The 60,948-nt window shown below is 43.3% G+C and overlaps 3 protein-coding genes across 5 annotated transcripts; 1 reads left to right on the forward strand and 2 right to left on the reverse strand.

Annotated features, from left to right (window-relative positions):
- Positions 1-8,279: 8,279 nt before the first annotated feature.
- LOC115105727 (probable global transcription activator SNF2L1) lies at positions 8,280-20,772 on the reverse strand. 3 transcript variants are annotated; one of them, XM_029628051.2, is made up of 21 exons: positions 20,712-20,772; positions 20,041-20,141; positions 19,148-19,327; positions 18,866-19,021; positions 18,601-18,732; positions 17,984-18,052; positions 17,068-17,177; positions 16,707-16,933; positions 16,086-16,207; positions 15,484-15,636; positions 15,144-15,276; positions 14,583-14,728; positions 14,368-14,496; positions 13,956-14,066; positions 13,580-13,693; positions 12,866-12,988; positions 12,570-12,702; positions 12,283-12,401; positions 11,559-11,771; positions 9,182-9,292; positions 8,280-8,917 (listed from the first exon to the last, which is right to left on the reverse strand). In XM_029628051.2, exons 1-21 carry the CDS (start codon positions 20,770-20,772, stop codon positions 8,849-8,851), a joined length of 2,712 nt encoding a protein of 903 aa, XP_029483911.1. In that variant the 3' UTR covers positions 8,280-8,848. The 3 variants fall into 3 exon arrangements, with proteins under 3 accessions (XP_029483911.1, XP_064863474.1, XP_064863475.1); XM_065007402.1 differs by having other exon boundaries at positions 20,627-20,713; XM_065007403.1 differs by having other exon boundaries at positions 8,856-8,943; positions 20,627-20,713.
- Positions 20,229-23,285, reverse strand: LOC135559577 (probable global transcription activator SNF2L1). Its single transcript, XM_029628052.2, has 4 exons — positions 23,135-23,285; positions 22,228-22,296; positions 21,694-21,860; positions 20,229-21,492 (listed from the first exon to the last, which is right to left on the reverse strand). Exons 1-4 carry the CDS (start codon positions 23,189-23,191, stop codon positions 21,357-21,359), a joined length of 429 nt encoding a protein of 142 aa, XP_029483912.2. The 5' UTR covers positions 23,192-23,285; the 3' UTR covers positions 20,229-21,356.
- A 1,211-nt stretch (positions 23,286-24,496) lies between these two features.
- On the forward strand, positions 24,497-60,393 carry LOC115105728 (GRB2-associated-binding protein 3-like). The gene is given in 11 exon segments (XM_029628053.2): positions 24,497-24,743; positions 32,826-33,135; positions 39,821-40,022; positions 51,332-51,675; positions 51,678-51,818; positions 53,726-53,781; positions 53,992-54,241; positions 54,603-54,693; positions 54,809-54,866; positions 55,254-55,373; positions 58,614-60,393. Coding segments are annotated over 11 exon segments (1,761 nt in total). The 5' UTR covers positions 24,497-24,671; the 3' UTR covers positions 58,731-60,393.
- Positions 60,394-60,948: the final 555 nt, after the last annotated feature.

The following is a 60,948-nucleotide window of genomic DNA, read 5'->3' on the forward strand; positions in this document are numbered from 1 at the left end:
AATCATGTCCAATCAATTGAATTTATCCAATTGTAGAAACATCTCAAGGATGATCAATGGAAACAGGATGCACCTGAGCTAAATTTCAAGCCTCATAGCAAAGGGTCTGAATATAAATAAGGTATTTCAGTTTTGTATTTTTAATACATTTGCAAAAATGTCTAAAAACCTATTTCACTTTGTCATTATGGGGTATTGTGTGTAGATTGATGATGATTTTATGTATTTAATCCATTTTAGAATAAGGCTGTAACGTAACAAAATGTGGAAAAAGTCAAGGGGTCTGAATACTTTCTGAGTGCATTGTAGATTTCCACTGCTCAAAAGTAATGAATCTCAGATGTTTATTACAACACAGAGGGCAGATAAATGGCAGGTTCAGGGCAGGCAGAGGTTAGTAATCCAAGACAGCGTCAATAAGGGAGATCCCGAATAGACAGCCACACCCTCTGCCAGAGACGATAACGGGGAGCAGAGGTCCGGTGGCGGTCCGATTGTCGCCTATACCTGGAGGTGGTCTTGAGAATAGCAGATCGGGCTCTCTTCCAAGTACGGCGACAGTGACGGATGAACATCTGGGCGGAGGGTATGCTGAACTCTTCCTTTGCTCAGGGAAGAGCCGGGGCTGATATCCCATGGAACACTTGAAAGGCGAGAGACCAGCCGCCGAGCAGGGAAGGGTGTTCTGGGCGTACTCCACCCACACAAGTTGCTGGCTCCAGGTGGTGGGGTTGGCGGAGACAAGGCAACGAAGAGCCTTCTCCAGGTCCTGATTGGCTTGCTCCGACTGGCCGTTGGACAGGGTGAAAACCGAAGGACAGGCAGAACGCCTTCCAGAACCTGCACGAGAACTGAGGACTGCGATCGGGGACCATGTCCACCGAAAGTCCATGGATCCGGAAGACGTGCTGCACCATGAGCTGGGACATCTCCTTGGCTGAGAGTAACTTGGGATGGGGAATGAAATGGGCGGCTTTGGAAAACCTATCAACCACGGTAAGGATAGTGGTGTTGCCATCTGATGGAGGGAGACCAGTGACGAAGTCCAGGGATATATATGACCAGGGGCAGTGAGGAACAGGGAGTGGTTGAAGGACGCCAGCCAGAGCTTGCCGCAGGGTCTTATTCTGAGCACACACAGTGCAGGCGGCAACAAACACGGAGACGTCAGGAACCATGGCAGGCCACCAAAAACATTGTTGTACAAAGGCAAGGGTCCAATGGGAGCCAGGATGTCAGGCAAGTCTGAAAGTATTAGCCCATTCCAGGACCGGGGAATGGGCAGAGTCCGGGACAAACATCCGGTTAGCCGGGCGCCCCCAGGGAATGCTGCGCCTCACGGACCTGGTTCTCTATACCCCAGACGAGTGCAGCCGCTAGACAAGAGGTAGGGAGGATGGTCTCGGGGTCAAATGGTGTAGCAGCGGTGCTATAGAGGTGTGAGAGTCCATCAGGCTTCACATTCTTGGACCCCGAGTGGTCGGAGATGGTAAAGTTGAACCGAGTGAATAGCAGGGCCCATCTAGCTTGCATAGAGTTGAGGCGTTTGGTGATGCAGAGATATTCCAGGTTCTTGTGATCAGTCCACACTATGAAAGGATGTTCTGCTCCCTCTAACCAGTGCCTCCACTCCTTCAACGCCATCATCACCGTGAGTAGTTCTCGATTTCCCACGTCATAATTCCTCCCAGTGGTGTTAAGATGATGGGAAAGGAAAGCGCAGGGATGAATCTTTTGGTGGTGGGGAGAACGCTGGGACAGGACAGCCCCCACTCCGACGTCTGAGGCATCAACCACCACCACGAATTGATGGGATGGATCCGGATGGATTATGATGGGAGCTGTAGTGAACTGATGCTTGAGGTACGAGAACGCCCAGTCAGCAGCTGGAGACCACGTGAACGGGACCTTGTGAGAGGTGAGTGCTGAAAGAGGGGAAGCCAGGATGCTACAACCCCAGATGAAATGGCGGTAGAAGTTATCAAACCCCAGGAAGCATTGCAGCTGCACTCTGGATGTGGGTTGAGGCCAATCCACCACCGCTCTCACCTTGCCAGGATCTATCTGCATATTTCCTGCAGCAATGATGTCTCCTAGGAAGGAGATGGTGGAGCGATGGAATTCGCATCAGCTTTAACCAAAATCTGGTTCTCCAGGAGACGCTGGAGGACCTGTCGGACGTGGAGGACATGTACTTGAGGTAAGTGGGAAAAGACAAGGATATCATCGCGGTAGAAGAACCCGAACCGGTTCAACATGTCACGGAGAACGTCGTTAACCAGGGCCTGGAACACTGCAGGAGCATTGGTCAGTCCGAATGGCATCACCAGGTATTTGTAGTGCCCACTAGCCATGTTAAAGGCTGTCTTCCACTCGTCTCCATCCCGTGTCCGCACCAGATGCTAGGCGTTCCGAAGGTCCAACTTTGAGAAGATAGTAGCCCCCTGGAGAGGCTCGAAAGCCGAGGCGATGAGTGGTAGCTGTCTTCCGCTCGTCTTCTTCCCATATCCACACCAGATGGTAGGCGTTTCGAAGGTCCAACTTCGAGAAGATAGTAGCCTCCGGGAGAGGCTTGAAAGTCAAGACGATGAGTGGTAGTGGGAAACGGTTCTTAACCGTGATGTCATTAAAGCCCCGGTAGTCGATACACAGGCGCAGGGTTTCACAGATGACTGAAATATAACAAAACAGTTTGACATAGGAATACAGGATTTTCTGAGTGAAAACAAAATAATTATGTATGTGTTATGAAATTATGAAAAAGATTAATAACATTCCACCCATTAAGCCAAAGAGGACGATTTTTGTCATTGACAGCAGGGAAGGGCTACATGATTTGTCAATTAAATAGATCAAGTTGAGTAAACGTTAGTTGATACTGAACATTTTAGGTCAGACGGGCAACTCGTCTTTTTGAGTTTAAACGTTGAGATTGTTTTAGTGAAACAACATTCTTGTATTGTTCTATAAGAAAATGTAGTAATTTCATCCCTAAGCATTTTCAATGTAAATATTATTTCAATCACTTTGGCTGAAACAAGCCATCACAAATCACTCTTGTACAGTATTATTGGAGGCCTGTTGCTAAGAAACAAAATTTGCAGCAGTGCATGCCAGAATACTTACTGCTGTCAAATCCAATGTGGCATACACTAGACTGACAGAGAGAAACCAGCCCACATACAGATCTTGATTTATATGACAATGATTATTATGGACGTCACATTTAAAACAAAAATATGAATGGTGTGTCCAAGTAGATTAAATAAAATACAAATGAGAAAAAAACTATATTTATATTTATTTTAACATTTAAAGAATAGCACCACTGAACAATTTCAAGCTCTAGTCTAGACATTTCTGTTAGAACAAAGACAGCTAGACAATGATGTGGGTTTGATCTGCCAATGACCATTCACAAAGAGAATCGGAAAACTAAAATCAAAAGTGACATTTTGATAAAACAATATCATACTCCTTCTATTAGGCTACATTAGAACAACATTATAGAGTCTGAAAATAAAATTCTATATAAAACGTTTTCACATGAATATCAAATTGGAATCCATTTCTGGGAATGTGCATGATATTAAAGTGGGACTACAAAAGAATGACTATACCTCCCCAGGGTTTTTGGGACATGAGCAGATCAACCACTTTAATTAAGAGAGGAGGACAGTTGCACACTCACCCAGTAGGTATTCAACACCTACTCTGAGATAAACCACTTCAGAGGCCATAAATAAACATTTTGAATCCTGTACTTCAAAATACTGATAATTACAAGCAAACAGTGCAAATACTGTTTCAAAGTCACCAGTGACCACTTACTGTAGGTCTGGATCGATCTGTGGCCATTGACCAGGCAGGTCTCTTCAGTTTTCATCTAAATGGATTCTGCAATGGATTTATCTGTTCCGTCCCCTATGTCCTCACCCATGTTACATGATGAAGTCAACCAGCCAGCCATTTTGGTATTTCCACAAGATCTAGGCTACTATAATGTATGTCCACAATAAATTGAAAGTTAGGAATAGGAAAGATTTTAATATTGAATATTCTACATTAGGTATTTAGAAACCTCAATATGTTGACTTAGGTTTTAATTATTCTGTCCTCGTAGTAGAGATAAAAGTTACAAAAATAACATTTCACCTGAAAAAACATGATTCATAAGATTAAATTACTGGTTTGTATATCTACATAAAACTAAAACAAAAAAATAATTATTTTTCTACCGTATTTTGATATACATTTCATTTCTCTTTGTAGAATAAATCTGAGGAAATGAACAGTGAGTTATGATACATTCTTGCTCCCACCTCAAAAATACATTGTGAGATTGGATTTCCAGCTCATTTAACAGGCAGAAAATGTGGGAATGCCATACTGGCTCTTGGACTGGGAGTAATTTAGATTGTAATGAGTAATCTAGGTCATGTCCTGCCCCGGGAAGTGGAATCACTGTGTGACTGAATACAGAGGTTAATTCAAGCACCTCTACAGGTGTTGGAGAAAATCAGAGCTCCGCTGCTGCTCTTTAATACAGTAGTCCTTTCCTCAGATCAGAACACATCTGCTGTGAGATTGGATGCAGGGCTCTCTCTTTTAAATAAAGTGACAGGTGACCCAGTTGTTCGCCATGTCCCTGTGCCCATCTAAAAAATGGAGGTCCAGCAGAGCATGTCTGACTTTTTAACAGCGTACGAGAGGTGAAACATTGACAGCTCTCATAAAGCCAGATCGATTTCCAATCAGCAGCGGTGGCCAGATGTGCCTGCACACATGGGGAACAGGGGGAGGACTTATTGAAGTATTTTGGGAGCTGGTCAACAGGTGTACTGTTAGACTTGCTGTGCTAGATAAAAGATAGCATGGCTGTACCATGGGATGTATGTGGTATTTCAATTCGAGGAAGAAGTGAATCACAAGATGCAGGAGGGTTTGGAAGAACGGCGCATGGGTGGGTGGGAAAGCAGATGGAGATGATGAAAAAGTACTTGGCGTTGGCTAAACAATACAATAGAAAGGCAGCAGCAGGCAGTTCTGACAGCAGAACTAACAGTTACACTAAGGCATAGTGGCAAGGCTCTGGGAGACACGCCAGCAGCAGAGAAGGCCACGGGATATTAGGACTGGATGTCAAGTGTTAAAAGAGTAGGAGGAATGGTAAACTGAATTAATTACAGGCTTCAAAGAGACTCTCTATTTCATTGTACTGTATGTCGCTCAGATGGCTGGTTGTCATGTTGATGTCGTCTGTTATGCAACTATATGAATTATATGATCGGCAAAGTGATATACATGGAAACAACATACTGTTAAAAAAACACATATAACAACAAGTCAGAATTTCGGGTTGCAAAATTTCGGGAACCTTTAATAAATTCCCTGGTTTTTTTCTTCGTAATCCCGGTTGGAATCAGGAGGGTATAAGCAGGAAATCCGTAATCCTCCAACCAGGATTTCTGGAAAACCAGGCAATATATTGAACGTTCCCAGAATTGTTCATCCCTTGTTAGCATTGCACATCCCCATACATCCTACTGTTCTTTCCACAACTAGCAACTTGCATAGTGTATGCCTACACAGAGCTGGGCACAATGGTTCCCTTTTCCCTACAAGGAATAAACAGCCTGTCGCTTTGGGGCATTGTGATAGGGTCATGTGTGAATGTAAATCTGTAAATCTGTCAACCACTACCCAGGGCTTTGGCATCTATCATGCATCAAAACGATATGCTGAAGTGACATTAGACTGGGAGGTCATACCGATTGTGTGGACAGAAAAAAGCTCTTCTTAGAGCAACCTAATGAGGTGTATAAATACAAATATAAACAATATTCATCAAAACTGGGTGGGAATGGTAATGATTTCCATCCTGTTGTTCATTTAGTGATTGGTGAGGTGATTTGGTCCAAGTAGGTCACTTTAGTCCTGAAAAGTTTCTGCAGAAAACACTGGAAGACAATTCATGAAACACCTATCATTAGCATTGCTAATTGGGTTGTAAAACAGAATAAAGTCATCTTGCCATATGTAAAACATTGCTCTCTCACCAGACAGCAGTTAGCGCTGTAAAGGGTGTCATCTCTCATAACCTGACTGGCAGCCATCAGGTGATGGAAAATTACTTGGAGACAGGCCAAGTAATTTTGGGCCCCTCTATATTACTGGGCCCAACAGCGAGAACAGAAGCTATTATCATGTTCACAGGGTGTTTAGTTGGCCAAATAGAGTCTGAGGGGCAACATTGTGTCCTCCTCACAGACAGAGCTGATGCCATTTTGACTGGCCAACATATACATAAACTGAGAAAATTGAGTTTAGCATTTTCTACAAAATATGGATTTTTCACATCAGTGTTGTGGCTCAAACAATCAATAAACATATCTCTGTCTATTTTGTATGAATATTGACAATTGGTCCAGGTAAAGATGTTATCTCTTCACCCATAATGTAAATCGTTCCAAAACTACCACAAGGCAAATCCAACTCAAATTTGGCCATTTCACACAATCTACTTTTCTATTGAATAGCGCTAAATTGGTATGAAATGTGTAATTTCAGATGAAAGTTCACACTTTGATACAACTATTGTGAAAAATGTAGATGAATACTATCTTTGGAGAAGTCAATTACAAACTCACGGTCAATAATATCATTGTCAACACACAAATTCTCTTTGTGACTGAGAATTATCTCCGAGTACAAATCTACAGGGACAAGAACTAAGTCAACTTGAAAACATCACCTTTCTAACTTGTCTTGAGTTGTTTCATCAGCCCAGTCTCACCTGGGAAACACAGTGAAAGAGCCAGGAAATTCAAGAGTTTGTTTTTGCTTCCCTTTCTTTGAAAGTTTTTCCTCCTTTGTTTCTGATGGCAATCTCAGAGGGCCTTATTATTTCTTAATTATAGATAGGCTGGCTCTACGATTTGGGACAGTTTTATGAGGGCTGTCATGCATCATGGCTCCCTTCTCTCACCGAGCATTTAGAAGACAACAGTTCACCTTGGGCTATTCTCTAGGACAACAGAATGACTCTCACTCTTTAACTAAGGGAATCAGACGCATCAGCACAAAGAAATGACTATTTGACACATTGTCAGTGTATCACACAATGGTTGCCTTTCTTTCAGATGATGCAGTAGCCCAGTGTAATATTTTATTGATTGACAATGCACCCAAACATAAGACACACAACTACAATATTCCTATTCAGCATTAATGCATTTTATGTAGTTTAGTCTGCTAAAATAGGCTTACTGTTGTCACCAGTCACAATTCTGTATAGCAACTGCAATAAGTGACACAAACTAAAGCTCCTAATTAGTGCAGGATTTAAATAAATACATTTTTGAAACAACAAATGAGAACATCACTGTTAACTGATAATTAGATAATCCATGCATTAGGAAGGAAGTAACATTGTTAACATTTATCACACCTGAGTGATCATCATGCGTTAATTATAACTAGACTACATGTAGCTCCACAAAATACTTTTTGAAGCTCTGGCAGAAGACACCTTATGCAAGCTACTGAGATTCACATTCAGTTTTCCTATAGTTGTTTGTAAGTTTGTTAGCTAAATTGCAGGGGCTAATATCGCAGTCTCCATCAGATCATGTTAACGCAGTCTCAGTGTTTACACTCTCTGAAGCAGCAATTCTATTTAAATTGGATTAACAGTATGTGTGTGCTTTTTGAAAACAATAATACAAATTTAAAAAACGAGTTGAGTTGGTTCAAGGCGAAGATCAACATGACTGCAGGGTGGTTTGCAATATAAGGGGTTTCTTAACAGGTTATTTAAATGACACGATGAATATAGCTTACTCTCAGACTAGTCCACTGCTTTAACGCCACCTTTTATTCTAGGACAGCGTTAAAATGCCCCCATGTGGCCATACAGTGTAACTTCATCCTTATTAAGAATTGGGCCATGGAGGCACGAAGAGTTCCTCCCAATAACACACGAGCAGCTTAAATTCAACCTCATTGCTCAGTGAAGATTATTAATGCTCTAGAACTTGTTAAAAAGGGGAACTATACACATTTTATGCCTACAAAAATGGGGGTCCAACGTGTTATCACAGTCAGTGCCAAATACAACATACAGTAAGTTGGTACTAGGTAGTGCTTTTCTAATACTATCTGTTACTGTTGGGTTCACAGCGTCCTTTACATTAGTTTAGTGATTTTAATATAATGTAGCAGGATTTTGTGAGACCTATCAAAATAGTTACATGCAAAAAATGTCAACTACTATATAATTAAGGTTGGATTTTGTTTAATAAGTGAACTCACAAGTAAGAAAATACAACAGGAAAAGCGAAATACAACAATCACTTTTTGTTCAAATACCAACACAGCTTAAAAAGGATAGATGAAATTAAACACAGTATAAAAAGAGCTTAGGACATGTGCAAAGCAATAGGTTATATAAAGTGCATAAGGGGAACCACTTAATGATGCATAATAACAATGTGTCAAACACATAGCTTAAACAACAGCCATCGTTATTTCACCACCAATTACACAAGACATGAGACAACAATCAAAACAAATCCGTACATACGTATATGGCATGTTGAGTTGAAAAGGGCATCAAACACTTGCAAAAACAGCAATACAAAATGTCTTAAAAATGAGAAACCACTCACTTCCACAGAAATTACTACAGCTATTGAATGTTGCGTTTGTATTTTTTTGTGTGGGTGATTAATGCTGTTTGTTCATGATGGGCCGAATCCTAATTTGAGATCTGTGTGCATAAATCAAATTACTTATTTTTCAAGTTAGGATTGGGCCTGATGGGAGCTACATTAGTTCAATGACGTCTTCAGGCTCTGGCTTTCTTCTCTTTACGTCCTGTGGCTTCTGATGACGCATCTGCCTTCCTTTTGTGAGCCTGACAGAATCAAATCAATGACATGTCTACTTGTAAATGTTACAATGTATGTAATCACTGAAATATTAATATTCTAACACGAGTATTGACACATTTTTCATGGTATAATGGTTTGGAATCCTCAAGATGGTTAGCCAATATGTAATTTTCTTCCCACAAAATGTTTATCCCAAAAACAAAACCACTGGTTGTGGGTTTATGGTTAAACCCATTTTGTACCTTAAAATCTGTATATGATTGTTTTGAAACAGTAAGATCAATTACCATCTGGCTTTTTGTGGTCCTTTTCTTCTTTTCAGCACGTTCCTTTTCCTCAATCTCCATATTTTCTTTTTCGATGAGGGAGATGAGAGTGTTACAGCGTCGCTGAAGTTCCTGGGGGAAGAAGAGGAAACTGTTTGTAGAGAAAACAAAACGATACTACAATGGATGTCTGATGTTCCTCTCGGTTAGCCAGTCTGTTTGAAGCAAACCAGTTTTTAATATTTATTCATTATTCTCCTTGTGTGGTTATTACAGCTTTTGTTCATAATATTGACATTTTAATAACCAAAACAGTTCATGTAACATACCACTTTGTCAAAAACACAAAGTAATGATAAATAACCCCAGAGAGGTAACCCAGCAAACAGGGGACGTCCGGAGGACATTTGGCGATGTTCCCAATAACCCCAGAGAGGTAACCTAGCAAACAGGGTACGTCCTGAGGACATTTGTCAATGTTCCCATTTGGTCCCTTAAGGGTTTCAGCACGACGTTATCCCACTGACGTTCCGAGCACATTCTAAGAACATTACGTGATGGTCCCAAGGGACCATGCTCTGGGGGACCATTCTATAGTTCCCGGTTTGACCCAGGGATATTTTTAAGATGTTCTTGGGACATTGTGTTATGGTCTCCTGAAGGTCACCTGAACGTTCTTGGGACATTGTGTCACGATTCCCTGGAGGTTTTGCCTAGTTCTGGTTTGTCCCGGGGATGTCCCCGAGAACATTTTTAGGACATTCTTGGGATGTTGTGTCATCGTCCTCTTAAGGTTCCCTAGACATTCATGGGATGTTGTGTCCAGGCCCTCTGGAGGTTTTTGTTACGTGATGATGGTATGGGGGTTTTAAGGTAAGTGGGACGCTGTTCAGCTAAAATTGTGTAAAACATCTTCAATCAACAAGAATATGATTACATTTGACATGATCACTAGTAACTTTTCAATATGACCACACCTAGGATTTGAACTCTCAACCTCTGGATTTGGGGTATGCTGATCTTCCTGCTGCGCCACAAAGTCGGGAGAATTGCAGAAGTTATCGGTTAGTTATCGGTTAATCTGACTATTCTCTCATTGATTTCACTGACTTATTTCAGTGATTTGAGTTGAGATTTTCAGTATACAGTAGTCTGATGTTGGTGGGGCATATTATTCTGTTTTTATGTTACTCCTGAATCCCTATGATAAATATAATAGTTTTTCTTCAGTGTATTTTTAAACAGAGCTGAGATTTACTTTGAAGTCAAAGTGAAACCAGTCATTGATACTGACATGGCGTAGCAGGAAGAGTAGAATGCTGTGAACCAAGAGGTTGTCAGTTCAAAGCCCAGGTGAGGACATGTTAAATAATAATTATTGTATGAATATACATAATGTAATCATGCATGTTAAAAGCACTGTTTATGTGTGGGTGTCCCTAGCATTGCTAAAAGACAAAGAGCTGAGACTGTATCAGTGGTTCACCAATCAGGGCCTTGATAGGCTTGGCAACAGTAACAAGTGGTGTAATTATTTATATTTTTTTTGAGGAGGGGGGGATGTTTCTTTGCAACAATCAGGCAACGTCCCTGGGAAAAAACGGGAACTAGACAAAAACCTCCAGGGGACCATGACACAACGTCCTGATGACTTCAGCTGACCATTTTGTGATGTCATGGGGACGTCCTAACGACTCATTATTGTTTGCAAGGAAGTGTCTATGTATGCATGAACCTGAACAATAGTCTTTCCTCCCATGAATTCCCATCCATCTCAACTTGTAAATAAGGGCCACATTGAAACAAATACAATTCTATATTCAACCATACCTATTATAGATCATGTGAGAGGAAAGCAAACAAGATTGTCTCTGAACTCACTGCAAAGTCTATAATAAAAGTAATAATATAAGTTTTTATGATGGTCCAGAGACAGCGAAGGAGGACACCAAAGCCTCATTTACACCTTGCACTAACATGTACGTTTCCTGATCTGATTAATATGATCCAATCACTATCTGATCAAGGTTTGTCGTGTCAACACATTGTACTAAAATGTGTCTCTTATCCGTCCACTGTATCCGCATTGTGACCAGATTAGCTGGCGCCTCCATGTATGCAAATGATTTGACATACTATTTCAAATAATATAATTTGTTAAAAAATTACAGATGCCATAAGTCAATGGTGCTACATGTCAAAAGATTTTAAAAGCTGGTATAATGATGATCAAGACAAAAGGTGCACGTTAGCACTAGGGCTTAAGACACTATAACTGGGTTCATGAACTATCCCAGAGGCAGCCCAGGCGTCATCTCAAATACTGTAACTGTCCCCATGTTTGCTCACCCAAGACTTCTGTAACATAGATAGTCAAACTGTTCAAGACATATTGTACCATGGCAGTTCGGGACTTGATGAACCAGTCGAATCTGAACTGGGGAGCATTCCGGACACACTGTCGGAGTTCTTCATAAACATTCTCCTTGTCAAAGCCCATCTTGTGGAGCATACAGATCAGGAACCTGTCCTCCTCCTCCGTGTAGTTCTTCCCTTTATTGGTGCCATACTGAATCCTCAACTGGTGGAATGGGGCCTTGTATCTCGCAATCTGAAACGATCAAAACAACATTTCCATTTAGTCAATTTGAAAATAAGAAGTAATCTTGGAGCATACTCAAATAAAGGTTCATAGTAGTAAATTTAAATATGTAATTTCCAGAGTATCTACCATAGGAAATACAGTGCCCTCCGTAATTATTGGGACCGTGAAGCATTTTTTTGGCTCTATACTTCAAAAGTTTGGATTTCAAATCAAACAATGACTATGGAGGTTAAAGTGTCAGTAAACTGTCAGCATTAATTTGAGGGTATTTCCATCCAAATTACAGCACTTTTTGTACATAGTCCCTCCATTTTAAGGGAGTAAAAGTATTGGGACAAATTCACTTACATCTGTATTAAAGTAGTAAAAGTTAAATATTTGTTCCCATATTCATAGTATGCAATGACTACATCAAGCTTGTGACTCTACAAATTGTGGATGCATTGGCTGTTTGTTTTGGTTGTGTTTCAGATGTGTTTGTGCCCAATAGAAATGAGTAAAATGTACAGTAGTTGACCTTTGCATCCAGCGCCTTCTTAATGCTGATCCTCCTCTGGATACGGGCCTCGCCACGCTCGATCTGAGCCATGATTTTTTCAATATCCTGGAGTTCATTGCACCGCTCCCAGAAAATGGCTTGAAAATAAAACAAGAACATGTGTGAAAGGACTCGTGTGGCGCATAAAAAAGTTATAATCTGTAATAACCATGGTTATTTAAAACAGATACAAGAATGTATCTAAAGGAAACACAATTATAATGGAATAAATATGAGGATGATTCTGATGAGGACCGGTATTTTACCAGAATATTCAATGACTTCCTCAGGGTTTTTCCCCTCGACTTCCCGAGCAATGCTGTCGATGTCATCACGGCCGTATTTCTCATTGGCTTTAATGAACTGATTGAAATCTCGCTTGTTCCAACTTGTGAACCCCTGTGAAACAACATTCACCACAAACACAGCACTTGCTTAGATAAAAGCTTTAGAATGTCCAATAACATGGCACTTTTTGTGACAAACAAATAGGGATCTTACTTACTAAAATAATTTATGCAGGAATCTCGAAAGTTGTGTCTCGCCTAGCACCCTGCAGTACCTGTGTGAGAAGTTTCTCCTTCTCCTCAGTCTCCTCGGGACTGAGGGGCCCCGCCTCGTCAATCTTCCTTTGCTCCTCCTTCTGCACCTGGGCAGCGTTGGGGATGTCAGGGCTCCTGGGGACCTGCAGCGGCACAGGGGAGAGAACAGACACACAGCTCCTATTAGAGACAGCTCCAATGAGACATAACACTGAACGGCACAGTCTCTCGCTACGAGGCAAGAGACTGCTAAGGCTGGGTGAAGCGATAGACAGGCCTGTTGGGGAACCAGACTAACTGAACAGATGTACCCTGGGATCAGGTGGCATAGGGGGAATGTGTGTGTGTGTGTTCTGTGGTTCTGGCACCATGGAGGAGCACAAGCTCCAATCTGTCTCAGTTCAGCAGCCTGCCCTGGCAGTGAGTGCCTCGGCACAGCGAAGCACTTTGGGATGCTGCTCACAAATGTCAGAGTTGAGACACACTTCTATGGACTCTATCCACGACTCCCATGTGTAACATGTTGGCTGTGTGAAAGCCCAAACCAACAGATTTCAAAATGTTGTTTTTATAATATTGAACTTTGTAAATTGTTTCAGTAAAATAGAACCAGCAAGACGTGGAAACAAAAATACATTACTATAAACGGCCAAGCTTAAAGCTACTGTACATAAGATAACATATGCACACTTTCTTTATCTATCAGACAACGAACATAACTACAGCTCTCTTACCTTGTAGCCTATAGTCTTCCTATAATAAAGGATCTCCATCTCCAGCAGCTCAAACAGGCGAGGAGGAAAGAACTGGAAGTCCTGGATGTTGGGCTGTTTGGGGGGACGTGGGGCCTGAAATACATTCATAATTATTAATCATGTTCTGGTGAGCAAGATTAACATGTACGCCACTTCCATGGACATCTTTCTGACCTGACTAGCCATCATTATTTGGAAGAATGGGGAAACAAGACGAAGGATTGACTACTGACTAGCAACTCACCCATGAACAAGGGGGCAGCCCTTGAATAAGCATGTTGTTTATAAGCAGGGATACAAAGCAAGGCGGCAGCCCTTGAAGTTTCTGTGTGCTTAATCTGTGAGTGGGCGTTACCTTGGGGGCTCGAGGTTCACTGACACGCAGGGCTTCTCTGAAGTAGGCATCCACCGCATAGTTGGCTTTCCTCTCTCTTTTAGGAGGCTCAATCCATTCCATCATACTCAGCTACAAAACAAGGCCAGGTCATGACTCACAAGGGGAATCAAGTCAGTATATGGTATATGATGCACACCTCATTTTATGGTTATGGTGGTTTCATAAAGTTTGTCATAAGCATCTATGAATAGCATACTCTGTACGTCATATCTACCTCTGTCACACAGTATTTACAAAGTTCAATAACTGAAATGAAATTAAACCTGAGGCACAAGGGAACGAGCTAATCTAAGTACAGTATCATCTCAAGCGTCTCTTTGATGCTATTAACAGGTCAAGAGCCATGGCAAAGCATGTAGTAATGTGATACCTTTTGCTTCTCTCTGTAGTCCTCCCCTTCAAAGTTGTAGAGGCTGGTCTCTGCTCCTCCTGTGTCCACCGTGAAGTTCCTGAGGGAGCTCTCTCCCAGAGACTCCATGCGCTCGTTCATCTCAGCCGTCTAGGACAGGTCAAAAGGACAGGTCAGCACAGCGAACCAAACAGCCAGTCTGTCAACCAAACACTATGTGCTGTTCCCTCACTCACCTTCTTTGCCCCCCTCTCTAAGATAGTGTTGATGTCTTCATCTGTGAGCTCATTGTCTTTGGAGGCGAAGACGTGAGTGGCCCCATGCCTGATCATCTGCAGCATCTCATCTTTCCCCAGTTTGTTAGACTGCTCCATCAGCCTCCCTGGAAAGTTGAAAGATGTGAGAAGTAGTTGGGGTGTGGGACTGAATGTACCCTGCAGCAGCCTCTTACATTCATGTCTCAGGGTCTAGATCCTTCTGTAAACTGATACTAGTATCTGTATCACAGGAGGCTACTGAGGGGAGGACGGTTCATAATAATGGCTGGAATGGAGCGAATGGAAACCATGCGTTTGCTGTATTTGATACCATTTCACTCACTCCGCTCCAGGCATTACCACAAGCCTGTCCTCCCCAGTTAAGGTGCCACCAATCTTGTGTGATCTGCATACATGCATGCATTTGGTATCATTTTGTCCCAAGCCTAACCAAGGTCTGTCTGTCTTACCTGTCCCAAAGACCATTGCTTAACATGTAATGACAAACCATGAAGTTGGAATCAAAAACATGCTGAATACCTTGTTGTATAACTATGGAGTCTAGCCTCAACTTCATCTCAGCTCTTTCTACAATCCTCTCTTCGACTGTATTATCAGTGATGAGGCGGAACACACGCACTGGTTTCTTCTGACCAATCCTATGAGCCCTGTCCTAGAGAGGCAAAAACAAACACACCGATTGCCTCAGTTGATGAGGTGTCTATTTCTTTGAAATACAAGCCAGTGTTATAAATCAATATTACTAGTAATTTGTATACATGACATAGAATTTCACACTAAATGACTAATACTTACTTTTCCAAACACTTAATATATAGATGTACATTTCCAAGGAAGCCACAAATGAAATGTTTCTCACCATTGCTTGCAGGTCCACTTGAGGGTTCCAGTCAGAGTCATACAGGATGACGACGTCTGCAGTTGCCAGGTTAATGCCCAGACCTCCAGCTCTGGTGCTCAACATGAAAATGAACTTGCTGCTGTTTTCAGCATTGTAGGCCTCTATGGCGTCCTAGAAACACGGCCATAAAGCAGGGGTGTCAAACTCATTCCATGATGGGCCTAGTGTCTGCAGGTTTAATTTTTTCCTCATAATTAAGACCTAGACAAACAGGTGAGGGGAGTTCCTTACTAATTAGAGACCTTATTTAATCAATCAAGTACAAGGGAGGAGCGAAAACCCGCAGACACTCGGCCCTCCGTGGAATGAGTTTGACACCTGTGCCATAAAACATTAGGCAGACAATGTCTAAAATATCAGTTTTTATGTAGTTGAAGTAGACACTTTACACATTAGAGCAAACATTTTTACAAGCAGGGTCAGTACGAGCACGGTAGACAAAGTAGTGGCTTAAACTAAAGTCCATGATTTGATACTGTTCCACTATAGCTCCTTATGGTTTCCATGGGAGCCTGTGTTGTGGCCAATGAGGCCTCATCAGCTGAAGTCATGCTCCGTACCTGTCTGGCTTCGTGTGGAGTGTTTCCATCTAGACGGCAGTACTCATAACCTCTCCACATGCAGTAGTCCTCAAGGATGTCAAGGACCCTGGTCATCTGGCTGAAGATGAGGACTCTAGACCCTGGCAACCAATGAGACAAAACAGTCATTCCATTAGAGAACAGAACAGCATACATACACTATCAGGTCACATAGCTCAAATGCAATCTCCAAAGAAAGAAAATTATTCATAGGGTTTCTTGCATGGCAGGAAGGTTTGATTCATCTCATTCTAAATGAGCATGGCTGATTTGAGAGTCAAATGAACCTTTCTCATCAAGAAAACTTCGCAAGAAAATGCTAAATTCTACATGTGAATCCTGATATCCTTCAACAGTACGCAATCTTTTGAGCCTGCGTCCTCTGAGGTTGTCCTTGCCTTTTAAAGACCATTATGTTCTTCCATTTATCAGAGTTTGCATAGACAACCTATTGCATAGTCTGTTACAACTGCAAATGTACAGTGACAACCACAGATCTCTTTGAGATAAACACATCAAATATACATGAAGATGGGATAAACTACAGTATACATCGATGGGATAAACTACAGTAAAATCCTTGAATGATGGGTGTATCACCTTGTTCCTGGACTTTGGGCAGCAGTTTATCCAGGGCCACCATTTTGCCACTGTTGGTGACCAAGTGACTGTCGGTAGTGTAGGGGGGCCCGGGCTCGGCCCCGTCAAACAGGTATGGGTGGTTGCAGCACTTCCGCAGTTGCATCAAGATATTCAACAGACGCATCTTGTCTGTTTTTCCAGAAGAATTGAGGATGTCAATGTCTTTCATCAGAATTCGTGTGTACCTAACAAAAATAGAACAACAAAACCTTTTTTCATTTGAAATTATTTTGGAAAGAATTTAATTAGTAGAAATGTTGAACCAACACAAGCTATGGGCAACACTGGGAAGGACAAAGTATTTGAACCAAAAACATACCATTCTCGCTGCATCTTACTCAGTCCGAGGTAAATCTTCACCTCTTTTTTGGGAGGCAGGTTTTTCTCCACTTCAGCTTTTATACGACGCAGAAGGAAAGGCCTTAGCACCTGAACAAACATCACGTTATACACAAGAAGGAAAGGCCTTAACACCTGAACAAACAGCCTATTACACAAGAAGGAAAGGCCTAAGCACCTGAACAAACATCACGTTATACACAAGAAGGAAAGGCCTTAGCACCTGAACAAACATCACGTTATACACAAGAAGGAAAGGCCTCAGCACCTGAACAAACAGCCTATTACACAAGAAGGAAAGGCCTCAGCACCTGAACAAACAGCCTATTACACAAGAAGGAAAGGCCTCAGCACCTGAACAAACAGCCTATTACACAAGAAGGAAAGGCCTAAGCACCTACTAGAGCCTGACATATATGTTTATTTGGGTCCAATACCGATTCCGATTTTTGTGAGGTTAAAACTTACCGATACCGATTTATCTGCCAATACACTGTTTCACAGCAGCAAAATTTAATTTCCTTACTCTGATTTCTAATAAATTGCCATCCAAAAGAGCAATTGTTCAACAAATATGCTTCAAATGTTAAATAATGACATCATGAGAAGTGTTCAGATCAGCACGACATTCCCTTTTTTCATCCTATTTATTGAATATCGGTTATCAGTGGAATTATCAGCTGATAGCGATATAGCGTTTAAAAGGCCAATATCGGATGATAATATCAGTGAACCGATATAATCGGTCGGGCTCTATAACAAACAGCACACTAACAAGGCAAATACTTTTCTAACTAAATACATTTTATTATCCATCTCTTAACACAACAGAATAATAGATAAGGAGAATTCTGCAGTAATCTCTGAGAGTAATGGAAATGTGAAACACAGCTTACCGCATGCAGACGCTCCACCAGCTTCTGGTCCCCCAGACAGTTGTTGGTGTCAAACCAAGAATCAAAGTCCTGAGAATATAAGGAACATTTTCCTTTTGTTTTCAACAAGTAAAGATTTTCCATGAAAGTGCAAAATATAATTTTGAGAGAGTAAAGATGATTCTGCTTTGGCTTCATTTGCAGAGGGGAATGTGTTAGAGAAAGGACAGGATACATATGATAAGCTACAGCTTGTGGGGGTGAGGGATCCCAGACAAACTTGGAGGAACTGACAACAGAACAGAGCAGTGCCTGAGGGGGAGGCCTGTGCTCGGGGCTACCTTTCCCTCTCTGACACATCATGGAAAGACAAGAAGCATGTCAGGTGGGGCTGAGGACTTCCGTGATTGACAGATGCTCATTGAAACTAGGTGGTATAAAATGGAACAACAAAAAACATTAAGTTACTGCTGGAGGGTCTTTTGACACAAAACAACAAAATAATGCAGTTCATTTTGCCTGGAGCGATATGATTTTATTTTCTTCCTCCATTTAGCATTCCAGTCACATTCATCTAAAGGAGAGGAATATCCCTACTAGAGAAATACATGGAGAGAACAGACAGAGGTAGCACTCACATTGGCAGAGTTGAAGACATCAGGCAGCAGGAAGTTGAGGAGTGACCACAGCTCATGGAGATTGTTCTGCAGAGGTGTTCCAGTCAGGAGGAGACGGTTGGTGGTTTTGAACTCACGGACAATCTCTGAGAGCTGACAACACCGGACAGATGTTAAGATGACATAAATATCATTCAAAAAAAATGTATTGGCCAGAGTTTAATTAATTGAAAAGTAGAAAGAAAAGCTTGGTTCAGACCACAATTATATTCATTCGAGTACATACCTTGGACTTCTCATTTTTTATCCTGTGAGCTTCGTCGATGACAAGGTATCTCCAGTTGAACTTCTTGAAGACCGATTTTTCTCTGATGACCATCTCATAGGATGTGACACAAACATCCCATTCCCCTGGCATCATGACATCGCGGATGAACGCCGCCTAGCCAATAAGGAGAACATTTGTCAAAGGAGTCATCTGTGGTCTTGGTTAGCTACCCACTTGATAATGCTTTATAAGAGGACACATTTTCAATCAGTGTCAATCAAGAGAAAAAACAGGACATACTCTTGCATCCTTGTCCCCAATAAGACAGACAGCCTTCAGGGTTGGTACCCAGCGTTTGAACTCATTCATCCAGTTGTGTAGCGTTGATTTGGGAACCAGAACCATGTGGGGGCCTGGAATGTTCCTGTAGTGCTTCAGGTATCCCAGCAATGCAATGGTTTGGAGGGTCTTCCCTAAGCCCTGTTGTCAACAATAAAGTAGGTAGTTCGAGTCCTGAATGCTGATTAGCTGACAGCCGTGTTAAATCAGATTGTATACCACGGGTATGACAAAACATTTAATTTTACTGCTCTAATTACGTTGGTAACCAGTTTATAATAGCAATAAGGCACCCCAGGGGTTTGTGGTATATGGCCAATATACCACGACTAAGGGCTGTATCCAGTCCCTCCTCGTTTCGTCGTGCTTAAGAACAGCCCTTAGCCGTGGTATATTGGCCATATACCACACCCCATCCGTGCCTTATTGCTTAATTAAACAGTGGGTGGTTCGAGCCCTGAATGCTGATTTGGCTGACAGCCGAGGTATATCAGACCATACATCACAGGTATGACTAAACATTTATTTTTTGTCTTCTAATTACATTGGTAACCAGTTTAAAATAGCAATAAGGCACCTCAGGGGTTTGTGATATATGGTCAATATACCACGGCTAAGGGCAGTATCCAGCACTCAGCGTTGCATCTCCCTTAGTCGTGGTATATTGGCCATATATCACACCCCCTCGGGCCTTATTGCTTAAATAAACAACCTGTCATACACAGCTTGACTCACAACTAGTGGCACTTACTTACATTTGGATATAGATATAATATACATATGTATCTCAATATAAGGCTCTGGCACTTAAACATAAACTATTGTTAATTGCATGTTTAAGGTACAGTTGTTACCATTTCGTCAGCCAGAATTCCATTAATGCCATTTTCATAAAGGGAGATCATCCAGTTGAGACCTCTGACTTGATAATCTCTCAGCTCTCCATTTTTCACATCTGGAAAATAAAATAGGTTATGTCTGTAGCCCTTTCCTGCAGTCAATGACCAAAAGCGCCCTCTAAAAATACAATGAAGATCCAGTGTTTCTATGTCAAACAGTTTTGTTATATTTCAGTCTTCTGTGAAGTATATAAAGTGTAATATTGGGATGCAAATTCAAAATGGAATGCATTTCAACTCTATATCTGACATGGTACCCACAACCATCAATGTGTGTGAGGTGTATATTTTTGTATCAAAGAAGATTGGTTTAAGACTACCAAGAATCACTCTGTATAACCCTGATTTAGCCCACTGCAGTAAAAAGTTAATGAAAAAAAAGGAAATTATATTCGTATCCATCGTCAGCTATTCTCAAATGGGAGCTAATTTGGATTATAGGTATAGACCTGATAGAATACAACACTGAGTTACACCTGCTACTGTTCATTTACACAGAGAGCATTAACATTAGCATTTAAGCTATATGAGAACATCATACAGGATGGGGACTCTTCAAAGCAAACCAAGACGTTAGCTGCCTTCCTGCACTCAGATAACATTTAAGCTATATGAAAACATCATACAGGATGGGGACTCTTCAAAGCGAACCAAGACGTTAGCTGCCTTCCTGCTCTCAGATAACATTTAAGCTATATGAAAACATCATACAGGATGGGGACTCTTCAAAGCGAACCAAGACGTTAGCTGCCTTCCTGCTCTCAGATAACATTTAAGCTATATGAAAACATCATACAGGATGGGGACTCTTCAAAGCGAACCAAGACGTTAGCTGCCTTCCTGCTCTCAGATAACATTTAAGCTATATGAAAACATCATACAGGATGGGGACTCTTCAAAGCGAACCAAGACGTTAGCTGCCTTCCTGCTCTCAGATAACATTTAAGCTATATGAAAACATCATACAGGATGGGGACTCTTCAAAGCGAACCAAGACGTTAGCTGCCTTCCTGCTCTCAGATAACATTTAAGCTATATGAAAACATCATACAGGATGGGGACTCTTCAAAGCGAACCAAGACGTTAGCTGCCTTCCTGCTCTCAGATAACATTTAAGCTATATGAAAACATCATACAGGATGGGGACTCTTCAAAGCGAACCAAGACGTTAGCTGCCTTCCTGCTCTCAGATAAAATTTAAGCTATATGAAAACATCATACAGGATGGGGACTCTTCAAAGCGAACCAAGACGTTAGCTGCCTTCCTGCTCTCAGATAACATTTAAGCTATATGAAAACATCATACAGGATGGGGACTCTTCAAAGCGAACCAAGACGTTAGCTGCCTTCCTGCTCTCAGATAACAACTCCTCATCTTCTTCCTGTTCTGTGCGTCGGTGGCGGTTACTGTAAAAAACACAGGAGGCAGACAAATAGTTTATAAAAAATAATGATATCTGGTATGGGTACAATGGTAAACAGATTGTATTGTTTATTATTTCATGGTTTATTGATCAAAATAGCTTGTTTATTTAAAATAACAGACCTGTCAATTCAAAAACATACAAATAATGTCAGGACTCTAAAAACAAGTCAGCAGTCACATACTCTCCAACAGAGAGGAGATTTAGTTTCTCATCCTGTTTAACGCGAGGTCGTCCAGGTTTCACTTTCAGGGGTGAAGTAGGAGACTTCTGAGATGCAGGCTGGATGAAGTGGGCAAAGAGTTCTGTTTGCTTGAGCAGAAACTCAAACCGGTTCGCTCTATCTGTTTTCTATGATTAAAAGACAGGGAGAAAATAAAAAGTTAAACCAACAGGTTCTGTTTTACTAGTAAGGATATGAGATCAATGTTATGCTAAACTGTAATTTTGCCATTCACTTTCCCTATACACTGCAATTCCAAACATTTACCACAGTGGGGAGCCCATTGCAAAAGTTGGAGAAAAATAAATGATGAAAAATAAATGATGAAAAATAAACATATCAAATATCTGGCACAGAATTCAACCAAGATGTGACTACTCTTGTGTGACGTGATAATCCCTAGAGTAATATGTCTTGCAAATGCATCTTAAAATCGCAAATTAATCCTATTTAGATATCTATAAAGAATGTTTGTGAGAAAGCAATTTGTCTCACCCTTTTCTCCTCATACTCTGGATCCAACTCCCCCTCCGCCTTGGGCACAGCCTTCAGAGGTGGCTTCAGCTGAAACACAGTAGACTACTTTATTACATTCTCAACGTACTGTACATATCTATGATTTGGTAACATTCAATCAATGCAATGTGCAATTTAAAATAATTAAATGTTCTATTTCAGTGGGTCTTATTAAGGGAATTTGTTGTGTATTGTATATAATTTCCTCTGAATTAATGCAAAATGATTCTAATTATTCTACATGTTGAATGATTATGGCTTTGGTTGCAAGTTGGCTTCATGTGACGCTTGTGCAATCAATTTTGTGCACGTTCACATATTGTATGCTCAAAATGTATTATAAAATGTGCAAAAAGTTATGCCTTCTGAAGTTCAAGCATTTAGCTTCACCTTTAATGTTAGGCTACTCTTCATAAAACATATTACATAGCTACTGTAGCTAGCTATAGCCAACTCGACAGTCCCCAAAGCACAACAGCCAGTGTTGAAATTGACAGCTGATTTGCTTGGGGCTGCTCGTGCTGCGTGTGTTGTGCTGCCAGGGCTGAGTGAGATACACAACAAGCTACTACTATACAGTCAGAGGCTCGGTCTGGGACTACGAAGCTTGTCACACTGGTTACAAATTGGCAGCATTTATAGAAGTCTACGGGAATATTGGCTAAATGTCTATGAATTGCACGACGAAACCCATTGTTATGTTTGCTGGCCAGCCCAGCGTCTGACCTGGTAGCTACCTAACATCTGTAAGAGAGCTATGCAGATGTGCAAGCCTCCTTCCCGCCATGTTCCCCCCAATTGAACAAAACTGCAAACTTCTAGCAACCTAACAGTACAGTGTATCTCATATTTCTGGAAAAGAAGATGTCTGCTTTTAAATGCTCACCTCTTCTTCTTCGGGTACAGGCTCTCTGGAAGTTGAAGGAATCTCTTCATCTGACATTCTGTGGACTCGGTTTTTATCATGAGTTATTTTAGACCAGACTGTGTAAATTATACATGGCAAAAAGGCTTGCTACGTCATTAGATAGACTGTACATTGTGAGCATACGCCCCCTTCATAATATCTCGCGAGTATATAGCATTGAAATACCGCGATAACACCATGTACGCCACTAGAACGTTCGAAATTATATTGGTAGCCCCGTTTCATTTCAGCAATTAGGCATGAGGGGGGTACATGGCCAATATACCACGTCTAAGGGCAGTTCTTATGCACGATGCAACCCAGAGTGCATAAATACAGCCCTTAGCCATGGTATATTGGCCATATATCACAAACCCCAGAGGTGACTTATTGCCATTATAAACTCGTTATCAACGTAATTAGAGCAGTAAAAATACATGTTTTGTCATACCCGTAGTACAACGTCTGATATACCACGGCTGTCAGCCAATCTGCATTCAAATGTAATTTATAAACTTGGTGGTGTGATCCCTGAATGCTGACAGGTATGACAAAACATTTATTTGTTTATAAGTAAGCAATCCTATGGTAACAAAAACATAAACAATTAAGTAAAAGGACCTGCTTTTCTTTCTATCTCTGGTTGTTATTGTAAAACCTCATTACAGTTTATAAGCCATATTCTTCAAAATCAAGGGGTGTATTTCATTTGTTGAAAGGAGGCCTGCTGCATATCTACCACAAGATGGCGATCAGGTACAAGCATTTATAACGCTCGTTCACCAGCCGTAGGCAAGCTAGACCATTTAATGTATATATTTTCAAAACAATATTCTTCAGCCATAAATCACATGGCCTTAGACAAACATAACCTTTTTTTGGGGGGGGGATTCTAAATTACAGCAAGATATCTCTTTGCAAAATTAACCTTTATCAATACATTTATGCTCTAGTTTCTTCATTTCCCCCTACAACTAGCCTACTGTACAAAGCCTTTTAGGTTTCAAAGCCACTATATATATAGGTTTTTGTACAATGTAAATGCATCCCCAAAGTGTGTTATGTGTTTTCTCTATTAGTGTATTTAACTTGCACAAGGTTGTTATTTTGGTGCATACCGTTATTCTTACTAAGACAAAGAACATTGGGATGGTTTATGTGACAGCTGGCTCTAGGTTTTAATGATGCACACACATTTACAAATTCACATACATGTTCCTCTCTCTATCTTGATCTCTCTCTCTCACTCACTCTGTCAGACCCACACACATCTACAGACTCAAGCATACAGACACCACCCCCTTTCTCCCTTTCTCTCTCTGCCTTTCTCTCTCTCCCTCTCCCTTGTCTGTCAGTGTGATCAATGGCTTGACTTCCTCTTTTTGGTATGGCTGTAGGCTGTATACAAGAACGCAGGATTCGCGTGGTGCTGCTCTCAGTTTCACAGCAGCAGCAGCCAGCAGTGCTTGAAGACAATTATATCTAGAAAACACGCCGGATTCCCTCTGCAGTCAAGATGAGTGCAGGGGATGTGGTCTGCACCGGCTGGCTCATCAAATCCCCCCCTGAGAAGAAACTAAAGAGATATGTGAGTAGAAGATCAGGCTGTGCAGGTGGCTGGATCTGTGCTATTGTGATACATTTTACCCAAGCAGTAGTAGTACTAGTTCCTGCTGCAGAGCAGTGTGTGTGTGTGTGTGTGTGTGTGTGTGTGTGTGTGTGTGTGTGTGGGATTCTCAGCCATCAACACAACTGCACTGCAATGCCGTTAGTTCACAAGATACTGTTGGTTTATTTTCCCAAATTAAGCTTGCAGAGGCATGTAGAATCATGACCATTACATGCCTTTTTGTAAATAGTGTTTTCATGCAACCTCACCTGTGTCTTCCTCCTCATTTTTATAGTAGTGGCCATTAATGACATACTGTTCATGCTGATGTGCATCATCAATGCACTGTGAAAATAAAATGTTGATGCCCCTCAGCAAACGCAAATGAATTTTAAACATACAAACTGCTTATAAACCATTATGTTTACCATTTTGACCTTTGTTAAGAATTTCATAATTTGGGGTTGCCTTTTATTAAATATTCAAGTGCAGTATACTCTAATGCTAACATGTCTGGATGAGCGTGTTTGACCAGAAGTGAAATGGGACAAGTGCCTTGCATGGAAATCTGCAGTGTTTCTGTAGGGGTCATGTGAGAGTGTTGTTGTGTAAGGAGGAAAGGGGGAGGCTACTCATTCTGCTACTCAGTGTGTTGAGACTGTTGGTCTCTCATTCTGTGAAAATTGGGGATGTTATGCAAAACATGGGAAGTACTGTCACTGCCAAGCAATACAAAATGACCCGGCAGGCAGAAATGACCAGGCTTTATGATGGCTGTTTGCACTTCCTCTCTCAGGATGAGGGCTTTTCTGAAAACTAGCACAGAGAAAGGGGGACAGTGGTAATTCACTGGAGGGAGAGTCACATTAAGAGACACTATTTGCTGGGAAATAGTTCAAGGGCTTTGTGGAGGACACAGACAAACAGGAAGGACATGGTTTTCCATTGCAAGAACCAGACTAACCATACACAATAGCAATGTGTGTGGGCATGCGTTGGACATCACTCCTTACCAGGGTTGGGTAGGTTACTTTCTAAATGTAATCCGTTACAGTTACCAGTTACCTATCCAAAATTGTAATCATTAATGTAACTGTTGGATTACCCAAACTCAGTAACGTAATCTGATTACATTCAGTTACTTTTAGATTACTTTCCCCTAAAGAGACATTAGAAGAATACAAACATATATGTTACCAATTGAACGACATCTTTTGCAGGATAAATCAATGTTAAAGTTTACATAGCTGGCTATATATGGATGTTAAATGTTACTTTATGGGTTGGTTATGTAGACTTCTTCTAACCCATCGCTTTCTACTACATATAATAATACAATTTAATTACATCTTTACATTAAAAACCAAAGTCTATCAGAATTCCAGTCATTCCAATAATTGTTATACCCCTTGATCTTCAAAAATAGGACTTGGAAATATGGAAGAATAGATTAGCCAAATTGTTTTACCTGAGCATAACCCCAAAACTAAAGACCTATTAGCCAGCCCTGTTGTTTATGATTTTGTTGTCATGGAAAACTTATTGGGCTCATTGATTCGAGTTGAAACCCTAACCCTAACTGCTAACCTCATGGAATGGCATGCTTTGAGCACTACTGAAAAGTGCTATTTGCATGTTAAAAATGAATGCCCATATGCTGCATTTGCTATAGGCCTATTTTTTACCATTTTGTTGGTGACACTTTGATATCTTGATAATATGCATCTGTTTAAAGGACAAATCCACAGATGAAACAATAACAAAATGGCCACCCACTTTTGTTTCAGTAAAAAGCTGAGGGATGGGCCTGGAGAAATGTAACCACTCTCAGATTAATAGACAGAGCTATGGATGCAAGGATTCATGATATCAAAATGATTGTTTTAACCCTGTTATGAGGCTAAGCAGTGTTTGTTTACATTTGCGATGTTTACAAACATTGGAGAAAAACAAACTTATATTTTGGGTTGTCATGGAGCGTGTTAGTTGAACTAAGCTCATGAGGCATTTATAAGTTAAATTCTTCAAGAATCAATGGATACATACACTACCGTTCAAAAGTTTGGAGTCACTTAGAAATGCCCTTGTTTTTGAAAGAAAAGCAATTTTTTTGTCCATTAAAATAATGTAAAATTGATCAGAAATAAAGGGTAGACATTGTTAATGTTGAAATGACTATTGTAGCTGGAAACAGTTGGTTTTTAATGGAATACCTACATAGGCGTACAGGCCCATTATCAGCAACCATCACTCCTGTGTTCCAATGTCAAGATGTGTTAGCTAATCCAAGTTCATAATTTTAAAAGGCTAATTGATCATCAGAAAACCCTTTTGCAATTATGTTAGCACAGCTGAAAACTGTTGTCCTGTTTTAAGAAGCAATAAAACTAGCCTTCTTTAGACTAATTGAGTATCTGGAGCATTCCATGCTGTGTAGGGTGCCGTCTTTCGGATGGGACGTTAAACAGGTGTCCTTACTCTCTGAGGTCATTAAAGATCCCATGGCACTTATCGTAAGAGTAGGAGTGTTAACCCCGGTGTCCAATCTAAATTCCCAATCTGGCCCTCAAACCATCACGGTCACCTAATAATCCCCAGTTTACAATTGGCTCATTCATCCCCCTCCTCTCCCCTGGAACTATTCCCCAGGTCGTTGCTGCAAATGAGAACGTGTTCTCAGTCAACTTACCTGGTAAAATAACAGATAAATAAATCATAAAATGCTGATTAGAATGTAATTGAGAAAACATAGAAACATCCTTTCTGAATTTAAAAGTAATCCTTGAAGTAATCATCTAGTTTTTCAAAAGTATTTGTAATCCCATTACAATATTTTTGCTGGTAACGTAACGGAATACAGTTACAGCATTTTTTGTAATTCTTTACATGTAATCCGTTACTCCCCAACCCTGCTCCTTACACACACCAAGTGAAGGCCCAGAACAGCTAGCTCTTAGAAACACTGATGATCAGACTCAGACAATCAGAGTTTACATTTGAAGTCGGAAGTTTACATACACATTAGCCAAATACATTTAAACTCAGTTTGTCACATTTCCTGACATTTAATCCTAGTAAAAAATTCCCTGTTTTAGGTCATTTAGGATCACCACTTTATTTTAAGAATGTGAAATGTCAGAATAATAGTAGAGAGAATGATTTATTTCAGCTTTTCTTTCTTTCATCACATTCCCAGTGGGTCAGAGGTTTACATACAATCAATTAGTATTTGGTAGCATTGCCTTTAAATTGTTTAACTTGGGTCAAGCGTTTCGGGTAGCCTTCCACAAGCTTCCCACAATAAGTTGGGTGAATTTTGGCCCATTCCTCCTGACAGAGCTGGTGTAACTGAGTCAGGTTTGTAAAGCCTCCTTGCTCGCACATGCTTTTTCAGTTCTGCCTACAAATTTGCTATAGGATTTAGGTCAGGGCTTTGTGATGGCCACTCCAATACCTTGACTTTGTTGTTCTTAAGCCATTTTGCTATAACTTTGGAAGTATGCTTGGGGTCATCGTCCATTTGGAAGACCCATTTGCGACCAAGCTTTAACTTTAACTGATGTCTTGAGATGTTACTTCAATATATCCACATAGTTTTCCTCCCTCATGAAGCCATCTATTTTGTGAAGTGCACCAGTGCCTCATGCAGCAAAGCATCCCCACAACATGATGCTGCCACCCCCGTGCTTCATGGTTGGGATGGTGTCTTCAGCTTGCAAGCCTCCCCCTTTTTCCTCTAAACACAACGATGGTCATTATGGCCAAACAGTTTCATCAGACCAGAGAACATTTCTCCAAAAAGTACGATCTCTGTCCCCATGTGCAGTTGCAAACCTTGGTCTGGCTTTTTTATGGCGGTTTTGGAGCAGTGGCTTCTTCCTTGCTGAGCGCCCTTTCAGATTATGTCAATGTAGGACTCATTTTACTGTGGATATAGATACTTTTGTACCTGTTTCCTCCACCATCTTCACAAGGTCCTTTGCTGTTGTTCTGGGATTGATTTGCACTATTCGCATCAAAATACGTTCATCTCTAGGAGACAGAACGCGTCTCCTTCCTGAGCGGTATGACGGCTGCGTGGTCCCATGGTGTTTATACTTGCGTACTATTGTTTGTACAGATGAACGTGGTACCTTCAGACATTTGGAAATTGCTCCCAAGGATGAACCAGACATGTGGAGGTCTACAAAAAAGTCTTTGCTGATTTATTTTGATTTTCCGATGATGGCAAGGAAAGAGGCACTGAGTTTGAAGGTAGGCCTTGAAATACATCCACAGGTACACCTCCAATTGACACAAATTATGTCAATTAGCCTATCAGAAGTTTCTAAAGCCATGAGATCATTTTCTGGAATTTTCCAAGCTGTTTAAAGGCATACTCATCTTAGTGTATGTTAACTTCTGACCCACTGGAATTGTGATACAGTGAATTATAAGTGAAATAATCTGTCTGTAAACAATTGTTGGAAAAATGACTTGTGTCATATGCACAAAGTAGATGTCCTCACGGACTTGCCAAAACTATAGTTTGTTAACAAGACATTTGTGGAGTGGTTGAAAAACGAGTTTTAATGACTCCAACCTAAGTGTATGTAGAATTCCGACTTCAAGACAGTTTAAATTCTCCAACACAGGGAGGTCACAGCTACCATTGCTAGTGGCCCATGCTGTTTTAAAAAAGGGTCACAACAAAATGTAAATGGGTAATGTGTTGACATTTTCTTATATTAATTATAATAGTGTTATAAAGAATATCATGGGGAAACAAAAATATGATTTAGAAACTTGAAACATAATTCTCAATAGAGTAGGCATAGTTTATTTTCTAGCATAGTTGAACTCACGCTCAATAAGACAGTTATCACCCACAACAAGGAAGTGTTTTCATACATGATTCTATAGAGGTTTCTAGAGCGTGAGTATATTTCCTGTTAGCAGGTTGATTATTCTCACATTATGTATTTTAAACGTGCTTTGACTTACTGAAAATGTACCACTGAAGAGGGACATGAGCTTCCCTGCTCTCTGTCTCTCTGTTCTATACTAGCACTGTGTGATGCAAATTAGGATTTACAACTCGTCCACTGTTTATAGTTGATTTGAATATGAGTGAGGGCACACCAAGCCAGAGTTTTGGTTTCAAACAAACGAACAAACAGTCTGAGTATTTTCATAACTCTCTAGATAGATCATCACAAAGTGATACAATGTACTCCCAAATTGTTGGCTGGTGGGTTATAGCACACACTTACTTTGTCAACTGAGATAGTAAAAACAGCGTAATACAGACAACTACAAAATGTGTTGTTTCCAGTATGGCTAATACCTCTGACTCTTCAAAACAAATCATGTCTCTTTATGATAGGTTGTTTCACCACATGTACTCTCAAAGCTCAAAAACAGCTGATTTAATTTCAAGTCATGTAGTGTTCCATGCCAACAGACTTCTGACTAATTGAATAATGCATGAATCACCTGAATGCTGCATTTATGAGGCAACTGTATAAAAATATACAACTCCTGCTAAAAAGGTGGAATTGGAAATGGCTTTAAATAATACATGGGTGAAGTTTGAAACAGACATAGTATGGAGGTCAGTCATGAATATTTGACTTTTAGAATATAGATGAACCTATGACTTATAGCCCATGTGAGTGACCATGAGGTCATCACGATCAAGATCAAAACGTTAACAATACTTCAGTTAGGCCTACTTACTCCGTATCAAAATTAAGAGAGCCAGCTAAGCATCAAATTCCCATAGCATTAAAGAAAACAAAACTGCTCCTATACCAATCAGTAACCATACTGACATGAAAAAACGAATCTCAGCAGAAAAAGAGGTTGCCTTTTTAATCTTCCCCAATTAGTTAGTGAACCACTGCAGTACAAATAGCTTTTTGTTTGTGTCAGACATTCTCTTTTACATAGAATTCACTTCCTCTTCTTGTTGTCAGTTCCAGTACCAAAAGCAAGAAAAAGGGTGTTGTCTATAGTTAAATTAAGGTTTTGTAGCTAAACTTCCCAGTGAACATGTTTAGAAGAGCAGTGATACATCTTCCTTTTAATTGTGTGTGAAAACCTGATTGACACAGGTCACAACGCTGGAGACTACATGAGGATATAAGACATTGATCTGTACAAATCATCTTTAGTCACAGTCAGGGGACATAAAAATATTAAAAGCAATTCTGTATTGAGCTACAGGTCCATGTTCAGATTGTTCACTGACGGTTCTGTTGATGACCTATAAAATAGACATAGATATACTGACATTCTATTGCTGAGGCCTTGGTTGAAACTAAATTCACATCAAATTGCATCAAACATAATAACCAACCAAATACCTCTAAGGTTACTAACCAACTAAGGCAACTAGTCTACATACTGTATGCATGCAGAATAATTGTAATAGACTGAATAAAAATATAAACACAACATGTAAGCTGTTTCATGAGCTGAAATAAAAGATTCCAGAAATGTTCCATATGCACAAAAAGCTTATTTCTCTCAAATTTTGTGCACAAATGTGTTTACATCCCTGTTAGTGAACATTTCTCCTTTGCCAAGATAATCCCTCCACCTGACAGATGTGGCATATCAAGAAGTTGATTATACAGCATGATCATTACACAGGTGCACCTTGTGCCGGGGACAACAAAAGGCCACTCTAAAATGTGCAGTTTTGTCACAATTGGCATGCTGACTGCAGGAATGTCCACCGTTGCTGTTGCCAGAGAATGTTAATTTCACTGCCTCCAACCTCGTTTTTAGGAGAATTTGGCAGTACGTCCAACCGGCCTCACAACCACAGACCACGTGTAACCACACTAGCCCAGGACCTCCAGATCCGGTTTCTTCACCTGCGGGATTGTCTGAGACCAGCCACCCGGACAGCTGATGAAACTGTGGGTTTGCACAACCAAAGGATTTCTGCACAAATTGTCAGAAACCATCTCAGGGAAGCTCATCTGCGTGCTCGTCGTCCTTACCAGGGTCTTGACCTGACTGCAGTTCGGCGTTGCAACCAACTTCAGTGGGCAAATGCTCATATTCGATGACCACTGAAATGCTGGAGAAGTGTGCTCTACACGGATGAATCCTGGTTTCAACTGTACCGGGCAGATGGCAGACAGAGTGTATGGCGTTATGTGGGAGAGCGGTTTGCTGATGTCAATGTTGTGAACAGAGTGCCCGATGGTGGCGGTGGGGTTATGGTATGGGCAGGCATAAACTACAGACAATGAACACAATTGTATTTTAATTGTATGTCCCAGTTCTTCCATGGCCCGCATACTCACTAGATATGTCACCCATTTGAGCATGTTTGGGATGCTCTGCATTGATGTGTATGACAGAGTGTTCCAGTTCCTGCCAATATTCAGCAGGCCAAAATCAACAGCCTGAACAACTCTAAGCTAAGGAGATGTGTCGCGCTGCATGAGGCAAATGGTGGTCACACCAGATACTGACTGGTTTTCTGGTTTTCTGATCCGCCACTACCTTTTTTAAAGGTATCTTTGACCAACAGATACATACTTATCTGTACTCCCAGTCATGTGAAATCCATAGATTTGGCCCTAATATTTTTTTTTTAAATGACTGATTTCCTTATATGAACTGTAATTTAGTAAAATCTTTGAAATTGTTGCATGTTGAGTTTATATTTTTATTCCGTGTATATATATTTTTAGAAACTGGGTGGTTCGAGCCCTGAGTGATGATTGGCTGACAGCCGATGTATATCAGACATTATAAACTGGGTGGTTCGAGCCCTAAATGCTGATTGGCTGACAGCCGTGGTATGCCAAGGGTATGACATTTATTTTTACTGCTCTAATTACGTTGGTAACCAGTTTTTAATAGCAATAAGGCACCTTGGGGGTTTGTGATATATGGCCAATACACCATGGCTAAGGGCTCCGCGTTGTGTTGTGCATAAGAACAGCCCTAGCCGTGGTATATTGGCCATATTCCACACCACCTCGGGCCTTATTGCTTAAGTCTATTAGTACATGCAACAGTACATTATGTTGATCTGTCTGGTTCCCTGTCCCCTAGGCATGGAGGAGACGATGGTTTGTTCTTCGAAGAGGACGTATGAGTGGGAATCCAGATGTGTTGGAGTACTACCGAAACACAACCTCAAAGAAGCCCATCCGCACCATCGACCTGAGAGAGTGTGAGGTTCAGATGCAGACGGAGCAACGCCTGGTCAAGAGGGAGTTCCAGAACCAGCACCTCTTCGTTATCAAGACGTCGTCTCGCATTTTCTACCTGGTGGCCAAGACTGAGGAGGAGATGAACAGTTGGGTCAGCCAGATCAGGGAAATCTGTCACTTTGGACCTCTGAGTCTGGATGATGGGACAGGTAAGGACCTGGCACAGAGACACAGTTCAATACGGTCACAGTTTAAATGCCTTGGGTATTAGAAATGCGCATTACAAATTCAATTAATTAGACTGCTCTAAGTACGTCGGTAACCAGTTTAGGGGCTCCCGAGTGGTGCAGAGGTCTAAGGCACTGAATCTCAGTGCTAGAGGCGTCACTACAGACACACTGGCTCGAATCCAGGCAGTATCACAACCGGCCGTGATTGGGAGTCCCATAGGGCGGTGCACAATTGGCCCAGCGTCGGTCGGATTTGGCCGGTGTAGGCCATCATTGTAAATAAGAATATGTTATTAACTGACTTGCCTAGTTAAATAAAGGTTAAATTAAACATATATTTTTTTATTATAATTAGTCACAAAATCACATTCATATGTTCAATTTATACAAAGAATATAGAGAAACACTATTTGGTATTCAACACTTGTTGGAGGCTTTTGTCCAGTGACCTACAGTAAGAATGTGTGCGCATGTGTTTGTGCGTGGGTAGAGTAGCCATGTTTAGGGAAGGTTGTCTATATTCAAGACTGAGATAAATCAAATCCATTTTTATTGGCCACATATACATGGTTAGCAGATGTCATTGCGAGTGTTGTCAAATGCTTGTGCTTCTAGTTCCGACAGTGCAGCAATATCTAACATGTAATCTAACAATTCGACAACAACTACCTAATACACACAAATCTAAGTAAAGGAATGGGATAAGAATATATACATATAAATATATGGATGAGCAATGACAGAGCGGCATAGGCAAGATGTAATAAATGGTATAAAATACAGTATGTACATATGAGATAACAACCCATTGAGGTGTCTGATGATTTCTCTGTGTTATGAGCTTCTTAAAAATGTATTGAGGACATGACTGGTAAATCAATGACCGTCTCAGAGAAGCCCGCAAAAATAATATATTATTTGAAGATGTGAATATTAATTTGTCATGTGTAGTTTTGCATTGCATTTAAAGGAGACGTTTGAATTAAATGTGTTTATTCTCATTAATGCTCCAAGCCAAGTATGATACTTTGCCTCTTCTTGGCTGTTAAAGTCTCTGGGCTCAAGAAATGTACTGATGTCCCTCAATGACATATTGTAGTATATTAACTATTTTAGGAGTATTAGGGTGAGGTTAGAAATCTTTTTCGCAAAAGGGCCCCTGATGTACATGTACAATCAGAAAAGTGCACACTAAAATGATAGACACACACACGTATGCAGACACACACACACAAGCACACATGCAGGCATGCACACACGCACCCATGCATACACCTACTTCAATGTTGTAGCAATAATCAAATCAGAACCATTTGGCAGACAGCTTCTGATTACAAACAGTAAATCACTGAACAGTGCTGAAGTAAAATGTGATTTATTTTACCCAATTCAGTTACAAGTCATCTTTCTCTGTGAAACTCATAGTGCCATAGATATTACAACTCTCCACAGGCATGCAAGTTCAGCTAGGGTGATGCTTGAACAGTTAGACACCAAGCTCTCTTGTCTTCATGTCTTATTAACTCCAAACCAGGGGGAGAGCTGTGGATAAGAGCTGTCAGTTGGAACATTTAGTTAAACATTGTTCTGTATGGAGCAGATAGAGCCGACTACATGATCTCCAGACAAAGAGAAGAGATTATAGCCCAGAAGAACAGTGGCAAACCCCAGGTTTACACATTACTGGGAATGATAACACAATGTCAGACATTCAGTCAATGAAATCCTGAACTAGTTTACTATTCAGTACACACACAAAAATCTTTCCAACACACACTGTCGTAAATCCATTGTGTGAAAAAATACAACAGATAATGCCACAATTTCATTATTTTCTGCAGTTTCATGTGCTGAATAAATACCTTTAGGCTTTACAATATGCCTCATAACTATAAGGTACTTACAGCATTTAAATCATTTTCAAATAGTAGTTACAGTGTATCTCATTGTCTCCAGAAATTTGAATACACAAAGCGTTGATAGACCAAGCTATTATACTCTACCACATGGTGATACTCACACTCATACTTTGGTCTTTATAACTATACCGAACAAAAATATAAACACAACATTAAACAATTTCAAAGATTTTACTGAGTTACAGTTTTTCACGCCCTGATCTTGGGGAGCCTTTTTATGTCTCTATTTGGTTTGGTCAGGGTGTGATTTTGGGTGGGCATTCTATGGTTTGTTATCTAGGATTTTTGTATTTCTATGTTTTGGCCAGGTATGGTTTTCAATCAGGGAGAGCTGTCTATCGTTGTCTCTGATTGGGAACCATACTTAGGTAGTCCGTTTTCCCTCCTTTCTTTGTGGGAAGTTGACTTTTGTTTATGGCATATAGCCTGTAGCTTCACGGTTTGTTTTGTAGTGTTTATTGTTTTGTTCGGCGTCTATTCCTAAAAAAAAGAATATGTATGCTCACGACGCTGCACCTTGGTCCAGTTCCTTCAACAGCTCTGACAGAACTTTCCAACACCAAAGGGCCGAGCAGCGTGTAATGGACTCCTGGACATGGGAGGAAATCCTGGACGGGAAAGGACCCTGAAGGCAGGCTGGGGAGTATCGCCGTCCACGGGAGGAACTGGAAGCAGCTAAAGCTGAGAGGCAGCGTTATGAGGGAGCAAGGCTGGCAAGGAAGCCCGAGAGGCACACGGGGAGTGTGGCAAAGTCAGGTTGGAGACCTGAGCCAACTTCCCGCGCTTACCGTGGCGGGCGTTGTACTGGTCAGGCACCGTGTTATGCGGTGGAGCGCACGTTTTCTCCAGTACGTGTTCTTAGCCCGGTGCGCTACATCCCAGCTCCCCGCATATGCCGGGCTAGGTTGAGAATTCAGTCAGGAAGGATTGTGCCAGCCCTGCTCTCCAGACCTCCAGTACGTCTCTACGGCCCAGGATATCCTGCGCCAGCTCTGCGCACTGTGTCTCCAGTGCGTCTGCACAGCCCAGTGCATCCTGTGCCTGTGCCCCGCACGTGCCGGGACAAAGTCACCATACAGCCAGGACGGATTGTGCAGGCTCTTAGCTCGAGACCTCTAGTGCGCCTCCACAGTCCAGTGAATCCGGTGCCTCTGTCTAGGACAGGGACTCCTATATGTCTCTCCAGCCTGGTGAGTCCTGTGCCTGCGCCCAGAACTAATCCTCTTGCATGTCTCCCCAGCCTGGTGAGCCCTGTGGCAGCTCCACATACCAGACTGCCCATACGTCTCCTCCCTCCAGTGATGGTCCATGGCAAGAAGCCTCCAGTGATGATCCATGGCACGAAGCCTCCAGTGATGATCCATGGCACGAAGCCTCCAGTGATGATCCATGGCACGAAGCCTCCAGTGATGATCCATGGCAAGAAGCCTCCAGTGATGATCCATGGCAAGAAGCCTCCAGTGGTGAGACATGGCACGAAGCCTCCAACGAGGGCCTCCTGTCCGGAGCTTCCAGCGACGCCCTCCAGTCCGGGGCCCGCAGAGACGGCCTCCAGTCCGGGGCCCGCAGCAGCGAGGGTGCCCAGTCCGGGGCCCGCAGAAGCGAGGGTGCCCAGTCCGGGGCCCGCAGAAGCGAGGGTGCCCAGTCCGGGGCCCTCAGCAGCGAGGGTGCCGAGTCCGGGTGCGGCGGCGGGGTGCCCAGTCCGGGGCCCTCAGCAGCGAGGGTGCCCAGTCCGGGGCCCGCAGCAGCGAGGGTGCCCAGTCCGGGGCCCGCAGCAGCGAGGGTGCCCAGTCCGGGGCCCTCAGCAGCGAGGGTGCCGAGTCCGGGTGCGGCGTTCCCCACACCAGAGGCGTCACCAAAGCGGGGTGAGCCAGAGGTGGAGCGGGGTCTGCGTCCCGCACCTGAGCCGGCATCACGGATAGATGCCCACCCAGACCCTCCCCTATAGGTTCAGTTTTTGCGGCAGGAGTCTGCACCTTGGGGGGGTACTGTCACGCCCAGACCTTAGAGAGCCTTTTTATGTCTCTATTTGGTTTGGTCAGGGTGTGATTTGGGGTGGGCATTCTATGTTTTGTTATCTATGATTTGGTTCTCAATCAGGGACAGCTGTCTATCGTTGTCTCTGATTGGGAACCATACTTGGGTAGCCCGTTTTCCCTCCTTTCTTTGTGGGAAGTTGACTTTTGTTTATGGCACATAGCCTGTAGCTTCACGGTTTGTTTTGTAGTGTTTATTGTTTTGTTCGGCTTCTTTTCCTAATAAAAATAATATGTACGCTCGCCACTCTGCCCCTTGGTCCAGTTCCTTCAACACCCGTGACACAGTTACAGTTACAGTTCATATAAGGAAATCAGTCAATTTAAATAAATTCATTAGGCCCTAAATCTATGGATTTCACGACTGGGAATACACATATGTATCTGTTGGTCATAGATACCTTTAAAAAAAAGTAGGGACTTGGATCAGAACCAGTCAGTATCTGGTGTGACCACCATTTGCCTCATGCAGCGCAACACATCTCCTTCGCAAAGAGTTGATAGGCTGTTGATTGTGGTCTATGGCATGTTGTGACACTCCAATTCAATGGCTGTGTGCGAAGTTGCTGGATATGGGCAGAAACTGGAACATGCTGTTGTACACGTCAATCCAGAGCATCCCAAACATGCCCAATGGGTGATATGTCTGCTGAGTATGCAGGCCATGGAAGAACTGGGATATATCCATGTCCCAGAAATGTTGTACAGATCCTTGTGATATGGGGCCATGCATTGTCATCCTGAAACACGAGGTGATGGCGGCGACTGAATGACACAACAATGGGCCTCAGGATCTCATCACGGTATCTCTGTGCATTCAAATTGCCATCAATAAAATGCAATTGTGTCCATTGTCGGTAGTTTATGCCTGCCCATACCAAAATCCCACTGCCACCATGGGGCACTCTGTTCACAACGTTGACATCAGCAAACCGCTCACCCACACAACGCCATACATGTGGTCTGCGGTTGTGAGGCCGGGTTGGACATACTGCCAAATTCTGTAAAACGACGTTGGAGACGACTTATGGTAGAGAAATGAACATTCAATTCTCTGGCAACAGCTCTGGTGGACATTCCTGCAGTTAGCAGGCCCATTGCACGCTCCCTCAAAACTTGAGACATCTGTGGCATTGTGTTGTGTGACAAAACTGCACATTTTAGAGTGGCCTTTTATAGTCCCCAGCACAACGCGCACCTGTGTTATGATCATGATGTTAAATCAGCTTATTGAATGCCACACCTGTCAGGTGGATGAATTATCTTTGCAAAGGAGAAATGCACACTAACAGAGATGTAAAAAATGTTTGCACAGCATTTTAGCGAAATAAGCTTTTTGTACGCATGGAACATTTCTGGGATATTATATTTCAGCTCATGAAACATGGGACCAACACTTTACATGTTGCATTTATATTTTTGTTCAGTTTATAATGGCCTCAGTCACTGAAAGCCCAGCAGAGATGGTTGCCAGTGATGAAGTAACGACAATCTATAAGCAATGTGTGAATGATAAGAACAATGATGTTTCGTCGTATATAGATCTCAGGTTCCTGTCTGCATGTTCTCACCACTCAACTAAAATAATTTTAACAGAAAATGAATAGTTATAGCTGTGTAGCTACTAGTTAGCACCTCGCCTAAAATATTTTCAATAGAAAAGTCAAACACATAACGATGCATGCACAGCACACAGTCACAAACTACAGTATGTACAGTATATGGTTTGGAAAAGTAAAGAAATAATACATTTTTCAATAATTACACTGCCTGGTCTTTTTTTTCTCATTCTTATGTGTTATGGTGCTGGTCAAATAATGTTTATTCTACATGTCACATATTTACACAAAATAGAATGAGTATACAAAACATTAAGAACACCTGCACTTTCCATGACATAGACTGACCAGGTGAATCCAGGTGACATCTATGATCCCTTATTGATGTCACTTGTTAAATCCACTTCAATCAGTGTAGATGACGGGAGGAGACAGGTTAAAGAAGGATCTTAAAACTTTGAGACACTTGAGACATGTATTGTGTATCATTCAGAGGGTGAATGGGCAACACAAAACATTTTTGTGTGAAGAACTGCAATGCTGCTGGGTATTTCACGCTCAACAGTTTCCCCTGTGTATCAAGAATGGTCCACCAGCCAAAGGACATCCATCCAACTTGACACAACTGTGGGAAACATTGGAGTCAACATGGGCCAGCATCCCTGTGGACCGCTTTCAACACCTTGTAGAGTCCATGCTCTGACTGTTCTGAGGGCAAAAGGGGGGTGGGGGGTGGGTGTTCCTAAAGTTTGTTATGCTCAGTGTATAACATGTTTATACCTACACATGTGTTGTGGTTATACTGTACCATAGTGGACTTTTTATTAGAAAAGGGGTTACTCAGTCTGAATAGTTACATGGTGGGGGATTCGTTTACAGTAAGGGGGACATGGACAAGCGCAAAAACATTAAAAGCACTACAAATTCATTGCACTGCCACCTGCTGGAGAGTACTGACAACTACGTTTCAGAGATCACATTTATCAAGAGAGATCAGGATTCCTGTCTGACTCTGGCCCAATGTCTGTGTAACATTATCCTGAGCCAGCCCAGAACTAATGTAGAAACTATGGATTTCTTCTCTCTATTCTCTCTAATCCCCCTGTTCTTTTTCTCTCCCTCGCTCTCTCCCCATCTCTCTGTCTTTCAGAATCTGAGGAAGTTCTCTCTCACACCCCAAACCCCCAGCAGGTTTCACCAGCTCTCTCCCGAAGTATGTCATTAATTTCCAACCATGACTTTGTGGCCAATGGCAACAGCAGAGTGGAGATGCCGAGCCAGATGGAACCCAACTATCCACTGGATTACCTATTCCTCTCACAGTGTGAGACAGGGAGGTTCAGCCTCTCTAGGTAAATAGCCTCAAACATCAAGCTGGACACCATATCAACACCACACGTTGTTTAACACTCTACTGCACACATTTAATTTTTTCATTTAAAAAAAGTGCAGTATGCAGAAATCGCTCCGCCATTTCCTGGTTGCAAATATTCGAACAGTTCGCCTAATTTCAGTTTATGTGACAAAACAACCAAGCATCGTGTAAAGAATCATTGTACCATCCAAACCGCTGTGAAATATATTTTCAATAACCAAAATATTGTATTTTCAGCTGTTTGAAGCTGGTATACAAAACCGAAAGTAAAAGACGCAAAAATGAAATTTAAGAACACAAAGCATAAAAATAGTGCACATAGAACATATCTACCACTTATTAGACTTGCTTTCAATGAGAATGACAGATCTATAACTCACATTTCAAAAAGTTACATATTGCATCCCCCCAAATATCCATTCTATTCTTGGAAGATTTAGGCTTTCTGATAATGTATCAATAATTTCAACAACAAAAAAATTACTTTTACCCCCATCACCCAGATTAGAATGTTTTGCCTCAGGGCAACTCTGTGTCATAAGGGTACTAAAACACCAAGGCATATAGTATTGGGCATATACAGTGGCGTGCCGTGGGCCTGGGGGCTGGGCCTTCAGTGAGGTCCTACACAGTCCCACCCAAATTAATCCACCTCTTATTACCATCATTATGATGCCATGGCTCTAGACACTATACATTTAGACAGAAACGCATTATAAAACCAGGCGTTGCGTCACCTTGAAATTGACATTTTTATTCATAGAATTGCAGGGGAAGAGTACAATACCTTTTCATTGTGCAGCTCCCGTTGCCCTGCGCGCTTGTTCGTTGAGCTGTAGATCCACTCGGGTGTCCCCAAAAGTTTTCAAAAGCACCATTGCTTGTAAGTGCCCAGCCGTGTCTCATTGCTGCCTTGGTTAGACAACTCAAGTTTGCAAAGCCAGTGTGGCTCCAAACACCAAATCTATCACTTGCAAATAATAGGCATTCCCAGCAGTACAGTTTGCAGTGCTTTTCGGAGCATGTGAGCCATTGATAGCGCTCGTAGTTGGAACTTTGAAAGTGGCGAACAAACCCCTTTCCCGCCTGTGACAGGCTTTGTAGCGTCGGCGTCGGGCGACCTCTCCTGACAATGTCTAACTTTTTTTGAAAAGTTTGTCTTGAGAATGGCGTTATAATTATATTGTAATGACCTGACTAGATCATAAATGAACAATTGTCCAGACAGAGGCCTGAGCTTGCGAATTGACGGTTTATTGAACCAACTTTACAAAGGCTACTGTTTGGGCCGTAGCACACGCCAAATAGATAACCCACAATCCAACCGTGACCTTCTCTTGTGAAGCCCAGATGTAAGAGAGAGAGAACAAAGGCTGAACCTGGTCTTAACTTCCAATGCCCAACCCCCCCTCCACGCCACTCCGCCAACCACCAGGATGCCCGGCATCAGAACATTCCAGGCATTCCCGTGATTGGCAGATAGCAGGTTGATTGACATGTCGGACCCCGCGAACACCGGGTACTGGTCAGTACAACACAACCACCTCCTAGCCTAGCACATAACACACAGCTGTCTGTGCGGGTCGCTACACAGCCCCCCCACCACAAAGTCCCTCGTCCCCGAGGGAACAAACAAAGTCTCTGAAGCGACCCGGAGGTCTCCTTTGCCTGCGTGGCCGTGATGGTCGCAGAGTGCCCCTCTGGGAACCAGGGGATGAAGGCAGGGATATGGGGGACAAGGAAGCGGAACGGGTAATACAGTCCGTGGTTCTGGGGAACCACGCGGTGACACAGGGGGAGACAGGGGGAGTGGGCTGTCTGGAGCCTTGTCTGCGGCACCTGAGGGTGGGTGCCTGGAGAATGTCATTGCCAGAGAGGGGAATTGTGGGGGTTCCTGGGGTTTGGGAGAAGAGGCCCCTCTGTATGGGGCTAACCTGTCCCGGTGCAGTGCCACCTTTCTCCCCCTGGGAGGAAGCTGCACCCGGTACACAACCTCCCCTACCCTCTCCAGGACACTGCAGGGTCCCACCCAGTGACTGTCCAACTTGGGGCATCTGCCTTTTTTCCTTAGGGGCTGTAGACCCAGACCAGCTCCCCAGCCACAAAGTGCCTTCCCCGGGTGTGCACGTCATAGTTCCTTTTCTGCCTCACACCTGCATTCACCAGCTGCTCTCTGGCGAAGGTGTGGGCTGTCTCAGGCGGTCCTGGAGTCTCCGGGCATACTCCGGCCCCGGAGGAACATGAGGGCTATCCAGGGGCCGACCAAACGCCATCTCCGCAGGGGTGCGGATCTCTCCCCAGCATGAGGAGGGCAGGCGTGCAGGAGGTGGAGTCTTGGACAGCGGAGCGGCATGCCATGAGGACCATAGGCAGGTGCTTGTCCCAGTCACGCTGGTGTTTGGAAGAGACGATGGCCAGCTGCTGTCCAAGCGTTTTGTTGAAGCGCTCCACAAGGCCATCACTTTGAGGATGGAGAGGAGTAGTGCGGGTCTTGTGCATACCCAGCCTCTCACACATGGTGGCGAACACACGGGACTCAAAGTTTCTGCCTTGGTCGCTGTGGATGGACTCTGCAGCTCCAAACCTGCTGAACATCCCCGCTGTCAGGGCGTCGACGATGGTCTCTGCCTCCTGGTCAGGCAGAGCATAGGCCTCGGGCCATTTTGTGAAATAGTCCATGGCCGTGAGCACCCAGCGGTTTCCACTGTCTGTGGTGGGAACGGCCCAACTACATCCACTCCCACCCTCTCCATGGGAGCCCCCACTGGGAACTGTTGGAGCTGAGCATGAGAGCGGCCTGGGGGCCCTTTCTCGCTGTGCAGTTGTCACAGCGGCGACAAAAGTCCTCCACATCCCTCTTGTGCTGCCCCCAGTAGAAGCCCTGACGGAGACGGCGCAGTGTTTTTGTGACCCCAAAGTGTCCAGTCCCCACCCCCATGAGTACTCTGGAGCACAGCCTCCCGCAATGCTTTTGGGACCACCACCTGCCACCTCTCCTCTCCCGTAGCTGACTCCTTCCATGCCCGCTGTAGCACGCCATCAGCCAGCCGCAGTCTCTCAAACTTTGACCACAACCCTTTGGTCGCGAGTGAGAGCGCTGTCACCTCTTCCCATGGTGGCCTCACCTGCGCCTCTACCCACTGTAGCACTGGCTGTAGGTCTGTGTCCCGTCCCTGCTGCTGCCGCCATTCAGCCACGTCGACAGTCTGCAGCTCACAGCAGACAGGCCCGCTCGCCCGACACACTGTGGCACAGACACCCTCCTCTGCCCGCAGCTCTCTCTCCCGTCCCTCTCTCCGTTCACAGTGGCGGCAGCCGTCTGCAGTACAGGGCCGACGGGACATGGCGTCGGCGTTGGAGTGGCGTGCCCCTGCCCTGTGCACCACCGTGAAGTCATACGGCTGAAGCTCCTCCAACCAGCGTGCCACCTGCCCCTCTGGCTCTCTGAAAGACATGAGCCACTGGAGAGCAGAGTGGTCAGTCCTTACAGTAAAGGGCAGACCACCCAGGTAGTACTTGAAGTGTTTGACGGAAGCCACAACAACCAAGAGCTCCCGCCGGGTGACACAGTAGCGGCGCTCATGTTTGTCAAATGTTTTGCTGAAGTACGCCACCACTCTCTCCCCCTCTGGCCCCACCTGGGCCAGCACCCCACCCATGCCCACATTGCTCGCGTCTGTGTCCAGGATAAAGGGCAAGGTGAGGTCAGGGGGGGCAAGCACGGGGGCCTCGATCAGTGCACGTTTGAGGGTGTTGAACGCCTCCTCACACTCCACTGTCCAAGTGAAAGCCTTGTCCTTCGGCAGCAGGCGGTTCAGTGGAGCAGCAATGCTTGAGAAGCCCCGTACAAACCTCCTGTAGTACGAGGCCAGGCCCAGGAAGCTCTTCAGCTGACGCTGGTCGGTGGGGGTGGGCCAGTCTCTGACAGCCCCTACCTTGTCCTCCATGGTGCTGATCCCCTCCTTCCCCACTCGGTGGCCCAAGAAGGACACCTCTCTCCTCATGAAGTGGCACTTCTCGGGGTGGAGCTTCAGACCTGCGGCAGCCACCCTCTCCAGCACACGCCGTAGCGCCCCCAGGGCTGACTGGAAGGAGCTGCCATGGGCCAGGATGTCATCGAGGTATACCAGACACTGCTGTCGGGGGATGCCATCCAGCACCCTGTCCATCAAACGCTCAAAAGTAGCTGGAGCGTTGCACAGGCCAAAGCACAGGACCTTGAACTGCCAGTGTCCTCTGTTAGTGGAGAACGCAGTTTTGGCTCTGGCCTCTGGGGAGAGGGGCACCTGCCAGTAGCCACTGCGGAGGTCTAGTGAGGAGAACCAGGAGGACCCCTAACCAGGTCCAGCGACTCATCGATACGTGGTATGGGGTATGAGTCCTTCCTGGTTACCTCATTCAGCCGCCTGTAGTCCGCACAGAACCTCAGCTTGCCCCCCTTCTTCGGAACCATGACGACTGGCGCCGCCCAGGGGCTGTCTGAGGGCTCAATGAAGTCTGCCCGCTGCATCTCCAACACAGCCTTGTCTGCCGCCTCCTGGCGTGCCAGCGGGATACGGCGGGGACGCATCTTGATGGGTCGAGCATCACCTGTGTCGATCTCATGCTGCACCAGAAGAGTCTGACCCACCTCTTCCTCACTCAACGCAAAGCTGTCTCTGAATTCAAACAGCAACTGCCACAACCGTTCCTGCTGCTCAGGGTCAAGACCAACACAGTTCCTCCCCATATCTCCCTCACTGCAGACAGTGTCCTCTCCTCTCCCATCTGGGGTAGCTGGGCTGGGGGTGCGGCCCGGGCTCACAGAGGGCTGTGTCATGGAGGTAGCTGGGGAATGTAACACACCGCCGTAGGTGACAGGGGGACTGGGGAAAAGTCACACACAGCTGTGGGGGAGGGGGCGCAGCCATGAGTCTCTGCTGCTTTAACTGTTGGAGTAAAGGGTTTGTTGGGTTGAGTGAATGTGACATTAGGGGGGGCCATGGTGACTTCCGTCCCTCCCTGGAAGCTCAGTGTGCCCCTATTTAGGTCTAACTGGCAGCCTGTGCTCCTAAGAAAGTCCAACCCCAGGATACAAGGGTCCTGCACAGCCGCCACCCACACAGGATGACGCACAGTCCTGCCCCCTACTGTCAGAGTCATTATTCCCTTCCCTTTCATGGGTGCCAGCTCACCTGTGACTGTGCGGAGCTGCACAGTTGTAGGCTCACACTGAGTCCAACCTGGCACAATATCTGGCCTCACCAGGGTTACTGTGGACCCAGTGTCCACCAGGGCGGAGCAGGGCACCCCCTCCACAGTGACATGACAAAAGTCCCCAACACAGGTCCGGCCCACCACAACAACAGGCTCCCTCCTCTTGCCCTCGTCTGCTTCTGGGGGAAGTGGAGCCTTGCTTCCCCGTCTGTGCCGGTGGGCTCCTCCTGAAGATGATGGTGGTTGGGATAGAAAGCCAGGGGTCCGCACTACCCGGTCTATGCGGACCCCAAGCCGTTTCCCTGAGCTCTGGGGGACATGGGGCAATCTCGGCGCAGATGGCCTGGCTGGCCACAACCCCAGCAGACCCTGGGACCAGGGCTTGTGTTTCGTGCCGCCTGTAGCGACACAGCCCGAATGAGTTCTGTCATTTCGGCCACCCAAGCAGGCTTTTCCGGCTCCGGGCTGCTCTGCCCCCCAGCTCGCACAGAGGGTGTGTCTCCCTGCACCCCCACCAAAGCCCCAGCTGAAGCCCCAGCCCACACCAGCTCCCTCTCCAAAGCCATCTCCAAGGCTGTCTGCAATGACTCAGGATGAGCCAGCTGGGTCTGTATGCGCAGCTCCGTAGGGGAGAGCGCCTGTATGAACTGGTCCCGTGCTAGCTCGCTCTGCACGGAGAGAGAGGCTCTCAATGTCATTAGCTAGCACCCGTAGAGGCTCTCCAGGCTGCCTGCGTCTATTCCTCAGTTCGGAGCGCAGTAGCCCGGGCTGTACACACTGTCCATAGCGCCTCCTCAGTGCTCCCACTAGAGCACCATAATCATGCCTGTCCTCGGGGCTAATCAATATTTTTATTTATTTATTTTTTATTTCACCTTTATTTAACCAGGTAAGCAAGTTGAGAACAAGTTCTCATTTACAATTGCGACCTGGCCAAGATAAAGCAAAGCAGTTCGACACATACAACGACACAGAGTTACACATGGAGTAAAACAAACATACAGTCAATAATACAGTAAAAAAAAATAAAAAAAATAAAAAAAAAAACAAGTCTATATACAATGTGAGCAAATTAGGTGAGAAGGGAGGTAAAGGCAAAAAAGGCCATGGTGGCAAAGTAAATACAATATAGCAAGTAAAACACTGGAATGGTAGTATTGCAATGGAAGAATGTGCAAAGTAGAAATAAAAATAATGGGGTGCAAAGGAGCAAAATAAATAAATAAATTAAATACAGTTAGGAAAGAGGTAGTTGTTTGGGCTAAATTATAGGTGGGCTATGTACAGGTGCAGTAATCTGTAAGATGCTCTGACAGTTGGTGTTTAAAGCTAGTGAGGGAGATAAGTGTTTCCAATTTAAGAGATTTTTGTAGTTCGTTCCAGTCATTGGCAGCAGAGAACTGGAAGGAGAGGCGGCCAAAGAAAGAATTGGTTTTGGGGTGACTAGAGAGATATACCTGCTGGAGCGTGTGCTACAGGTGGGAGATGCTATGGTGACCAGCGAGCTGAGATAAGGGGGACTTTACCTAGCAGGGTCTTGTAGATGACATGGAGCCAGTGGGTTTGGCGACGAGTATGAAGCGAGGGCCAGCCAACGAGAGCGTACAGGTCGCAATGGTGGGTAGTATATGGGGCTTTGGTGACAAAACGGATAGCACTGTGATAGACTGCATCCAATTTGTTGAGTAGGGTATTGGAGGCTATTTTGTAAATGACATCGCCAAAGTCGAGGATTGGTAGGATGGTCAATTTTACAAGGGTATGTTTGGCAGCATGAGTGAAGGATGCTTTGTTGCGAAATAGGAAGCCAATTCTAGATTTAACTTTGGATTGGAGATGTTTGATATGGGTCTGGAAGGAGAGTTTACAGTCTAACCAGACACCTAAGTATTTGTAGTTGTCCACGTATTCTAAGTCAGAGCCGTCCAGAGTAGTGATGTTGGACAGGCGGGTAGGTGCAGGTAGCGATCGGTTGAAGAGCATGCATTTAGTTTTACTTGTATTTAAGAGCAATTGGAGGCCACGGAAGGAGAGTTGTATGGCATTGAAGCTTGCCTGGAGGGTTGTTAACACAGTGTCCAAAGAAGGGCCGGAAGTATACAGAATGGTGTCGTCTGCGTAGAGGTGGATCAGAGACTCACCAGCAGCAAGAGTAACATCATTGATGTATACAGAGAAGAGAGTCGGTCCAAGAATTGAACCCTGTGGCACCCCCATAGAGACTGCCAGAGGTCCGGACAGCAGACCCTCCGATTTGACACACTGAACTCTATCAGAGAAGTAGTTGGTGAACCAGGCGAGGCAATCATTTGAGAAACCAAGGCTGTCGAGTCTGCCGATAAGGATGTGGTGGTTGACAGAGTCGAAAGCCTTGGCCAGATCAATGAATACGGCTGCACAGTAATGTTTCTTATCGATGGCGGTTAAGATATCGTTTAGGACCTTGAGCGTGGCTGAGGTGCACCCATGACCAGCTCTGAAACCAGATTGCATAGCAGAGAAGGTATGGTGAGATTCGAAATGGTCGGTAATCTGTTTGTTGACTTGGCTTTCGAAGACCTTAGAAAGGCATGGTAGGATAGATATAGGTCTGTAGCAGTTTGGGTCAAGAGTGTCCCCCCTTTGAAGAGGGGATGACCGCAGCTGCTTTCCAATCTTTGGGAATCTCAGATGACACGAAAGAGAGGTTGAACAGGCTAGTAATAGGGGTGGCAACAATTTCGGCAGATAATTTTAGAAAGAAAGGGTCCAGATTGTCTAGCCCGGCTGATTTGTAGGGGTCCAGATTTTCAGCTCTTTCAGAACTTCAGCTGAATGGATTTGGGAGAAGGAGAAATGGGGAAGGCTTGGGCGAGTTGCTGTTGGGGGTGCAGTGCTGTTGACCGGGGTAGGAGTTGCCAGGTGGAAAGCATGGCCAGCCGTAGAAAAATGCTTATTGAAATTCTCAATTATGGTGGATTTATCAGTGGTGACAGTGTTTCCTATCTTCAGTGCAGTGGGCAGCTGGGAGGAGGTGTTCTTATTCTCCATGGACTTTACAGTGTCCCAGAACTTTTTAGAGTTAGTGTTGCAGGAAGCAAATTTCTGCTTGAAAAATCTAGCCTTGGCTTTTCTAACTGCCTGTGTATAACGGTTTCTAGCTTCCCTGAACAGCTGCATATCACGGGGCTGTTCGATGCTAATGCAGAACGCCATAGGATGTTTTTGTGTTGGTTAAGGGCAGTCAGGTCTGGGGAGAACCAAGGGCTATATCTGTTCCTGGTTCTAATTTTCTTGAATGGGGCATGTTTATTTAACATTGTTAGGAAGGCATTTAAAAAAATATCCAGGCATCCTCTACTGACGGGATGAGATCAATATCCTTCCAGGACACCCGGCCAGGTCGATTAGAAAGGCCTGCTCGCTGAAGTGTTTCAGGGAGCGTTTTACAGTGATGAGTGGAGGTCGTTTGACCGCTGACCCATTACGGATGCAGGCAATGAGGCAGTGATCGCTGAGATCTTGGTTGAAGACAGCAGAGGTGTATTTAGAGGGGAAGTTGGTTAGGATGATATCTATGAGGGTGCCCGTGTTTAAGGCTTTGGGGGTACCTGGTAGGTTCATTGATAATTTGTGTGAGATTGAGGGCATCAAGTTTAGATTGTAGGATGGCTGGGGTGTTAAGCATGTTCCAGTTTAGGTCGCCTAGCAGCACGAGCTCTGAAGATAGATGGGGGGCAATCAGTTCACATATGGTGTCCAGAGCACAGCTGGGAGCAGAGGGTGGTCTATAGCAGGCGGCAACGGTGAGAGACTTGTTTTTAGAGAGGTGGATTTTTAAAAGTAGAAGTTCAAATTGTTTGGGTACAGACCTGGATAGTAGGACAGAACTCTGCAGGCTATCTTTGCAGTAGATTGCAACACCGCCCCCTTTAGCAGTTCTATCTTGTCTGAAAATGTTGTAGTTTGGAATTAAAATTTCTGAATTTTTGGTGGTCTTCCTATCAAACAGGACAGAGCTTCATCCGTGAGGCATAAAGCCAACTGCAGTGCCCTTTCTTCATCCGACCACCCCCTAAAATGAGCTAACAGTTCAAACTGAGCATGAAAAGCTTCCCAATCCGCCTTACCGGAATACTTCGGGGTCTTAACAGATACGGACGCAGCCGGGAACTGGGCGCCGCCATGTTTGTTTACATCCTGAGCCCCAGATTCCTCGTCACGCCGCGTCGCGCCGCCCGGTCCGCCCACCAGAATCCGCGCGAAATACACTCGACGAAGCACTCATGCCCGCTTCAGCCACCATCACTCTAACGTCCTCCCTCAAGCGGCCTCTGCGCTCCGACGCCCTGGCGATCTCCTCAGACAGAACCCCCGACGTCCATTCACACGCACCTCCTTGGCCATAATCGTCCCCTACCTCCACCTTCACTTTCGGATTCCCTCGAAGCATTTTCAATCCCCGTTCTCACCTACGGTAGCTAGCCACATAAGTCAGCTAGCTAGCTGGCTAACTTGTATCAACGTTTTTACTTCTGACACCAATGTAATGACCTGACTAGATCATAAATGAACAATTGTCCAGACAGAGGCCTGAGCTTGCGAATTGACGGTTTATTGAACCAACTTTACACAGGCTACTGTTTGGGCCGTAGCACACGCCAAATAGATAACCCACAATCCAACCGTGACCTTCTCTTGTGAAGCCCAGATGTAAGAGAGAGAGAACAAAGGCTGAACCTGGTCTTAACTTCCAATGCCCAACCCCCCCTCCACGCCACTCCGCCAACCACCAGGATGCCCGGCATCAGAACATTCCAGGCATTCCCGTGATTGGCAGATAGCAGGTTGATTGACATGTCGGACCCCGCGAACACCGGGTACTGGTCAGTACAACACAACCACCTCCTAGCCTAGCACATAACACACAGCTGTCTGTGCGGGTCGCTACAATATCCTCGACCAAATCGATATATTCTCCTCCTTCCGCCATTGTGGGTTAAAAAAAACAGCTTAGTAGTACGCAAATTAATTAGTTTATCAAATTCAGTTTCCTAGTTCTGAGGTTTGCATATACCTGCCCATATAGGACCTGCCTCTCAATATTGGTAATCCAATCAAAAGACGTGCACGCACTACGCCTGCTAGCTGGCTCCTGTGTAACACTGGAGCCAGCCAGCAGGCGTACAATAGCTAAAGCTGATTGGTTGACACTAAATTTTCATTTCTATTCACTTTAAGCTACAAGCGCCCGCACTGTTGATTCTGAAGGCCCGAGGGCAGATTTTAGACCCCTGGCAACACATGATGGCTGAATATGATTGGATAAAAGATCTAACATAAAGACCAGCCCTCCAAATCTCAACCTGGGGCTGGAAGCAGTGCAACCAAGAGGAAAGCTATGAAATGAAGAGTATAACTCTTACTCTGGGGAATAATTTAATACATATTTGTGGGAAAATATATTTAAAAAAAATATTATATTCTGAGAGAAGGCCTTTGCTGGCCCTGACGGCCCACCACTGGGCATATAGTATTTCACTGCCTCTCAAACCTGATTCTGGGGTTCATTCTTCCTCACTGTCCTCAAGATCACTGTCCTCACTATCAGAGGCTATGATCCTAACTGCTCAATTAGGCTAATTTTGCCCATAGAATTTCCCTGTGTCAATTGCCTGTGAATGTCAGTGGATATGTTGGCAAAAACATTGACCAAAGTTTCAATCAAACTACATGTCTTTCATTGAGTATGATATTGCCCTGAAAAGTAGCATAACTGCTCACCGTTGCCCTGAGGCAACAAAAAGAAAACTACATTTTAAAAATGTATTCATAAAAACTAAATATGTTAAAAACCTAATAAATATGCTTCTTTAGAGATTTGTCAAGTAATCTCTATTTAAACATGAAAAAGTCTGAAATATTTCTTAACCTTCGCTCACACCATGCGCTTCATGTCGCTCTGCTTCCTGAAGACGATCCCTCCCCCAATTGATACATCATACCAACTTCTGCACCTCATTGGATTGTTTACAGACGTCATCACATATTTTGATGTTTTAGGTTAAATGATGATAAACGATAAACACTGTATTTTTATTTATTTTATAGATGCGACAGCTTTTCAAATTCGGAGAGATCTCTGGAACAAAATTCATCAGACACTACTACTGAAGATGTCTTCTCTTCACCCCTCGGCACTGATCCTTCTCCGTCTCCCTTTCCCCATACTGGCCCATTTCCGTCCCCCTTCCCTCACACTGGACCATCTCAGTCTCCCTTTCCCCACATTAGGACGCATGACCCCCCTTTCAGCGCACCATGTGGCCCCACGTCAACCTCATCCTCTCCTCGAACACTCCATCGTACACCAGATGTCTTCCAGTTTGACAAACCATACTCTTCTGCCATATTGGAGGCAACTAGTGATGGACTAACTCCCCCTCCTCTACCCCCAAGCCTGTCCACCTCTCAGAGCACCTCAGAGATGACGGCTCCCACGGGCCTCTGGCAGGAATTAGGCAGCAGCTCACAGGCCAACCTGCACTCATCCCCCGGAGGATCTCTCTGTCAGGCCTGCCAGACCACTTCAGAAGAGGTACTGTATATAACCAGCAGAGTCCTTCAGTCTAGGCCAGGGTTCCCCAACTGTGATTTGATTTTCCCCCCCAAGTTTTCTGCATTTTTAATGTATTTTTTATTGTTGGACTTAAGACTCCAAAAACACCAGGAAATCAGTTCCAAGTGATTTTAAATTTGGAAATCTGATCCAAAGTATTCCTAAACAAAATAGAGCTATGTATGTGATTGTATTATAATGTAAGCAAGGTTTGAAATTATTATGTTTTCGTCAAATATATCTGTTTCTAGCTTCTTGCGGTCAATTTGCAGTCTCCAATTGTATAATTACACTAAAAGTATCTGGACACTGGCTCGTCGAACATCTCATTCCAAAATCATGGGCATTAATATGGAGTTGGTCCCCACTCTGTTGCTATAACAGTCTCCACTCTTCTGAGAAGAGAAGGCTTTCCATTCAGGCTGTATCACAACCGGCCCTGATTGGGAGTCCCAAAGGGCGGCGCACAATTGGCCCAGCATCGTCCAGATTTGGCCAGTGTAGGCCGTCATTGTAAATAAGAATTTGTTCTTAACTGACTTGCCTAGTTAAACAAAGGTTAAATAAATAAAATAAAAATGTCGGAACATAGCTGCGGCGACGTGCTTCCTTTCAGCCACAAAAGCATTATTGTGGTCAGGCAATGATGTTGGGCGATTAGGCCTGGCTCGCAGTTCCAATTAAATTCCAAAGGGGTTAGATGGGGTTGAGGTCCGGGCTTTGTGCAGGCCAGTCAGGTTCTTCCACACCGATCTCAACAAACCCTTTCTGTACGGCCCTCACTTTGTGCACAAGGGCATTGTCATGCTGAAACAGGAAAGGGCCTTCCCCAAACTGTTGCCACAAAGTTGAAGCACAGAATCGTCTACAATGTCATTGTATGCAGCAGAGTTCAAATTTCCCTTCACTGGAACTAATGGGCCTAGACCGAACCATGAAAAACATCCCCAGACCATTATTCCTCCTCCAGCAAACTTTACAGTTGCCACTATGCATTGAGGCAGGTAGCGTTTTCCTGGCAAACCCAGATTAGTCCGTCAGACTGACAGATGATGAAGCGTGATTCATCACTCCAGAGAAGCATTTCCACTGCTCCAGAGTGCAATGGCGGCACGCTTTACACCACTCCAGCCAACGCTTGTCATTGCGCATGGTGATCTTAGACTTGCTCGGCCATGGAAACCCATTTCATGACGTTTCCGACAAACAGTTCTTGTGCTGACGTTGCTTCCAAAGGCAGTTTGGAACTCGGTAGTGAGTTTTGCCATCGAGGACAGACGATTTTTACGCACTGCGCATTTTAACACTCGACGGTCCCGTTCAGTGAGATTGTGTGACGTACCACTTTGCGGCTGAGCCGTTGTTTCTCCTAGAAGTTTCCACTTCACAATAACAGCACTTACAATTGACCGGGGCAGCTCTAGCAGAGCAGAAATGTGACAAACTAACTTCTTGGAAAGGTGGCATCCTATAACGGTGCCACGTTGAAAGTCACTGAGCTCTTCAGTACGGGCCATTCTACTACCAATGTTTGTCTATGGAAATTGCATGGATGTTTGCTCGATTTTATACACAGGAACGGTGTGGCTGAAATAGCCGAATCCAATCATTTGAAGGGGTGTCCACATACTGTTTTGGCCCCACGACCATTCACTCAAGAAAAAATCGGCCCGCAGCTGAATGTAGTTGATGATTTCTGGTCTAGGCCCTTTATACCTGCCGCCACATACTGTATGCTCATCAATGTGGTATATGTAATCAATATAGTCAGCACGTGTATTTATTCTGACCTAACATGTTTCCAACCACATAGTATGCCTGGTGTCATTGTTTCTGTTATATAACATGATAACCACCTTCATTAGTGATATTTCTGTCTTATCTAGGAGACATTGAGGGGAGTGCATTGAGGAGCAGGAACAAAAGGCTTAGTCTCAATTTGGTGAGAAAACATGTACCTACAACGGATGAGAACTGAATGTTTTGCACATAATTTTGTCAGATAGTTCACAGCAGGGAATAATTCTTAACTGTCATTGTTTCCTTTTTGAATCTCAAACAACACTATAGGATTTGTAAGTGACTTATTACATCATTCTAGGCCATGCTGTAGTACAAATTTCTAAGTTGGTCTGGTCTTGTTGTCTTGTAGCCACATTTCATTGCCACTCAAAGTCCAAACTGCCATGAGGACTCTTACGTGTCCATGGCCTCTCCGCGTGTCTGTGTTGGTGAAAATGTATCGGACGGCTACATCCCTATGAGCCCCACTCCAATTAGCTTCCTCAAGGCTAATGGCAAAACAGAGGCCCCTCTCGCTCCCACCCCCCTTCCCATTGCAGATCTACCTGGGGATCTAGAACCACCTCCAATCAACAGGGATCTCAAACCACGCAGGAGAGGTAATGAACAAAAAGGAAGTAAAAAAACATGTATAAAAGGGCTTCATAATGTATTTAATCCTCATTCCAGCAGTGGGTACTAAGTAGAGGAAGCATAAAAAATGCATTCATAAGCATGTATTTTGAGGAAAAGCTAAATGAAAAATGTTTTCACATTCTATTGAATCTTGTGACTCCCTGTGATAGTCTCCTTTCAGGACAGTATTTCCTGAGTCAACATTTGCAGCATGGCTCTATTTGAAAAATTGCTGTTTCAACACAAATGTCCTTTGTTGGGGGAAAAGTACAGCTGATCATTATTGTCCAATAGAGAATTTGAGGGTTGCTTGCCTCACCACCATATTGTTTCTCTGGTTTGCAGCACGGCCTCCACCACTGGACCTGAGGGGTCTGTCCACTATCAGAGAATGTCCGACTCATATGGCTTTGATCAGAACCATGACAGAGCCAGGGTGAGTCCGAAATTTTACTCTCTTCATCCTGAACTCTCAGCTCTCTTTCTGTCCAAATTCTAAAATGAAAAAAAAGCTGGATTTATTTGTGTGTGTTTGTTTGTGTTGTACCCAGAAATTCACTGCAAGGAAAACTGGGAATTAAAGGAGACCAAGAAGCCAGCATTCCAGTAGTAAAGTTACCTTCTGTATTGACATTATAAATAGTTATACATACACTTCTGTTTCTGCAATCATCAGCGAGAAGAAAAGTACCCAAGTCAGTTCATAGAGAGACTACTTCCCTCCCCTAACCATGAATAATTCAGCTGTTGTGTCTAAACTCTGAGTTCCAAACTGCCTAAAGCAGGGGAATAAAGCTTTGAGCATCATGAATATTTATTTATGTTTGGGGTACTAAGAAAGGCTTAAAATATTACAATTGATATTCACCTGAAACTAGCGATACAAAATGAAAAATGTTCTGTATTAGTGAACCATATGACATAACATATACCGAGATCAAAATATGTATGAATGTGAGGTGAGACTCATTGTAACTGGGATTATTTTCATTTCAGGAGTCAAGGCAACAGTTCTCCACTACAAACGAGGGCGCCTCCCAGCCGTGGCTTAGGAGATCAAACCTTGACTACCTTTCACTGGATTTCAATTCCGCATCCCCCTCTCCTGTGCAAAAGGTAAGCTTGATTGAATAGACAGAGGTCAAATGGTAGGAATGGGTTTGTTTCCAAAGCAAGACATTGATTTGATTTGACCATTTTAAAAACATAAAAATTTTACACCACCAATTTTACACGCCTGAAGGTACCACATTCATCTGTACAAACAATAGTACGCAAGTATAAACACCATGGGACCACACAGCTGTCATACCGCTCAAGAAGGAGATGCATTCTGTCTCCTAGAGACATACAGTTGAAGTCGGAAGTTTACATACACTTAGGTTGGAGTCATTAAAACTCGTTTTTCAACCACTCCACAAATGTCTTGTTAACAAACTATAGTTTTGGCAAGTCGGTTAGGACATCGACTTTGTGCATGACACAAGTCATTTTCCAACAATTGTTTACAGACAGATTATTTCACTTATAATTCACTGTATCACAATTCCAGTGGGTCAGAAGTTTACATACACTAAGATGAGTGTGCCTTTAAACAGCTTGGAAAATTCCAGAAAATGATGTCATGGCTTTAGAAACTTCTGATAGGCTAATTGACATAATTTGAGTCAATTGGAGGTGTACCTGTGGATGTATTTCAAGGCCTACCTTCAAACTCAGTGACTCTTTCCTTGCCATCATCGGAAAATCCAAATAAATCAGCCAAGACCTCAGATTTTTTTTTTGTAGACCTCCACACGTCTGGTTCATCCTTGGGAGCAATTTCCAAATGCCTGAAGGTACCACATTCATCTGTACAAACAATAGTACGCAAGTATAAACACCATGGGACCACGCAGCCATCATACCGCTCAAGAAGGAGACGCACTTTGGTGCAAAAAGTGTGAATACATTCCAGAACAACAGCAAATGATCTTGTGAAGATGCTGGAGGAAACAGGTACAAATGTATCCATATCCACAGTAAAACGAGTCATATATCGACATAACCTGAAAGGGCGCTCAGCAAGGAAGAAGCCATTGCTCCAAAACCGCCATAAAAATGCCAGACTACGGTTTGCAACTGGACATGGGGACAAAGATGGTACTTTTTGGAGAAATGTCCTCTGGTCTGATGACCAACTGTTTGGCCATAATGACCATCATTGTGTTTGGAGGAAAAAGTGGGAGGCTTGCAAGCCAAAGAACACCATCCCAACCGTGAAGCACGGGGGTGGCAGCATCATGTTGTGGGGGTGCTTTGCTGCAGGAGGCACTGGTGCACTTCACAACATGAGGAGGGAAAATGATGTGGATATATTGAAGCAACATCTCATGACATCAGTCAGGAAGTTAAAGCTTGGTTGCAAATGGGTCTTCCAAATGGACAATGACCCCAAGCATACATCCAAAGTTGTGGCAAAATTGCTTCAGGACAACAAAGTCAAGGTATTGGAATGGCCATCACAAAGCCCTGACCTCAATCCTACAGAACATTTGTGGGCAGAACTGAAAAAGCGTGTGCGAGCAAGGAGGCCTACAAACCTGACTCAGTTACACCAGCTCTGTCAGGATGAATAGGCTAAAATTCACCCAACTTATTGTGGGAAGCTTGTGGAAGGCTACCCAAAGCGTTTGACCCAAGTTAAACAATTTAAAGGCAATGCTACCAAATACTAATGGAGTGTATGTAAACTTCTGGCCCACTGGGAATGTGATGAAAGAAAGAAAAGCTTAAATAAATCATTCTCTCTACTATTATTCAAACATTTCACATTCTTAAAATAAAGTGGTGATCCTAACTGACCTAAAACAGGGAATTTTTACTCGGATTAAATGTCAGGAATTGTGACAAACTGAGTTTAAATGTATTTGGCTAACGTGTATGTAAACTTCCGACTTCAACTGTACCAAAATTGCCTAGGATAAGATACACAAAAAAGTCAAAAAACTTGTTTCCATTGTGGTCCTCTCATTATGGTCCTCTCATTGAATCAATTCAACCATTTAGCAGTGTTAAAAGTGCCTGTCTTTTACTTTGAACTGCCATTGGCAGTTTTAAAGGACCTCAAATTACCGTCATCATCCACTGCAATTCCCTATGTTCATTCTATTGTGTGTGGGCATATCAATAACTTATTCATCTATAGTAATATCACTTTGTCTCTGCATGCTTAATTGATACACATGACAGTTAACAGATTGGTGTCACATTTTCATTATTGGCACTATGCTCACTCTTATCGTTTAATCTGCAATTGAATGTTCAATGCGCCTATATCGAGGAAACATGTATTTTTTGGTAACTACATGATTCCATATGTGTTATTTCATAGCTTTGATGTCTTCACTATTATTCTACAATATAGTAATAAAAAAATAAGAAAAACCTTTGAATGAGTAGGTGTGTCCAAACTTTTGATGGGTAATGTAGAAAGCATAGGGCGGCAGGTAAACTAGTGGTTAGAGCGTTGAGCCAGTAACCGAAAGATCACTAGTTCGAATCCCGATCGAGCAAGGTGAAAAATCATCCGATGTGCCTTTGAGCAAGGCACTCAACCCTAGTTAATCCAGGGTCATCGTTGATAATAGCTGGTCGTGACCCCACTCTCTGGGAGTGTGGGACATGCAAAAAACACATTTCCAATTCACACATGAATATTAATACACATGTGAAATAGGAGAAATAAGTACAAAGTATTGTGTTCTGTATGTGACATTTTCTTTAAGTCTCACTTTTGCATTGACTCATATGTTAGAAATCGAGCCAAATTATTGGTCTGTTTCACCATCTGAGCAGGGGTGCAGAATAGGTTTTCATTTCAGTAGTACTTGAAACCATACGTACTGGTCATACCTTAAAACAGTGAACAACATACATATATTGCATGTATCATCTAATTTGTTTGGTTTTATTGGTCCAACTTCCATCTGATTTCAATAGCCCAGAAGTAAACAATACAGTATATTGTGGAATTGGCTCAAATAGCACTTGCAAGGTGTAGTTGTGCCTATTTTCATGGTCATGAATTTGACTCATTGTTTTGGTGATTCACAGCAAAAAGACATAGTGAAAGGAATACTAATGGCTGGAATACAGGCTGGACCATAGAGGACATATGTCATGAACAATAAGACTGCATTATAACCACTGAATAACTGACAAAACAGCATCAATTTCAAATTGTTTTTCACGTTATGGAAAGGTGGGAAGTGTCATCTATGTACGACTGATAGTTCTATTCTGGATACAGGTTTGGATTGAATAATGTCCTTACCTTAGTTTACTGTACACCAACTCTGCTGTGATGTCTTCCAGAAGCCCTTACTTACTGACGAACACAGGGTGGACTATGTGCAGGTGGATGAGAAGAAGACTCAGGCCCTGCAGAACACTAAGATGGAATGGAAGGATGTCCGGCAGTCTAAAGTGTAAATCAGACGGAGAAAAAGTAAGATGGGATAAAACACAAATACTTTGCATTTCACAGAACAAGTGGAGCAAATGCAACATCACATTAAATATATGTCATAACAAATGGTAGCTTATCTCAAAGAGAGCAATTCTTCTTTCATGTACAAAATAAAAGCACTTTGAAATTGATCAGATATAAACATCTATGAGAGAAGAAAGTAGACGGTGTTGTCAAAAAAGGTTTAAATGACTGGTTTGTAGTTTGGGGCATCAACATTCACTGTACAAATATCACATCAAAGTTACACTGTGAATGTTACCTTACCGTGCACTGTGTCACAATGCTGTTTTTGTATCAAATGCTATGCAATGAAAAGGACATTGCTCATTGCTCATTATTTTGCTGAAACAGATTGTATGGATTCTTAATACACAGGAATTCAGGGATTATGTTTTTATATGAACAATGGTCTGAGTTTGAGATCATCTTAAACCAAATGAACACGTGTCTAAATGTTAGCCATGGAATCCTAAAGACAAACATGCATTAATGCTTCTGCCCAGCATATTGCATTTGTTGTTGTTTTTTAAGTTCTGAAGCCTTCGATTGCCAGCCAGCAGGAATAGAGCCATGCAATCTGTAGTCATGCACATAGGGAGTGAATGGAGTAGTATCGATCATTCAGAGAACTCATACAGTATCAACAGGATGAAAATCTCAGACCTGATACTGTGTAGGCCTAACAGTACTGTGTTGTTACTGTTTAGCAGAAGGCAGATTTATGCATGCGTGTAACATACATCCTTTGTCCCGACCTTGTCCACATTCTTATAGTGCCCACATTTTCAGACAGGTGTAGATGATTGAAAGACGCATCGTGATCTGATCTTCTTGACCACTTCTGGAGATAGTCAAGGACCCACTGTGTCTGGATATCTTACAAGTGCAGACGGATCTGGACAGTGAAATCATCATTATCCCATCGTCTAAAACCATTGACTTATGGAATTCATTTTTTAAATGTATTTTACCTAGTAAGTTAACTGAGAACACAAATCATGTGTCAAATAATGTGCATACACCTGCATTGCTTGCTGTTTGGGGTTTTAGGCTGGGTTTCTGTACAGCACTTTGAGATATCAGCTGATGTACGAAGGGCTATATAAATAAATTTGATTTGATTTGCATACAGGGAGGGACCAGGAAATCTGGTCACAATGTGGACACAGTGAATGGATATGAGACACATTTTAATACCATGTGTAGACATATTTCAGAACATGTGGGCACAATAAGAATGTGGACAAGATCAGGACAAAGGACGTATGTTAGCGCCAGGTATAAATAAAGCCAGATGGTACCGATGACTCAAACCACAATATCCACACCATCTTGATAGGTCAATCTACAGCAGAAAGCACAAATCACTCAGTGTGCCTATTCTAAACTTGGTGAGGGTGAATAACTACCTTACAATGAACGGTCGGCACACAAATGTTGGGAAAGCTGCAGTCTTAACTAGATGTTTCTACAGATGGAATTGAACCCATTATTTTAGCATAAGCGGTACCAGCTTCATGTTGTGTTTTGTTTTAATGTATGTTTTAACGTGTCCATGTAATGTATGCAAAGATGCACATCTAAGAATGTTTTCATGCTTTAATAAATCACTTTTACCTGAAATACATTTGTTTTCTTTATTAAGTCATCCACAGCTACAGTAGTAGGCTATACTACATCACTGATTAGTGTAAACAACTGAAAGGCTGTTACACACAACCAGCAGGCTACCAAGTCTACCACTTCCCTAACTAGCCAGTTGTGGGCCATAGTGCAATTATACTGTAGCTTATCCTTGAATTTCTCAGTTTCAAACATATATATATATATATAAATATATATATAAATTATGTTTAAAGCCCTTCAACATACATGCAGTGCCTTCGGAAAGTATTCAGACCCCTTGACTTTTTTCACATTTTGTTAAGTTACAGCTTTTTTCTATTTAAAAAAAAAATGTATCCTTAATCTATGCACAATACCCCATAAAAAAAAATGAAATATCACATTTACATAAGTATTCAGACCCTTTACTCAGTACTTAGTTGAAGCACCTTTGGCAGCGATTACAGCATTGATTATTCTTGGGCATGACGCTACAAGCTTGGCACACCTGTATTTGGGGAGTTTCTCCCATTCTTCTCTGCAGATCCTCTCAAGCTCTGTCAGGTTGGATGG

The sequence above is a fragment of the Oncorhynchus nerka genome, linkage group LG22, assembly GCF_034236695.1.
Source record: "Oncorhynchus nerka isolate Pitt River linkage group LG22, Oner_Uvic_2.0, whole genome shotgun sequence".
Classification (NCBI taxonomy): domain Eukaryota; kingdom Metazoa; phylum Chordata; class Actinopteri; order Salmoniformes; family Salmonidae; genus Oncorhynchus; species Oncorhynchus nerka.

Excerpts from the sequence above, each read along its gene's own strand:
- LOC115105727 (XM_029628051.2), bottom strand. The coding sequence starts at position 20,772 with ATGTTATCTGAGAGCAGGAAGGCAGCTAACGTCTTGGTTCGCTTTGAA. Across the intron at positions 13,694-13,955 it reads GTGAACCTCGAGCCCCCAAG|GCCCCACGTCCCCCCAAACA; the intron begins GTAACGCCCACT and ends AATGTATTTCAG. Across the intron at positions 12,703-12,865 it reads AGGAGAAACTTCTCACACAG|GGGTTCACAAGTTGGAACAA; the intron begins GTACTGCAGGGT and ends GTTGTTTCACAG.
- LOC135559577 (XM_029628052.2), bottom strand. The coding sequence starts at position 23,191 with ATGTCAGATGAAGAGATTCCTTCAACTTCCAGAGAGCCTGTACCCGAA. Across the intron at positions 22,297-23,134 it reads CTGTACCCGAAGAAGAAGAG|CTGAAGCCACCTCTGAAGGC; the intron begins GTGAGCATTTAA and ends ACTGTGTTTCAG. Across the intron at positions 21,861-22,227 it reads CAGAGTATGAGGAGAAAAGG|AAAACAGATAGAGCGAACCG; the intron begins GTGAGACAAATT and ends TTTTAATCATAG.